Source organism: Fundulus heteroclitus, chromosome 12, assembly GCF_011125445.2.
Source record: "Fundulus heteroclitus isolate FHET01 chromosome 12, MU-UCD_Fhet_4.1, whole genome shotgun sequence".
Classification (NCBI taxonomy): domain Eukaryota; kingdom Metazoa; phylum Chordata; class Actinopteri; order Cyprinodontiformes; family Fundulidae; genus Fundulus; species Fundulus heteroclitus.
The window spans coordinates 21,065,008-21,137,096 of record NC_046372.1 but is presented as its reverse complement, the minus strand read 5'-3'; the positions used below and the strand labels follow the sequence as shown (position 1 = coordinate 21,137,096).

At 40.6% G+C, this 72,089-nt stretch overlaps 1 protein-coding gene across 1 annotated transcript; it reads left to right on the top strand.

The window, feature by feature from the left end:
- The first annotated feature begins 25,839 nt into the window (after nt 1-25,839).
- On the top strand, nt 25,840-52,870 carry LOC105923761 (GTPase IMAP family member 9-like). The gene is made up of 4 exons (XM_036144776.1): nt 25,840-25,886; nt 37,528-37,623; nt 38,872-38,970; nt 50,514-52,870. Exons 1-4 carry the CDS (start codon nt 25,871-25,873, stop codon nt 51,845-51,847), a joined length of 1,545 nt encoding a protein of 514 aa, XP_036000669.1. The 5' UTR covers nt 25,840-25,870; the 3' UTR covers nt 51,848-52,870.
- The last annotated feature ends 19,219 nt before the right edge of the window (nt 52,871-72,089 follow it).

Genomic DNA, 72,089 nt, shown 5'->3' with positions numbered 1-72,089 from the left:
CCTTTCCATTTCTATGCTGAAGACTGTCAGCTCTGTCTGCCCCTGAAGCAGGCCGATGGCTTCTCAGTGAAGGCCCTGCTGGACTGTCTGTAAGACATTAATGCTTGGCTAGCTCTGAACTTTTTAAATTTGAACAATAACAAAACTAAGGCAATACTGTTTGGACCAACTCACTCCTGTGACCCTGGTACTGTTGATGTGGGACACCAGACAGCATATTTTAAAGCAAGTGTCAGTGATTTGGGTTTTAAGTTAGACAGTGATGCTAAATTACATAGTCAGGTCAAAGCAGTTGTTATATCATGTTTTTTTCACTTAAGACAGCTGGACAATTTTAATTATTTCTGTCAAGACAACTCATTGAAACAGTAATCCATGATTTCATATCATCCCCGGATTACTGTAATGGACTCTATGTTGGAGTGAATCAGTCTTTACTTTCTCGTTTACAACTGGTTCAAAACACTGTTGCTCGTCTTTTAACAGGTACTTCAAAAACAGAGCATTTTAGCGCTATTCTGGCCTCACTCCACTGGTTCCCAGTACAATTCAGATTTTATATTACAATTCTTATTTTTGTTTCTAAGTGTTTGACAACCTTACCCTGCCATGCCTCTCTGAGCTTCTTCATCCCTCCTTGCCCTGTCGACCCCTCAGGTCAGCTGAACAGAGGAGGCAGGGCCTTTTCTATTCCTCAATCATGCAATAACCTGTCCCTACACATAAGAGAAGCTCGTTCACTGCCCGCTTTTAAAACTCGTTTTAACATTTTTGAACTCGTTTTTTCAAAAATAAATCAAAACAAAAAAAAGTTAAGGCCTAATGTGTCAAGATTTCTTCTGATGACCCCGAACACCACCACACACACAGAGCTACGTTTAAGGAGCTTTATTGAAGGCTTTGAGTAATGGAGACGGTGACCAAAGACTGTACCGGACTGGAACAGACGAGTGGTGGTGGAGATGGCTGAGGGTGGAGACACGGCGGAGCTGGAGCAGGTAGTCGGCTGAGCACGGAGTCTAGGTAGGGATCTCAGGCAGGAAGATGCAGAAAACACAGGCTAGTTGACGTGTAAAACTCAGGCAGGCAACAAGGTGAGAATGCAGATGACCCAGCGACGAGGAGCAGACTGAAGAGGGCTTATATAGGAGAGCTGGCAGGTGTATTGAGTCCGGACTTGATTGTTGCAGCATGTGAAACTGATCCAGCATGGAGTGAAGCAGGGTGGATGGTGGAAGGATCTGGAACTGTCCATGGTGCACAAGGGAGACCTGCACCCTGACATAATGAGCCAAACAAATAGTGGTTAATTAAAAGCCCTTCCTGATTTAATAAAATTATCATTATTTAAAAATAAAATAATCTATATTCGGGTAATATACAGTATATTCTGCCCTTTTTGTGGATGATTCCAACTTCCTTCAGCCAGAAATCAAAACTAACTTAAATGGGTAAAAAAGTAAAACATCACTCTAGCATTAGAGTCTTTCAAGACTAATATTAAGTCCCTATATATTAATATTAAATATATAATTAATTATAAACCTATATCAAGGATCATGTGTCTTTATTGTCATTATGTAACCATAATTAGATTTTGGTGAGACACTAGCTCAGAATTCCTACCTAACATGCAGACAGATATTAACAATGCATAGAAAGAAGACCCTCACAAAATGCAAAACACATATCAAAAAAAGCATATTTTAAAGTTATGCTGTACAGTGGAAGAGTAAGACTGGTCAAAAATGAAAATACTATGTATTATTAATACAAAATACAGTGTATTAATAATATTAATACACTGCCTGGCCAAAAAACCTTGCCACATAGATTTAACAAAGCAAATGGATACAATACTCCCATTGGATAATTACTATATGTTTTTACATGATGTTTCAGCTGACAACCAGTTATTTAACCCTAACTGGTCCAATGAGTTGCTTCTCATTCCTTAAACATCCATCCACTACCGAACGACACATCCTGTGGTCGGGGAAAAGATGTCAGTCTGTTTCAGAAGGGTCAAATCATTGGCATGCATCAAGTAGAGACAACATCTTAGGAGAATGCAGAAACTACCAAAATTGGGTTAATAACTGTCCAATGCATTATTAAAAACTGTAAGGATGTGGCTGGAAATGATGCACCCATCATGTCTAGTGCCTCGTGTGCAAACCTGTGGGGGCAGTGGTATGATCTGGGGTTGCTACAGGTGGTCAGGTCTAGGTTCAGCAACAGCATGAGCTCAAAGTATGAGGTCAGCTGATTATCTGAATATGCTGAATGACCAGGTTATTCCATCAACGGATGTTTTCTTCCCTGATGATACAGGCATATTCCAAGATGGCTATGCCAGCATTCATCAGGCTCAAATTGTAAAAGAGTGGTTCAGGGTGGATGAGGCATCATTTTCATATATGGATTGGCCACCATAGAGTCCAGACTTTAACCCCATTGAAAATCTTTGGGATGGGCGCGCTTGTGGCGTGGCCCGTGTGCGGAGGCCTTGGTCCTCGACGCGGGCGATCCCGGGTTCGGGTCTGGCCTGTGGTCCTTTGCCACGTGTGTCTCCCCCTCTTCCACCCCCTTTCCTGTCAGCCTGCTTTCGGGAGACGCGAGCCACTACAGCCGCAGAAAATCCCCCCCCCCCCCCCAAAAAAAAAAAAAGAAAATCTTTGGGATGTGCTAGAGAAGGCTTTGTGCAGAGGGCAGACTCTACCATCATCAATACAAGATTCTGGTGAAAAATGAATGAAAACACTGGGTGGAAATAAATTTTGTGACATTGGAGAAGCTTATCGAAACAAAGCCAGAGTGACTGTGTGCTGTAATCAAAGCTAGAGGTGGTCCAACGAAATATTAGTGTGGCAACTTTTTTTTTATTTGGCTAGAAAGTGTAGAAAATAAGGTATATTGGGTTAAATAACTAAATGTTCAAATTGAATGTACCAAACAGCACTTCTTGCGAAGCTAAACATGTGCAAATAGACTTTAACATGTGAGAGATTGTTTAATATTTCTTTATCAGATCAAGAACCGGTGGAACCAGTATGGTGTTTGAATGAAAACAATAACAGGCATGATGGAAGTGCAGGAACCAGGGGTAATAACAGACAACCACACAATAAGGAAATAGTAAATACAGGTTTCTATACAACTGAAATCAAACCAGAAATGAGGAGGGTGCAATTAACACTAACAGGGAGAAACGGTCACTAACCTTCTCATGGTCCGGGGACTGGTGGGAACAGTGAGTGCTGGCTCCGGCTGGTTGGTAGACATGCCAACGATTCCCGTTCTGATCAGGGAAGTCCTAAGGTGGGCTCGGGCTGATACCCGGTGGTCAGGGGACAGGCAGAAGGTCAGAGCTATGATAATGATGGCAAGCAGGAGGTTCAGGGGGAATTTCCTGAATCCGTGGCCAGAGGTGAGATCCAGAGTCAGAACCGGGTGTCCAGAGAGAATCCAGGGGGAAATCCATGGCAGAGTCAGGGTGCAGGTCCAGTAAAAGGAAGGCAATCCGATCAGGCAGATCAGGCAGGACAGGTCAGGTAAACAGGCAGGCAATCAGATCCAACAAGGGTTAGCCAGGCTCAGAGAAACAGGAGGCAAATGGGGTTAGAAAAGAGGCAGGCAGGAATTCAGGAACTGAACGCTGCAATAAGTCTCACCTATGGCGCAAAATAATCTGGCACTAGTGTCTGGTGTGATGGCTGGTTAAATAGTGACAGGAGCAGATGAGTAGTGATCAGAACAGGGTGGTCTAGCACAGGTGTGTCAGGTGATGGATGAGACCAGCACTAGTGCCAAGATCATGACAACCAGTCAATGTATCAGTAACATCCCAGATTGTCTGATACCACTGAGTGCATTTTTACAGTTTAATATGGTAGTAGATACACTAAACTAAATACCGCCCTGGTGCTGTTCAAGTTTCTGAATGAAGTTGATAAATGTCACGTGAGAACAGCTATTGTAATCTGTATTATTGTGGTATTATAGTCATTAGGCCGTACCGGCCTCCACCAGTCCAGATTGCTGCCAAGGAGACCCAAAAGCCAGAACCAAGCAGCAGCCAGAAAACCTACATATCAAAGTGGGAAGGTAAGACTCCTCATTCTTAGAATATGATGACAACATATAATGTAAATTATATGCTCGGCTATGTTTTAATTTTGTGTATGTGTTGGGGTGGGGGCATGTGGGTTCCGTTGTTCTTCTACTACTCTGTCTATAACACTAACAGTAATGAGACCAGCTACAATAATAGCTGTTGTTGCATGCAATATTTTGTTCTCGTGCATTAAACACTGCAATCAGTGACCGTTCTGGGGATAGCTTTAGCAGTGGACAGGTCATCCAAAATGGAGACTGCTTCTAGAAATCGGGGACATATGGTCACCTTAACCATGATTCCCTTAAAACATGATTCTTGTCGTAATTAACTAACAACTCCATTTTTGTGATATCTAAAATAAAATCTACCCCCAGAAAGCATTAGGCCTCTCTATGTGGGCAACCACAAATTCAAGCCTAGCCTGGAGGTGTGGTTCCTGAGCAGGGGTTTCCCTATTGCTTATCACCTTCTCAGTTCACTCTGGTGTAAAACTAAATATACTGTTATTTCCAGTTCAGACCAGGATAGTTTGTGTCTTCTTCCACATTTTTGCACTGCCCTGGTCTTCAGTGGCATGGCATTCCATACTACCATAGGGAAGGTTGTACTTGTTGAGTTAAACAGAAAGTACAGTCTCCACTGGGCCGTCTTTTAAACAGTGTTTATGTGTAAGGACTACCTCAGATCCATAAAAAAATGGGGTTCTAGGAACTGAAAGTGCTCCTCAGTAGTCCCAATGTTGTTGAAGATGTTAAGGGGAGGCCGGGCTGCAATTGTTTTTAGGCTTTTCCTAACATCACTGATGTTGTTGTGCTGCAGCTGCCCCTGCATTTCTTCCTGTAGTTTTTCGTTCTCAGATCTTCCTTCTCACCTTTTTCTGTACATCTCTCAGTTCTTCTGTAACGTACAAGGACTGGACCCAAGATTCAAACGAAGACTGGTCAGTGACGTCTCAAAATTAAATTTAAAACAGGAAGTAAGTCCGGCAACTCTGGGCGCAATGGCTCGCGCTGGAAATCCCCTGGTGGTGGTGTTCCAGAGTCTGGAGAGCCGAAACAGGTCTGGGGACGGGGGTCTTTCTCCGGACAGGGCTTGCAGTGGCAGGGGCCGTTGAGCGGCCATCAGGCAGACAGGCAGTCCGTATGGGGCTTTCCATGGGTGTAATCCAGGGTAGATCCAGGTTCGTGGCCAGAAGGCAAAGATCCAGCGGCAGGACAAATGGGCAATCTGAAAGACAGGTCCAGGTCCAGTGACTGGCGGAGAATCACAGGGGTTAGATGGGTTCTGGTACTCACAGACAGACAGGTTAAGGGGTTCAGATGGGCAATCCAGGTCTTGCAGGTCCCAAGGTCAAGAGGCCAACATAATCAGATATCAGATAGGCAGACAGAATCAGCACGGGATCGGGCTTGCTCGGAAACAGAAGGCAGATGACGGTCGAAGAACAGACAGACAGGCAGGCTTGTATTTCAGAATCTCTGGAAAGTTCTTTCTGGGATGGTTAGAGACAATGTGGCACTGGTGACTGGTCTGATGGCCGATTATATGGAAGTGAAAACAGGTGGAACCGGTGAGAGGAGATTGCAGGCAGGGTGGAGTTGGGCAGGTGTGCTGAGTTATGGATTAGACCAGCACCAGTGCAGAGATCATCACATCGTCTTTGTTTTCTGACCTGAAAGCCCCCTTTTTCTCCCTCAGCATATATTTTATCTCGGGGATTGTTGTTGGAGAAGCACCTCACCTTCATAATGGAGAGTCCACACAGAAGTTTATGAAGTCTGTGATGGATTATGGTTTAGAATCTGTGTCAGTAGGTAACTTTATATCAGATATGACAAAAATCCCATCTGGGGTTCCCCAAGGGTCCATCCTGGGTCCCCTCCTATTCAATATCTACATGCTCCCTGTAGCTCAGATCATAAAAACAACATCAGCTACCATCACTATGCAGACTACACACAGCTCTACATCACCATGTCACCAGGTGACTATGAACCCATTCAACCACTGAGTAAATGCTTAGAAGAAATCAATGCATGAATGTGCCAAATATTTCTTCAACTAAATTAAAACAAAACTGAAGTAATAATTTTCAGACATATAGAGGAGAGATCAAAAGTTAGCACACAGTGTCAGTCGCTTGAACTAGAAACCACTGATCAGGCCCGAAATCTGGGTGTAGTGATGGACTCTTATAAGGTCAGCCTTCTACCACCTGAAGAACATTTCAAGGATTAAAGGACTAATGTCTCAGCAGGATCTGGAAAAACTAATCCCTTCGTTTATCTTTAGTAGAATTGATCACTGCAACGGTGTTTTCACAGGTCTGCCTAAAAAGTGGATCAGACAGCTGCAGCTGATCCAGAATGCTGCTACCCGCGGCCACACTAAGACTAAGAAAGTAGAGAACAATGACCCGGTTCTGAATTCCTCACTACGACTAAGTAGAGAACATGGACCCGGTTCTGAAGTCCTTCCACTGGCTCCCTGGATCTCAGAGAATAGACTTTAAAATCCTTCTGTTAGTCTATAAATCCCTGAATGGCTTAGCACCTAAATACATCACAGACTTGTTATCAGTGCATCAACCCTCCAGACCACTCAGTTCTTCTAGGTTCAGCCTGCTCTGCTGAACCAGAACCAGACATGGAGAAGCAACAAAATTACTTCCGGCTGTGCTTCCGGGCAGGGGCATGGTGTACAGCTCTGCTACAACTTGCGGATATGTTCATAATAAATGCCGCCAAACTCGCTGGAAACCAGTCCTCTACCCAGCCGATCAGTGCACGATGGCCAGAGCCTGCTGGAGTTACGGTCATGTAGTGTTTTTGGACTTATAACCACTTCTACGCTCAATTGTTTACGCGGTCTTGGAGTAATATGGGTACCAGTCCCGGGGGCCTGTGAGGCAGCGGACTCGACGAGCAGCCCACGCTGGTGGAGAGCAAAGCGGAAGTGGTGTAGCCGGCCAAAGAAGCGCGGCTGCCGCGGAGGCTTAGCAGCTAAGCTAGAGGCTAACCCATTCAGATCGCCGCTCCCATCCATCCTGCTTTTCAACGTCCGCTCACTGGATAACAAAATTGACCATTTACAACTCGAGCTCTCTGCAAAGAGGGAGTTTAGGGGCTGCTGCGCTCTCATCCTGACCGAGACATTGCTCACATCATCAATCCCCGACAACGCCGTTAGCCTGTAGGGGCTAGCTACTTTCCTCGCCGACAGAAAGAAAGAACTCAGGGATAAGATCCGAGGAGGCAGACTGTGTGTTTACATCAACAACAACTGGTGTAAAAATGCTAGCATAGTCACAAGTTTTTGCTCTCTGGACATCGAGCTTATGATTATCTGCCTAGAGAGATCACTGTTGTTATCATCAGAGCGGTTTACGTGCCTCCCAGCGCAAACACAAAAGAGGCTATGAGTGTCCTATATCGGACTATCTCTGAGATGCAATCTGCACACACGGAGGGCGTTTTCATTATTGCTGGGGATTTTAACCAGGCAAATATGAAAACTGTTCTCCCTCATTTCTACCAACATGTGGATTTTGTAACTCAGGGAGAGAACATTCTAGACCTGGTTTACATAAACATAAAAGGCGCATTCAGGGAAGCCCCCCGCCCCCACCTGGGCTCTTCAGACCACATCTCTGTTATGCTAATTCCTGCATACATGCCCCTGCTGATCAGAGCTAAACCTACGGCGAGGCAGGTGAGGGTGTGGACTGAGGGAGCCATGGAGGCGCTCCAGGACTGTTTTGAGTGCTCTGAATGGAAAGTGTTCAAAGCTGCTGCAACTTATGAGGACAAGATCGACATTGATGAGTACGCCATGACTGTATCAGCCTACATCAACAAATGCATTGAAAAACCACCATGCACCACCAAGACCATCATCACCCGAGCCAACCAATGACCCTGGATTACTGTGGAGGTCCGTCAAGCACTAAAAGCTCGGAACTCTGTCTTCAAGTCTGGTGACAAGGAGGCTCTAAGGACAGCGAGAGCCAACTTGAACCGTGCCATCAGGCTAGTGAAGCGGAACCACAGTCAGAAAATCCAGGATCTATTCCACGACGGCAGCAACACCAGGAACATGTGGAAAGGGATACGGGCGATCACTGAATACAACACGCCCTCACCCCAGGTGGGTGAAGTTGATGCTGACTTTCTTAACGGACTAAACAAATTCTTTGGGAGGTTTGAGGCACTAAACAGAACTCCATTAGTGAAAGCTGCCCCCCATCAGGAAGAGAAGGTGCTCTGCCTTGACACAGCCGACGTGTGGAAGACGCTAAGGAGAGTCAACCCGCGGAAGGCCCCAGGCCCCGACAACATACCTGGGCGGGTGCTCAAGGAGTGTGCAGGTCAGCTGGCTGGTGTTCTCACAAACATTTTTAACACCTCGCTGGACCAAGCCACAGTACCAGCATGCTTCAAGTCTGCCTCCATCATTCCGGTCCCGAAGAAACCTCAAGTCACCTGTTTCAACGACTACCGGCCCGTTGCACTGACTCCCATCATGATGAAGTGCTTTGAAAGGCTGGTAAAGGAACACATCGTTTCCAGTCTCTCCCCCGACACTCGACCCGTTCCAGTTTGTCTACCGATGGAACCGCTCCACTGAGGACGCCATCTCCTCCGCTCTTCATCTGAGCCTGGCATACCTGGATGCCCCCTGCTGTTCACCCTGATGACTAATGACTGCGTCCCCAGGTTCACCACAAATCACATCGTGAAGTTTGCAGACACAACGGTAGTGGGCCTGATCACAGACGACAATGACCAGGACTACAGAGAGGAGGTGGACCAGCTGGTGGGCTGATGCAGAGACAACAGCCTGATCCTGAACGTGGAGAAGACGAAGGAGATCATCGTCGACTTCAGGAAGAACCGGCCTCACCACGCTCCACTGCTCATCAACAGCTCAGCTGTGGAGGTGGTCAGCAGCACCAAGTTCCTGGGGGTGCACATCACGGACAACCTCACCTGGTCTGTGAACACCACGTCACTGGTGAAGAGGGCACAGAAGCGACTGTACTTCCTGTGGAGGATGAGGAGAGCCCACCTGCCCCCGCCCATCCTCATGACTTTCTACAGAAGCACCATAGAGAGCATTCTGAGCAGCTGTCTCTCTGTGTGGTGTGGAGTGTGCAGTGCCTCCGACTGGAAGAATGTGAGGAGAGTGGTGAGGACAGCAGAAGAGATCATCGGGGCTCCTCTTCCCTCCATTAAGGACATTTCATCTGAGCGCTGCGTGGCCCGACCCCGTACCATCATCAGGGACCCCTCACACCCCCACCATGGACTGTTCTCCCTGCTGCCCTCTGGGAAGAGGTTCCGCAGCATCCGCTGCAGGTCCACCAGGTTCTGCAAAAGCTTTTTCCCTGTCGCCATCATACTGTTGAACTGCTGAAGCTATTTGTTGAACTGGTGAAGCTATAACTGGACTCTGTACCACGTTCACATATTTGCACATTTGCATCCTTTTCCAGCATTACAAATGCTGCTGAACCCTTAGTCTTTAAAATGCATTTTTGCACAAATCCTTTCTGCATATACAGGTGAGTATTTTAAGCACACTTTCTCTTTGTCCTGCATTGTTTACATTTCAATTGTTTTACTATTAAATCACTGCTGCATTTTATCCTGTAATTTTATCCTGTAATTTACTTTATCCTGAAATCTACTCCAATTCACTGTAATTTTCAAGCTGTATGTAAATGAAATTTCGTTCTGTACGCCCTCTGTGCATACAAAATGACAAATAAAGTTGTCTAAGAATAAACAAATCTAACATTTAGTTCCTATACCCCACTGATCTGGAACAAACTTCCAGAAAACTGTAAAACCCTGACATCCTCTAAACCAAGGTTAAAAATCTGTTTGTGTCATGATTCCTAGTTCTTTGACCAACATGCAGAACACACTGAGGAACACACTGAGGAGACAAATTGGGCAGATTTACGAAAGTTTTTTGAAAAACGAAGGTGAAGACACACAGGTTTTTTTCGGGACGACTAGGAGCGAAGAAGGCCTTGGACACACTGAAACAGAGAGCTAGAGATAATGATAGTCACTGGGAACGGTGAGAACAACAGAATGTAAGGGACTCCGGTAAAGTTAGAAAGATACTCAGATTTGGCTTTTCTGGATAAATAAGTCGTCGGCGGATCATTTCTTCTATAAAACCGACACCTCTCCAACCACAGCAAGGCAGACAGTGAGTTACAACCATAAGCCCCATTTACACTATCCTTTTTAACCGTGCCGAGACCAGTCCAAGCTCAGTAATTGAGATAACTATTGAGTGTAAATTGAACGCCACTGAACTGCACCGTGCCAGACACAACCGAACCGCGCTAAATCTAGTACCAGTTCCATAGTAGGGTTCGGCACGGTTAATCAGTGGCTCAGTTCTCTGATAACAAGGATCACATGAGCAGACCGCGTCATCTCCTTACAGACAGAAATTTCAGACATTCATAAAAATACTAGCTTCCCTACTGTGGCACACGATTTCCAGTGATGATTCTGCTTAGCAGTGTGATGAACCTCAAGGTCTGTTGTTGTTTCCTGCGTCTGTAAGCCCTGATTAGACTATGGTTTGTCTTATCCACTTCCCAAAAGCCGACTGTCAAGTAAATTTTCCAAAGGTTGCTTCTTTGGCTGACTCTCCGCAAATGAAACATCACATATATAAGGAAACATAACTTCCTGAATGTTAGGGGGGGCCGCCATTTTTATTTGCTATATTCCCTCCTTCACCCTAGAGAGTAGTAGTACCGTAGATCGTCAATAGGAGTTGAGGAACTGTGCTAGCATGATGTGTAAATGGTTGTAAGAACCAAGCTCAGCACAGTTAACTGATCCAATTTCGGTCCGAACTCGGCATGGATCGGTTAAAAAAGGGTAGTGTAATTGGGGCTATAGTTTCTTCAAAACGAGTCTCCCACCGAACTGGGGGAATTACATTGGACTCTATCCAGAGCTCGCTGGGCCACAAATGCTTAGGGACCGTCTGCATGTTGCTACAGCAGAAGAATAATCATAGAGAAATATTCAACAGCGTCACCAAGGAGAGGTGGATTATCATGAAATTAATTTCATGTGTATCTGATCTCATGTCTTTCATACAACATATATTGGATTGGAAAATAAAACGTACATTTTTTTAGGAATTTCCCAAAGCCTAAATGGCAAAAAATATTCATTAAAGTCCCTTTTGCTAGTTGTAGGATACAAAAGCAATCCATTAAACATAACTGTTTGTTCTATAAATCAAATAGCTTTGGATAAAGGGCTTTCATTTTAATCTGATTTTATCATTTAGTTAAGACCTACACTTTTACATATAATATTATTAGAACAATTATAAAATGAGCAATAACTACACCATAAAACCATTGTAGTGCCACTAAACTAATAGCACACATAAATAGACTTAGACAACTTTATTTTAATTTTATATGCACAGAGTGCGTACAGAACGGAATTTCGTTTGCATACAGCTTGAAAAAATCAAAGTTAATTGCAGTAAATTACAGTGATTTATGCAAACAATTGAAATGTAAACAATGTAAACAATGCAGAGGGAAATGGACAGTGTGCGATTCACAGTGTATAGGTGAGTATTATTTAGAACAGTGTAATTTACGAATGTGGTACTATTTGTGGCTTCAGCAGTTCAGAGTCCATTTTTTGGCTTCAGCAGTTCAACAGTCTGATGGCATATGTGTAAATGTGCAGATATACGAATGTGATACAGTGTCCATTTGTGGCTTCAGCAGTTCAGCAGTCTGAAGCATAAGTGCAAATGTGTAAATGTGCAGATATACGAATGTGATACAGTGTCCATTTGTGGCTTCAGCAGTTCAGCAATCTGAAGCATATGTGCAAATGAGTAAATGTGCAAATATATATGAATGTGATGCAGTGTCCATTTTTGGCTTCAGCAGTTCAACGTCTGATGGCATATGTGCAAATGTGTAATATGCAAATGTGGTACAGAGTCCATTTTGCATTTTGCGGCTTCAGCAGTTCAGAGTCCCTTTTGTGGCTTCAGATAACCTCATCTGGTTCATACTACAACTCGTACTTTGGGTAGATGGGCCATAGATATTTCTAATATACTCCATGTAACATTAAGGGCTTTTCTAAGGGTATTACCATCATCGGCTTTGGCATGGCGGCGGCTGGGGGGATTTCCTCGGGGTCGTCTCTCCTCTTCTCTTGGTGGGAGGGGCAGATTTCCTGTGTTGGGCCCTCTTGGTCCCCCTGCTTTGGGAACCCTTTTGTTGGTCTGGGGTTATGGGTCCCCCAGCCCCTGCCTCAGTGCTCAGGGGAGGCGGATCTCTGGTTCTTCACAACCACTATTGAGCATTTTCCTTTCGGATAAATTTTACGTACACAAGTGCATTCACAAACACCTATAGGTGCTGGATTTTAGGTACTCGGTGTTCACTTCTATATACAAAGCCCATAATTTATTTATTTATTTGCTTTTTTTCCTCAGCTATCACATTATACATGTCAGATTAAATAATACATATAATTTAGCAATAATATTAAGGTATTGCTTTATTGTATTTGTTATACTATATTTGTTGGTGGTGCTGTTCTTTTTACATCTCTTTCAAGGGGACGAAGCAGACTAAAGACATTTTATCACTCTCTTCCTTTATTTCCTCTTCCTTTCACCTTTTCTCTTTCTTTTTTTTCTTTCTCTACTTGTTCTTTCTTTACTCTCCTACTTTCCCATTGTAGTGTCCACATAATTTTAAACAGTCCTCACATAAATCTCAATGAAATCTATTTACATTTAGAATCAAGCGGAGCACTATGGCGAAAGCTGACTGCTCCACTTGTGAAAATAAAATCTGTCGAGCTCTATTTGGCATTAAGACAACAATTCTTATTGCCACATTGCCAGACAGGACACTGGGGAAAAAAAAAACAACCTGTTGTGGTTATTCTCACTTTAACTCTTTCGAGTGGAGAATTCTTGCTAGACTTCCACATAAAGGCTTGTTACTTACAATCCCACTTACTTTAATTTTTATAGGACTGTGCCTCACTCAGGTGAAGAGAGGTGCGGAGCTCTCCACCGACCACGTCTGGCAGAGTCCCCCATTAGACGGAGCTTTAACTCCCACCTCCGGGAGAGCTTTGAACACGTCCCGAGGGAGGCGGGGGACATTGAGTCTGAATGGACCATGTTCCGCGCCTCTATTGTTGAGGCGGCTAGTCGGAGCTGTGGCCACAAGATTGTCAGTACATGTCGGGGCGACAACCCTTGATCACGCTGGTGGACACCGGCGGTGAGGGAAGCCGTCAAGCTGAAGAAGGCGTCCTATTGGGCTTTTTTGGCCTGTGGGACTCTGGAAGGAGCTGATGTGTACCGGCAGTCGAAGCGGCAGGCAGCTTGGCTGGTTGCTGAGGCAAAAACTCTGGCGTGGAAAGAGTTCGGAGATGCCATGGAGAAAGACTTCTGTACGGCTTTCGAAGCGATTCTGGTCCACTATCCGGCATCTCGGGAGGGGGAAGCAGTGCAGTACCAACACTGTTTATAGTGGGGGTGGTGTGCTGCTGACCTCAACTCGGGACGTCGTGCATCGGTGGGCGGAATATTTTGAAGACCTCCTTAATCCCACCAACACATCTTCCATTGCGGAAGCAGAGCCTGAGGACTCTTGGTCAGGTTCTCCTATCTTTGGTTCTGAGGTTGCCTAGGTTGTTAAAAAACTCCTTGGTGGCAAGGCCCCGGGGGTGGATGAGATTCGCCCTGAGTACTCTAAAGCTCTGGATGTTGTGGGGCTGTTTTTTTTTCCGGGGTTCTGGAAAGGAGGGTCCGTCGGATAGTCGAATCTCGGATTCAGGAAGAGAAGTGTGGTTTTCATCCTTGCCATGGAACACTGGATCAGCTCTACACCCTCAGCAGGATTCTGGAGGGGGCATGGGAGTTTGTCCAACCAGTCTACATGTGCTTTGTGGATCTGGAGAAGGCGTTCGACCGTGTCCCCCGAGGGATCCTGTGGGGGGTACTCCGGGATTATGGAGTACCGGACCCTTTAATAAGGGCTGTCAGGTCTCTGTACGACCGGTGTCAAAGTCTGGTCCGCATTGCCGGCAGTAAGTCAGACTCGTTTCCGGTGAGAGTTGGACTCCGCCAAGGTTGCCCTTTGTCACCGATTCTGTTCATAACTTTTATGGACAGAATTTCTAGGCGCAGCCAAGGTGTTGAGGGGATCCGTTTCGGCGGCCTTAGGATTGCGTCTCTGCTATCCGCGGATGATGTGGTCCTATTGGCTTCATCAGAGAGTGATCTACAGCTCTCACTGGAGCGGTTCGCAGCCGAGTGCGAAGCGGTCGGGATGAGGATCAGTGCCTCCAAATCCGAGACCATGGTCTTGAACTGGAAAAGGGTAGAGTGCCTTCTCCGGGTTGGGGAGGATGTGCTGCCCCTAGTTGAGGAGTTCAAATATCTTGGGGTCTTGTTCACGAATGAGGGGAAGATGGAGCGGGAGATCGACAGGCGGATTGGTGCGGCGTCTGCTGTGAAGCGGGCGCTGAACCGATCCGTTGTGGTGAAGAGAGAGCTGAGCCAAAAGGCGAAGCTCTTGATTTACCGGTCGATCTACGTTCCTACCCTCATCTATGGTCACGAGCTTTGGGTCGTGACCGAAAGAACGAGATCCCGGATACAAGCGGCTGAAATGAGTTTTCTCCGTAGTGTGTCTGGGCTCACCCTAGAGATAGGGTGAGGAGCTCAGTCATCTGGGGAGGACTCAGAGTAGAGCCGCTGCTCCTCCACGTCGAGAGGAGCCAGTTGAGGTGGCTCGGGCATCTGGTTAGGATGCCTCCTGGACGCCTCCCTGGTGAGGTGTTCCGGGCACGTCCCACCGGGAGGAGGCCCAGGGGAAGACCCAGGACACGCTGGAGGGACTATGTCTCCCGGCTGGCCTGGGAACGCCTTGGGATTCCCCCGGAGGAGCTGGCCCAAGTGCCTGGGGAGAGGGACGTCTGGGCCTCCCTACTGAAGCTGCTACCCCCGCGACCCGACCCCGGATGAGCGGAAGAAAACGGACGGACGGACGGACGGAGTAAATACATGATAACTACGATGAATATGGGAAATAAAAACATATAGAGAATAGCAAACACTTCAAGGCTGACTGTTCAGCCTTGAACCTCAGTGTTCAAGGCTGAGGTGAAGTCTGCAAACAGGATCCTGTATACGTTCCTGAGGGGTTGAGGTGGTGCCAGATGAAGTATATTTCCAGGTTGACCGCTTAGTTTGCTTACCTGTTTGCGTGGTAGGGAAACTCCATGAGATCCGGACAGGGATCTGTGATGTCCTCAGATGCTTAAACACCAGTCACTCAAAGGGATTCATGACCACAGACATCAGGGTGACAAGTCTGTGGTCATTGAAACCTGTGATGGTGTGTTTTCTGGGGACCAATATAATGGTGATATGGTTGAGGCAGAAGAAAACGACAAATTGCTCCAGTTCCTTGTTAAAGATACGTGTAAAGACGAGGCTCAGTTAATCAGTGCAGACCTTCAGACAGAAGGGGGAAATACCGTCAGGTTTGTTTCCATGCTCCAAAGAGAAACTTTTGGCTGTTCTAAATTATGATCAGAGCAATACGTTAACAGGACCTGACCTTTATGATTTAAGTCATTAGTTAAGATTCTGTTTTACAAAACTGTTTCACATCAGTCATTCTGACTAAAAATTCTATTTTCGTCTTTTTATTTAATCATTTAATTTAATATCGAATTTTGGTGTAGTTGAGTACAACATTTTGAAGAACAGAAATCTAAGTAATATACTGCTGATCTTTTGTTTTTTGGTTGACAGAATTTGTGTGCGTAATTGTTAAAAAGTTGGTCATGTTAAAATTAAACCTAAACTGTTTTCTTACAGATGAATCAAGCCAGTACAATGTAACATCTGCTGCTGATGAAGCTGGTAAGATATCATTCAATGATGCTATACAAACACTATATTCTGGAACTCTATGTGCATAATACACAAAATGATGAAATATTTTGGTTTGGTGATTTTAAAGAAGATTTCAAAGAAATTACAGTTTGGTTATGATTTACAGAACTTTGTTGTATTTTTGTCGCATAAGATTTCAGAAGCAAGCAGCGCAGCCACAACATGGAACATGTTGGTCCAAACTGTAAGTTGAATACAATATTTTATTTGCTTTTCTCCAGTTTATTATCATTATATATATATATATATATATATATATATATATATATATATATATATATATATATATATATATATATATATATATGACATTCTGAATATACTGGGCTTTGTATTGATAAAAAACATAAATAATAAAAACTTAATTTTATTCAAGTTGGAGGTGGCCCTTTAGTTATATGATTCATATAATCATTTGACTAAAGAATCAAAAATTGCGTTATATTTAATTTGGTTGGATGAAAAATTTATCTTTTGTAAAAACAGAATAAATATTGAAATACTTGCTTACTTGAAAAATTTGTGAAAAAGAATAACTCAAACAAAATACATTTTTAGTGAAGGCTTATTGAAGCAAATAGATGGTGTTAAGTTAAAATTAATTCATGATTTAATACCAGATCATTAATTTTACATATCTTTGTCTAGATTTTGGTATCATCCAGCCTCTTTTGTCCCTTCTGTGGATGATTAAGACATCCTTAAGTAAAAATTTGATTTTAACTTGAATCAGTAAAACATTACAGCATCACTCTAGCATTGGTGTAAAAAAAAAAACTTATTGGGCTGACGTTGGCGCGAGTTGCTGCCACTGCTCATCGCACCTTCTCGCCCTCTGTATCCGGTTTATCTCTGAACTTTGGATCCGCAAGGCAAATGAAAACTGGACTAACAGTTCCCACCGACATACAGAACCCCCCTTCATCTCTACAGAGAAAAGATCAAAATAGTCAAATCCAACTGTTACTCTAACCTAATAAATAGTAACTTTGGAAACTCTAGGGTTCCCTTTTCACTACTTAATAAGATAACCGTGCCTTCAAATTCCCTTCCTCTTTATCTGCATTCTATTGACAGGTGCATCTCCCTTCTCTCGTATTTTAATAACAAAATTTTTAATATTCATCAGAACCTCAGCTTTGCTGTTCCTCACACCCTTTTTTGAGCTCCCTCCCAACTCCTATAATCATCCTTTCCTCTTCTTTGCCCTTACGGGCATGGCTGCCATCTCAAATATAACCTCCAGCTCTAAATCCTCAGCCTGTCTCCTTGATCTCCTTCTCACTGTCCTTGTTAAATCATGCTTTCCTCTCTGCTCCCTCACATTACAACTGTTATTTACTCCTCTGTGATATCTGGAACTTTTCCTACTGCTTCTAAAGTTGCAGTCATCACTCCAATTTTAAAGAAATCTGAATCTGGCCCTAATAATTTCAGTAATCTTCTCCCAATATCGAACATTCCATTTATCTAAAAAACATTCTAAAAAAATGTTTTCCTCTTAACTTCATGCTCATTTTACCACCAATAATTGATATGGCCATTTCCAGTATGTCTTCCGCCACCACCATAGCACCGAAACAGCTTTAATCAAACTCACCAAAGGTCTTCTCTTGGGCACTGACTCCAACCTTCTCTCCCTCCTGATACTTCTTGATCTGAGTGCAGGATTCAATACCATTTCACACTTCCTTCTCCAGAGACTTTCTTCTATTGGCATATCAGGTAGACCCTGGTTCTGTTCATACCTAACTGACTGCACTCAGTTCATTCAATTGAAAGCCTTCCATTTCACTCACTACTCTGTTACTTTTGGTGTCCCCCAGGGCTAACCATCTGCCAACCATCTGTGCCATTATCCCCCCTCCACCTACATCTCCTCTTGGCTCTGTGCAATTAACTCCTAGTTCACTGCAAAGATTCTCATAAAACAGAAATTCTTCTAATTTGTACCAATTCAAGCCTTTCAAAAGCCAATAACGTTTCCTCAACTATTGACAGTTCCTCAATCTGCCCTTGTCTCCAGGTAAAAAGTCTCTGTGTCATCTTCAATAGCACCCTTTCCTTTCAGTCCAAGATTAATAACATTATTCTCTCTGCTTATTTCCACCTTCACTTCATAAACCGTCTCTGTCCTTCCCTCAGTCTCCAATCCATCTCTGTCCTTATTCATTGCCTAGTCACCTCCCATCTTGACAATTGTAACTCTGCTCTACCGTCTCCCACAGAAAACCCTCAATAAAATGCAGTTGGTTTAGAATACTGCTGCCCGTATCATCACCCTAAGCTCCTCTTTCCAACGCATTTCTCCTACAACAGCTACACTGGTTTCCCATCCAATTCAGGATGCAATTTAAGTTAGTCCTCCTTACTTTCTAGGCCATCCATAACCTTGCCCTTCCTTATTTGTCTGAACTTCTACATGTTCACACTTCCTCTTGCTCTCTTCTATCTTCCTCTTGCGTTTGTCTTTCTGTCCCCTCCATCCGCTTCAAGACCATGGATGGTAGAGCTTCTTCCTATTCTGCCCCCCAGTTCTAGAATCAATTACCTCCTGACATCCTCAATGTTGACTCCCCCTATTTTAAAAATCGCCTCAGTACTTTTACTTATTTATTTATTTTTAAAGCTGCTTACTCTCTAGAAATTTTTTATTTTTTATTTGTTTTATATTATTGATGCTCTGTTGTTGTATGACCATTTGTTTGGTATGAATTTTGTAGAGTATCCTTGAGTGTTATGAAAGGCACTTTTCAAATAATAATAATAATAATAATAATAATAATAATAATAATAATAATAATAATAATAATTGAACATCATTGATCTCACAATGAAGGAATTCACTTCTGCATCTTAACCCATCCCCTTGAGGAGCAGTGAGCTGCCACTGTGTGGCGCCGGGGGAGCAACCAGGGGTTAGGGTCTATATCAGGGACCCAGAGTGCAGGCTGTGGGGATTGAACTGGGTACTTTCAACCTTTCAACCTTCTCAGAGTGCAAGCGCACTGCTCTAACCACTAGGCCACCACTCCACTAATAAATTGCATTATTATTACTTCATTGTCAATGTCTATTTATATGGCACTTTTAAAACAGCATGAGCCAAAGTGCTATACAACAAACAGAAAAACAACAGTATCAATAATAATAAGAGAAAACAAAATATTTAAATCATAAGATAAGATAATTCCTTTATTGTCCTTTACTCCTTTAGACACAGACAGTTACACACAAATATTAGCAATGAAATTAGTTTGAAAGAAACTCCAGAATATAGAACATAAAAGTAAAAGTATATATCAGAGTAAATATCGCACAGTTATTGATATAGCATACTCGGGTAAAAAAAAAAAAGAAAGAAAAAGATTAAATATTTCAGTTCCACTGTAGAAAAGACTTCAGTCTATTTACAGACACAAAATAATATATTATGCAATATTCATGATAGTGCAGCAGTATCTCAAAGTGTAGTAAGTTTTGTGCAAGTTTACCTGACTATCTAGGAGTGTGAATGATACAGGATCAGATCAGAACCCGTACAACCGTTAGCATGTTCTAAACAGTTGTCGAGTCTGTTGTGAGCAGCAGAGATTATACAATCTAACAGCAGATAGGATGAATGACTAGCAGAAACGTTCCTTAGAGCATGTGTTGTGCAGCAGTCTGTTACTAAAAGTGCTTTCCAGCTGCATCCATGCAAGGGAAGGTCCATCATTTGTTGTTGTTTCAATTTATAACTTTATGTTCTGTTTTTTTTCTCTTCATTGTAGCTACATAAATTTGTTTAGCTGTGACACCATCCTGGGGGGGGGATTGATCATCTGCCATTACCCTTTCTAACGTAGAAAATATTCTTGGATCAGTGCTTCTGTGCTTTTTTGTGTCTGTGCTCTATTAACTCAAACCCCCAGTCGGTCCTGGATGGCTTTTTTTACCTGGTTCCCCTGAGCTTGGTTCTGCTGGAGGTTTCTTCCTGTTAAAGGGGAGTTCTCCTCTCCATTATCGCTTCATGCATGCTCAGAATGAGGGATTGCTGCCAAGTCAACAACCATAAAGTTGACTTTTCACTGTGGCAACAGGCTCTCTCAGGAGGAGTGAATGCTGCTTGTCAATAGCTATGTTTACATACACAAAATTTCATGATCAGATTAAAATGTATTCGGACTTAAAAACAAAAAAGTAATTGGATTGTATTATGTGTATGTGCACACATTCAATCCTATCATGATGTGCATTTATATTTACTTGGCTTTATTCAGAATAAAACCACTGATATGCACAGTTATCAAATTTGTTTAAAAAACACAGAAGTAATTCTGTCTTTGCTGAACAAAAAATATCAAACAAAGCAGTACTGTACAAGATAATCTATCTTCTGAGCACCAAGGACGTACTTGAACTAGGTTCTAATTACGGCTCAGACGTTACTGAATAACTAATAATTTTGACATCCTAACATTTCTGATTGGTCGTCCTGGATCTGAGGATGCAATCAAGCCCCAATTTAATACGATTTTTGATTATAGGTTCCCAATTTTTTTTTTTTTACTTTTATTTTTTTTATTATTCAATTCAATTCAATTAAATTCAATTTTATTTATATAGCGCCAAATCATGAAACATGTCATCTCAAGGCACTTTACAAAATCAAGTTCAATCATATTATACAGATTGGGTCAGATTATACAGATTGGTCAAAAATGTCCTATATAAGGAAACCAGTTGATTGCATCAAAGTCCCGACAAGCAGCATTCACTCCTGGGGAACCGTAGAGCCACAGGGAGAGTCGTCTGCATTGTACATGGCTTTGCTGCAATCCCTCATACTGAGCAAGCATGAAGCGACAGTGGGAAGAAAAACTCCCCATTAACGGGAAGGAAAACCTCCGGCAGAACCGGGCTCAGTATGAACGGTCATCTGCCTCGACCGACTGGGGTTACGGAAGACAGAGCAGAGACACAACAAGAGAGACAAAAAGGCACAGAAGCACACATTGATCTAGTAATCTGTTCTACATTAGATGGTAGTAGCGGGTGAGCCGTCTTCTCTGGATGATGTCACAGTTAACAGAACGCCAGACCAGGTGTACCTTCTATGAAGAAAAAGAGAGAGAGCAAAAAGTTAAAAGCTCAAATGACGACAGTCATTTCAATGTAATACAATGCAAAACTGGAGAACAGTAGACTGAAGAACAGTAGAAATCAGTAGAGTGAGAAAATTAGACCCTGATGTCCTCCAGCAGTTTAGGCCCATCACAGCACAACTATAGAGATAGCTCAGGGTATGAGCCACTCTAACTATAAGCTTTGTCAAAAAGGAAAGTTTTAACATTAGTCTTAAAAATAGATAGGGTGTCTGCCTCACGGACCAAAACTGGGAGTTGGTTCCACAGGAGAGGAGCCTGATAGCTAAAGGATCTGCCTCCCATTCTACTTTTAGAGACTCTAGGAGCCACCAGCAGACCTGCAGTCTGAGAGCGAAGTGCTCTGTTAGGAACATATGGGGTAATCAGAGCTCTGATATATGATGGAGCTTGATTATTAAGGGCTTTATACGTTAGAAGGAGAATTTTAAATTATATTCTTGTCAATAGCTATGTTTACATATTTTGGTTATATGACTCATATAACCAAAATATGTTTCTTTTATTTTAAGATCTGCATTGTTCTTGTTGCTACAACTGTAACTGTTCAGTAAGAGCTTAAATTACAATAATAAAAACACAAGACAAGAAAATTAACTAATCATGTCGACTGTTTTTAAGCAGTTTTCTCCCTTGTATCTGGCTGCAATTGTGTGATATGTTAGTTCAGAACTTAACATGAAAATGAATGTACAATTGATTTGATTGTTATTACAAATCCTTTTATGATCAAAAATTTTATTTTCATCATTTGAACATTTATGTCTTTATATCAGTCTGAACCTGTCCTAAAATACAGAAGTTATGACACATTGTAACTGGAAAATAAAACAAAACTCAAAAATGTAAACTAGCGCTCCTTTGGCATATTTTTTTAAGACATACCAAAAGGTCTCTGGCAAAAGCTTCAACCTTTGCAAAGTAACAAGGTTTTCTGCTATTAAGAAGATGTGTTTGTCATGGTTTTTAAGTGTTTGGCCCACATGCAGATACAGACGGAGGCAGAAACAAATTTAAGATGTTTATTAAAGGCTCAGATAACGGGGAAACACACAGCGTGTAGAACAGGCGAGGTCTGAACGTCAGTGCTGGATCGACTGCAGAGAAGAATAAAAGTAGCGTTACAGAGGATCGAACCAGGGGAAGGTACCAGAAGCTGCGCCGCTTATCATTTAGTCGGGAAGACCTATCTGGGGAGAGTAAGTGACGAGGGAACTCTGTGACCGTAACTCACTGATGGGAACAGGTGGCTGAGTGACTGGAGGGCTAACAGATATAATGCTGGCGAGGGATCCGGAACGCACCACAGTAGACGGCAGATGGGAGGAGCAGATGGAAGAACTGGAGTGTTGCGAGTGAACCAGGTAAATCCAGGAAGGGGGGTCTCATGCCCGGCTTGGTACCACCTAGAGAGTATGAGGGAAGATGCCAGGGGCCATAGGGCTGGACGTTAATTCAATAACAATATATATATATATCGATTGATAGAAGTGTGGCTCAATAGAAAAGAAGAGAGCCAATAAAAGTTTGATATAGAAACACAGTTTTCCTTCTTTTTCATTGTAGCCTATGTAGCCCATTGTAGCTGATTGGTTGACAGTCATTACTTCCTGTCAACCAATCGCAATCGCGGACCCAGGCACGCCGTCACAGAGCGCCACCCTCTCAAACCACAACACAGAGCACGTGAAGATGTCGCAGAAAGGAGAGGCGGAGGAAATTGGCCCAAAGAAGGGTTTTAGTAGTTCGCTAGTTTGGCAATATTTTGGTTATAGCAAGTCAGACTAAAAAAACAACTACAGTGATTTGTAAAATTTGCAGGGAACTGATAACAACAAAGTCTGGTAACACAACCAACTTGTTTTATCATCGCTCAGACCCGCAGGAGCACAAGCTGTGTCACCCCCGGCGCGGCTCCACGTTGTTGTCGGAATTTTCGGGAACTTCTGCCAAAACAAAGCAGGTATAGCAAGCTAAACTAGGCTTCCTGTTTTGTGATATATATGACAAAGCATCCAAGCAGCATAAGGACATCCCTCATGCAGTAACATGCTTCATAGCGATGGATATGCTACTGTTGTCTGCAGTTGAAAAATGTGGCTTCAAACAGCTGCTCGCCACTCTTGATCCACAATACGAAGTTCCAAGCCGAAAGTATTTCTCTAACACAGCGCTCCCTAATTCGTACAATGAGTGCAGATAATCAGTGCAAAATGAGCTGCAATCTGTGTCTTACTACGCCACAACGTCGGAGCTCTAGTCAAGTCGCACATCCGAGCCCTACCTCAGCCTCTCAATTCACTACATAGACAGAGAATGGAACCTGAGCAGTAGGTGTCTAGAAACAGCGTACATTCCGGAATACCACACAGCAGATATGATTGCAAAAGGCTTGACCGAATTATTGGAGTCATGGAGTCTGAATGAAAACAAACACCTGTGCATCACAACTGATAGCGGTGCTAACATCGTGAAAGCCTCAGCACTCAATCACTGGACTCAGCTCCAGTGTTTTAGGCACCGTCTACACTCTGCCATCGGTGAGTAGCTTGATACTGAATTAAATTATTTATTTAATTTATTTATTTTCAATTTCTATGAGCATAAATACAAGTAAGATTTACATTGAAATGTTAAGACATTTTAGTAGTGCTCAAAAGGAGTAAGCAGAAGTTCAAGAACTTATAAGAACCTACCCCCGGAATTATAATCAGCTTTATTGACCAGGGTTTGGCACACAAACCAAATGTCTAAAGAATTATTATATAGTACCATATTATAAAACTTAAAAGTTATCAAGATAAATACTAAAATTTAAACAACATTTAAAATAATGTGTAACCAATATCATTATGGTTCATTGTTTAAAGTTATAATGATTTATAACATGGCGTTTAATAATACAAATTATGGTTTGCTTGTATTTCTAAATAACTTTTAAAATCTTTATTTCAGGTGCAGCATCCAAAGATAAGCGAGTGGAAAAAGCTGTTGCTGTGTGCAAAATAGTTGTTGCAGCATTTAGCTATTCCTGGACAAAGAAGAGAGATCTGGCTGAGGCTCATATAGAGTTTGGAGTCCCCACTCCCAAACTATGCACAGAGTCTGCAAACAGATGGAGCTCTCAACAAAAAAATTATTGCAAGAGTGCTGGAGCAACAGAAACCCATCTCCAAAGTGCTGGCTGCAGACAAACAGATGTGGCACCTGGTACCACAGTGGCAGGACATAGAGGTCTGGGAGTCTATGAATGAATCATTAGGTCCTCTGGTGGACTTTACAGACAGACTCTCTGGAGAGTCATATGTCACTGTCATATATAAAGCCTGTGCTCCATCTGCTCTGCTCTCAACACCTGCATGTGAATGAAGAAGACGCACCACTCACAAAAGAGATGAAGACCAAAATCATGGCATACCTTGATGACAAATATTCAGATCCTGACACAGAAAACATGCTCGACATGGCTACCTTAGTTTACCCCAGATTCAAGTTGGCATACTCTAAGAAAGACAGAGTTGAAGCCTTCAAAACAAGACTAGTGGCTGAAATCATGGTGCTGGCCAGTTCCATACAGGGGCTACGGAAGTACCAGGCAAGTTGATGAAGATTGCTTCCTTTTAAACTAATACAAGTTTTTCATATAGTTATTAAAATCTTTTAATGTAATATAAAAAATGTTTGTTTTTTTATTAGTTGTTAGTAAAAATCATCCAAATGAAAAGAAATAAACACTTGAAGTATATCAGTCTCTGTGTTATGAATGAATATAATTTGCAAGTTTCACCTTTTGAATACTGAAATAAATCAACTTTTTCATGATATTTTAATTCTATGACCAGCACCTGAAGTTGTTATCAAATAACTGAACATTTATAATGTAATGACCTATTTGAAGAGTTTCAGTGAGGCTTTGGAGCTCATCAAAGCACCAAAACAGCTCTGGTGAAGGTCACTAATGATATTGTCATGGCCTCAGATAATGGATTTGTGTCTGTACTTGTCCTGTTAGATCTCAGTGCTGCATTCAAAAAAGTGGATCACAAGGATACAGAATCCTGCTAATGACCAAGTTATTTGGATTATCTGGTGAGCTGAAACAGAGACATTGCTCAAAGCTGCAGGACTCAGGCCCTCAGGGACTGGAGTTTTACTCCTGTAATCTACATATTTATCAAGGAAAAATGTTAAAACAACTGTAAATTGATTTCATCATATGGTTACAAAAACGTTTGTTTCTAAAATGGAAGTAAGACGGAACATGACACAAGGCCAACAACACAAAGTTCATCTGACTTCTGCAAAGTTTTACTGCAGTATGCGCCAGTTGAGGCATTAGTACCTTCCTATTTTGTCTGATGCTACTGATTAGCATTCCCACTGTTTAAGATGGCAGCCAATATAGTACAATAAATACGGCCCAGACACTGTTCAAGCTTCTGAATGAAGTTGATAATTGTCCCACGTAATGCACACGTAATGTAGTCTGTATGATTGTGCCTATGTAGTTTGTAGACCATACCGGCCTCCACCAGTCCAGATTGCTGCCAAGGAGACCCCAAAGTTAGAACCAAGCAGCAGCCAGAGAACCTACATGCCAAAGTTGGAAGGTAAGACTCCTCATTCTTTTTTTTTTCCTAATAGTGTTCTGTCTGGCAATGTAGCAGTAAGAATTACGTGCAAGAAGCTTTATTAATGCAGGGAAAATGTCATTTTATATGGACGCTGAAACAAGAAGGTAGTAGAGAAGAGAGAAAAAAGGAGAAAAGGTGAAAGAAAAATAAGAGAGAAAAGGGAGAGAACGATAGATCCTCAGTGTGCTTCTTAACCTGCAAAGACAGATGTAAAAGGAACAGCACAACCAGCAGATAGAGTATTACAGATACAATTAACCAAGGCCTTGATACCATCACTAAAGAATATACAGTATTAATCAATACAATATGTATAAAGTGAAAGCTGAAGATAATAATAGGAGTTTTTTGTATAGAAGTGAATCTGTAAGTACCCGGATTCAAGCACCTGTATGTGTTTGTGAGAGTGCACTTGTGTATGTAAGTTTTATCCATGAGAAGAATGCTCAATAGTGGTTGTGAAGAGCCAAAGACCCCCAGAGCACCGAGGCAGATGCCAGGGGAACAAAAACCTCAGATGCCCAAAGGGACCCCAAGAGTAAAGGTGCCCAAGAGGGGCCAACACAGGAAACGTGCCTCCCCCACTCAAGGGAAGAGGAGAGACGGCCCCAAGGAAACCCGCCAACAGCCACAATGCCGAAGTTCCGGGGAGTTGCGGGGACGAGTCTGTGGACTCCGCCGGCAGCCAGCTACGGCGGAGTGGATCCGGCCATGGGCCATGGGCTCGGCCAGGGCGGGGGCCCTGACCGAGCCACAGGGGGTCAGGCCCGGCAGCCTCATCACCATAACCCAAGAGGCCAGGGACAGGCGGCAGGACCCGAGAGCCGACCGCAAACCAGGACCAAACGCCCCCTCTTTTCAAAAAACAAATCCAGGTGTTTTTGAAAATGCAATCAAAAGTTTGCGGAAGAATGAGGGGTCATTAACATTTGGGCCATATATACTGACAATACATAACTTTTGTTTATGAATAGACAAGTTTATTATTATGAATCTACCTTCCGGATCTATAATTTTGTCTAATATTGTAAGACTAACGTTTTTGTGGATTAAAATTGCTACCCCTCTTTGTCTAGAGTTATGGCAGGCAGCAAAGAACTCAGATGAGTTAAGATCGTTTACAGTTGTAGCTGATTTATGAGTTTCTTGCAATTAGATATCTGCTTTTAATATTTTAAGATGGTTAAAAATCTTCAACTTTTCCCTCTGGTGTCAGCTCCATGCACATTCCATGTCAAAAGCCTTAGATGCACCATAGGTATGAGTGAGAGGCTGAAGCTGGAAAGTGCTAGCCTCGTGAGACCATCCTGATCTCGCGAGCTTTCAAGGTTTCACTCGCAGATCAGTCTGGCTACTTTCCGTTAAAGAAAACTTGGAGCCGTTCACCAAACGAACGTCCAATCAGCGTTGGTTTGAAGCGGGTTGAGCTGTGACGCAACGAGAAGCGCGACAGTTCAGTCTAAAGAACATGGCGGCTTCAGCCGATGAAACTAGCGTTAGCGTGGCTATCGAGCAAGTTTTATCGGAATTACAGAGTATTTCTTTGCTGGGCTAACGAGCCTTTACCTGCAGCACCAAGAGTAGCTTGGCTTTTGGTTGTGTTTTTGTCGCTCTGTTACGAGCGACGACGAAGCATGTTGACGAGTACGTCATATGCTTGATCTGATTGGTTTATTTGGCCCGTCTATCACCTACATAGGCCAATCAGCTAACCAGTATTTTCGCCCCTTCCCAAAATTACTTCAACGGAAGGTTTCCAGATGGATATGCGGAGCAAATCTATCTGGCGGAGTCAGGTAAGGAAAGTGCATGTCCCTATAGAATAAATAGATATACATAGACCCAGGTGATGTCATATAAAGTGCTTGTGATTGTCTGATCCACAGGAAAGAAGCTGATGAATAAGATAAAGGAGGATAGAAAATGAACAAAGTGCAGAGATTGAGAAAGAGTGAAAAAAAATAATTACAACCCAGCCGTGATTAATAACCATACTGCGTTATGTTCTATTTTCTTTTAACAAGTGTCACATGCTTTAAATTCACCTGTTGTACAGCTTATAAAGCCACGGAGTAATCTTCTGGACCCTGAACAACTGGCCATTAATATAAAGCTTATCTACAGCCACAGTAGCTCTGACAGCCTCTGCAATGTGTTTCTTCCTAATTGGGAATAAAACTCCCCTACGATCTAAGGAATCCCTTTGGAAACCGGTCATTGACGCTGAAATCCGTTCCTCTCAGCTCTCTGCCCGGACTTCTGACCTGCTCTTTTTGCTTGTAATGCTCGAATTTAGCAACAATCAGCCAAGGTCCGGTTTTATCGGGCTTCTTACTTCTGAGCCAGTGAAAGTGATGGAAGTTGATGTGCTTTACCTGTTTCGCCTGGATTTTCAGCTTCTCCTGGGGGAACTCACAGATCATTCCCTCTCTCGCTGCTCTGGGATGCCAGCAAAGATGAGGTTATCTCTATTATTTCATAACTGAATGTCCAGAATAAATTCTCTCATCTTCTTATCTTGACCAGACAGCTGAAACTTCCCCTCAGGGAGCTTCCTGACTTCCCCCCTCAGTGATTTGTTATTGTCTTTGACGGAAGCTTGCTGCTCCTGGCTGTATTCCAGCAACTCTCTCTGTATTCTAGTTTTTAGGTTGTAATGTTGTTCATTTTGACCACCCAAGAATAGGTGGCCGTGCTACCATTTACGTAAAAAGCAAACTTCATGTCACCCTGCTATCCTCATTGTCCATTCTAAAAGTATTTAACCTCTCAATCTTGAGTCTTGAATACACTGTAGGTCAGTACCTCACAGTTTTGGGGTGCTATCGACCTCCTTTAGCTGGCTGTGATGGACTCCCATATTTGCATAAATATTTATCTGGCCTAAATAATAATGAATTTGTTTTGCTGGAGGATTTAAACTTAGATTAGCTGATGCCATGATCAGATAATGTGGTTAATAATAATTTGTTGCCACTGTTGCCTCTGAGAAAGAATAACCCCGTAACTCCACATCCTCTGCTCCTGTACGTGTCCGCTCAGTTCCAGACTGCCTTACTGAGTTAGTGACTGAGTCAGTGAAAAGCAAAGCCTATTACATCAAAGGTTACTCCGTCTAGCTCCGTTCCAAAGTTTCTTGGAGCCCGAGGAGAGCATTGTGATCATTGTCATTACAGGCTGAATGTACAGGGGTTGGACAATGAAACTGAAACACCTCTCATTTTAGTGTGGGAGGTTTCATGGCTAAATTGGACCAGCCTGGTGGCCAATCTTCATTAATTGCACATTGAACCAATAAGAACAGAGTGTGAAGGTCCAATTAGCAGGGTAAGAGCACAGTTTTGCTCAAATTATTGCAATGCACACAACATTATGGGTGACATACCAGAGTCCAAAAGAGGACAAATTGTCTGTGACCAAGACAGCAAGTCTTTGTGATGTATCAAGAGCCATGGTATCCAGGGTAATGTCAGCATATCACCAAGAAGGACGAACCACATCCAACAGGATTAACTGTGGACGCAGAAGGAAGCTGTCTGAAAGGGATGTTCGGGTGTTAACCCGGATTGTATCCAAAAAACATAAAACCACAGCTCCCCAAATCACGGCAGAATTAAATGTGCACCTCAACTCTCCTGTTTCCACAAAAACTGTCTGTGGGGAGCTCCACAGGGTCAATATCCACGGCCGGGCTGCTAAAGCCAAACCTTTGGTCACTCGTGCCAATGCCAAACGTCGGTTTCAATGGTGCAAGGAGCGCAAATCTTGGGCTGTGGACAATTGTAAACATGTATTGTTCTCTGATGAGTCCACCTTTACTGTTTTCCCCACATCCGGGAGAGTTACGGTGTTGAGAAGCCCCAAAGAAGCGTACCACCCAGGCTGTTGCATGTCCAGAGTGAAGCATGGGGGTGGATCAGTGATGGTTTGGGCTGCCATATCATGGCATTCCCTTGGCCCCATACTTGTGCTAGATGGGCGCGTCACTGCCAAGGACTACCGAACCATTCTGGAGGACCATGTGCATCCAATGGTTCAAACATTGTATCCTGAAGTAGGTGCCGTGTATCAGGATGACATTGCACCAATACACACAGCAAGACAGGTGAAAGATTGGTTTGATGAACATGAAAGTTAAGTTGAACATCTCCCATGGCCTGCACAGTCACCAGATCTAAATATTATTGAGCCACTTTGGGGTGTTTTGGAGGAGCGAGTCAGGAAACATTTTCCTTCACCCGCATCACGTCGTGACCTGGCCACTATCCTGCAAGAAGAATGGCTTAAAATCCCTCTGACCACTGTGCAGGACTTGTATGTCATTCCCAAGACGAATTGACGCTGTATTCGCCGCAAAAGGAGGCCCTACACCATACTAATAAATTATTGTGGTCTAAAACCAGATGTTTCAGTTTCATTGTCCAACCCTTGGAAATCTATTTGGAAAGGAATGCGTCATTTGAAATTAAATGTTGAAAATCTGCTTCCATATGGTGCAAAGACAGTGGTTTGTGTCTGATATTTTAATATTTTTTTGTGAATATTAAAATATTTATTTAATTTGTGGTTAACAAGCTCCATTGACACCATTTAAATTTGAGAAACTGGAGGTTGTTGATGTTCTCTTTTGTTTCCTGTGGAGCTTGACCCAACTAGGGCTAAATTGTGCAGAAAATTTGATTTATTCCATATTTTGATGGTGACGACAGAGAGCGGGTCCGCTGACGGTGATGTTCAGAGAAGTCACAGAGAATGTGGAACCGTTTTCGTTAATTAAAATAACAGTGTAGTTGCTCCATTGATCGGACGTGCACATACGTGAACAGAACAGAGAGGTCAAGGAGGATGCTGAATCTGGGGGTCAGTTTCAAATCTCTGATGATTCCCAAGCAGCGTTCAGTGGCAAGCATCTTGCTTTGGGAACACTGCTGCTCATCTCTCATGCCGCTGATCACAAGATCAACTTGCAACACACTGTATCCTGTTCAGTTCACATGTAAGAATATCAGTAGAAATAAAGAAGTTTGCAAGGTTGTATAGTTTTAACAGAACTAGACAGTATCTGCTTTCTATAACCATGCTCTCCATGGTAACTTTCTCAGTCCAGTCTATGTAATCTCATAATCTGTAACACAAGCAACTGTTTAGGAATGCATTTGACAATGGTAAATAAAATAAAAACCAGGGAACAATCAAACGTAGATTAACTTGTGACAAATAGTGTCCCCTACATATATTTGTTAAAAAAAATAGGTGGCTGTGTGGTAACCCAATAAAAACACAGAGAATAAATTGGTTAGAAAAAAATCTCTAGTTTCTGCCTTAAGATCTATCTAACATATGGTATATGTATTAAATGTATGTGAGGGATGTGAAATATGATAAGTCTCCTCACGAGGAGGCTGCACTAAAAGTCTGAGTAAAACACTGAGTCCGTTCAGATTAACTTGTGAGCCACTTGTATCTGCTGCTAGATGGACTGTAAAATACTTGCAACATGTGGAATCTTTTTTTTCTTTTCAATCGATAAATTAGGATTTCTTTAGTGTAATATGGGAATTCATATTGTCACCCAGCATTGTTGGAGTAAAACTAAGATTATTCCATGTCACTGTTGTTACCTTTAAATTTAGAAATTTCTCTGGCACACCATATTAAGGGAAATCATCACCAAAGTACTACTATCAAGTCAATATCTGTCTTTTCAGTCTTAGACTAAAAAAATCAGTTGGTCTGACACCACGAAAAATAGAAAAAAATGAGAAAAAACGTGTGAACCAACGACCAACACATTTTTGTTAAAGAATCCCAAAGACTACTAGATGAAGATCTCCCGGCTTGTTCTCAACATGACATCTGGGTAGAACTTATTGTTCATGGGGTCTCCGACTACTGTGCTGTGATTGGTCAGGATTAAGATGTGCATGTTTAGGTTGGAAAACCACAAATTATAGATTAATCATATCTATAATATGGGCTTTGATCAAAGGGAATACTTCCCTAAATAGTTTGTTTAGGATTGGGTCTAACACACAAGTTGAATGTTTAGATTAAGCTAACATTTTAGATTGTGTAATGGTAAGATTGTCCTATGAAGGAATGTGTGATAATGTCATGTTTGGTTTACATGACTTGACATTACTATAAAGAAAACAGACCCCTTGATTCTGAATATCACTGATAAAGTAATGTGACTCATATTCTTTTCAAAAATTATGTAACTCATTTACTCACTTTCCAGACATCATATTTTTGTTTATTAGCACCCCTGATTTACTTGCAACATCTTGAATAATAGTGCAAGAAGGAAAATGCATCTCCTTGAAAAGCCCCTATGTATAAATACTGATTTACGTACACCCTGGCACTTTGTGTTATGATTGTGAGTTGGTTAATTTTCTTGGTGACTTATGAACAGACTGTTGTATGTATTTCTTAAAATTTTCATTAAAAGTCTTGAAGAAAAATAAAACACTGTCCAACGCAACAGCTGTAACAAAAAAGTTAGGGTGGGGGTTCGGGGAACTACTAAACAAAATATCAGAGCACATCACAGACTAAATGGAACACAGCCCTGCTATAGCACCAGCAGTGTCCATAGCAACAGGCCTAACAATGGTAGAACATACCTGTGCAAATTCTCAGTCATCCAGGTAATGGCAACAAAAAACACAACATTCTGTCTTTATACTAAAGACACTGAAATCTCTGGCAAAACTAATATTTGAAATATCGTTTACATTTCCTGAACAGAGATTATGAAATTATTGTGCTTACTTCTAGCTATAAATATATTGAAAATACATGTGAAAGCAACCACGGGAAATGTCAGCACAAATCAGTGACATAGAAATCGTAGTCACCATCACAATCACCTTAACAAAGGCAGAAAATGTAAATTCTCTTAAGAGGCACGGAAATCTTTGGCGAAATTAATTGACAAAAGATCTAATCAAAGATTATGAAATCATCATGCAATGTAATTAAAACACATGCAAATGCAGATTTAAAATGTTGTATTTCCTATATAAAGTACTGGGAATATCAGCCATTTTCTTTTTTTCACTGGGAGAAACTTATTAGTGACCATTGTCAGCGGCCATGCATACCAGGATGATTTGTCCACATTGTTCCCCAACCCTAGTGCTGGTAAAGATTCTCAGTCATCCAGTTCATGATCAATCCAAAAAAAGGTAAAAAAAAAAAAAAAACAGCTGGGACTTCTATTCGTAGGCTGGAGTCGTTTCGCTTCCCATCAAAATGTTTGGAGTACTGTGGAGTTCCAAGCCATTTACGTAGAGTGAAAAGACAACAACTTTAAACAGAGGAGAATTTCACAAGTTTCTGAAACATACAACACAGCAATATGTTTGACTCCTGTTAAATTGCCCCCCAATTCCAAAAAAGTTTAAAAAACAAAACAACTGGACTTGTTTACGAAAATTGTTTCCCCCCAATGGCGTACCGCGAGCAAGCTATTTTTAGAACGTGACGTCACGAGACGTCATATCACGTGGTACGCGGTAGGGCAAGCTTGATGTGTCCTCAGCTGTTTCGCTGTAAAAGAGCTGTGTGCTACCCTTGGTTTTACTAAGTCTAAGACCATGGTTTTTAAACATTGTTGCTATGGAACGTGCAACAGCGACTCGAAGTACGCTGATCGGCCGCATATGAAGGATGTTTTCTTCGTTAATTTCCCGAAATTAAAGACAGCCAAGGAGAAATGTGTGCGTTGGGTACACCGGTGCGGTTGGCCTAGACAACAGTTCATCCCGGAAAAAGTTACTAAATTCATGTACATATGTAGCAAGCATTTTGTTGGAGGAAAGGGCCCAACCGAAGAACATCCTGACCCAATACCAGCGACATCAAGTAGTGAACAGGTAAGAGTTTTTTGGTGTTTTATTGAAGCTTAAATCTGATCATACGTCGAACAGCTCACGACGAAACGAGCCATCCTTTGTTACACTTTTGTCATGTCTACGTGTCTATTCTGTCTCGCGATATTGGCTTAGGTCCCTAAGTTGACCATGATTGTGTGTTTTGTCGTCAGTTCAGATGACAGATAGGCATGATAGGAGGCCGACAAGTTAATAATGAAGTGCCTGCTACCATGATAGCCTACTCAAAAACATTTCAATTAAGACAAACATTAAACAAACAATTCGCCATGAATTTCTTAAGGGAAAGATTCTGAGATGTAAACAGTTGTTTTGTAGCTACCTATTGGCAACATATATCGATTCCTGGACGGTGATTACAAACAGAAAAAAAAACGGTCGACGACGCCATAAACGCAGAGCAGGGAAAAAACAACGACTTACCCGTCGATCAACTCGGCCCGTTTTCCGGTCTTTTTAAGCCCTCGACACTCAAGCCATGGTTTGAGCTGAAGGTTGGTGTGTTCTTTGACAGTTCGACCAGTAAACCTTGCGCCTGGGACATCGTCTTGGGAAAGTTTAACGGCTGCAAAGTAGGTCATATCGCTGTTTCTGTTGCGCGTATAATGGCTGGTGGCTACGGGCGCTCTCTACCTGTTTGTCCTACCAAAGCGGCAAGGGGCGTTGCTCTTCAGATGATGACGCGCACGTGACGCACACCTCCATGCATCTGACCACATTTCCTCTGGGAACCGAGCTAACGATTAGCCTAACGACTCTCCATTGTCCGTTCAATCAGTTCCAAGTGAATGTACAGATGAATTCAATTCAATTCAATTTTATTTATATAGCGCCAATTCATGAAACATGTCATCTCAAGGCACTTTACAAGGTTAAGTTCAATCATATTATACAGATTGGGTCAGATTATACAGATTGGTCAAAAATTTTCCTATATAAGAAAACCAGTTGATTGCATCAAAGTCCCGACAAGCAGCATTCACTCCTGGGGAAACGTAGAGCCACAGGGAGAGTCGTCTGCATTGTACATGGCTTTGCTGCAATCCCTCATACTGAGCAAGCATGAAGCGACAGTGGAAAGAAAAAACACCCGTTAGCGGGAAGGAAAAACCTCTAGCAGAACCGGGCTCAGTATGAACGGTCATCTGCCTCGACCGACTGGGGGTTACAGAAGACAGAGCAGAGACACAACAAGACAGACAAAAAGCACAGAAGCACACATTGATCTAGTAATCTGTTCTACATTAGATGGTAGTAGCGGGTGAGCCGTCTTCTCTGGATGATGTCACAGTTAACAGAACGTCAGACTAAGTGTACCTACTATGAAGAAAAAAGAGAGAGAACAAAAAGTTAAAAGCTGAAATGACAACAGTCATTTCAATGTAATGCAATGCAAAACTGGAGAACAGTAGACTGGAGATCAGTAAAAATCAGTAGAGTGAGAAAAATAGGCCCTGATGTCCTCCAGTAGCCTAAGCCTATAGCAGCAAAACTATAAAGGTAGCTTAGAGTAACATGAGCCACTCTAGTTATAAGCATTGTCAAAAAGGAAGGTTTTAAGATTAGTCTTAAAAGTAGACAGGGTGTCTGCTTCACGGACCAAAACTGGAAGTTGGTTCCACAGGAGAGGAGCCTGATAGCTAAAGGATCTGCCTCCCATTCTACTTTTAGAGACTCTAGGAACCACCAGCAGACCTGCAGTCTGAGAGCGAAGTGCTCTGTTAGGAACATACGGGGTAATCAGAGCTCTGATATATGATGGAGCTTGATTATTAAGGGCTTTATACGTTAGAAGAAGAATTTTAAATTCTATTCTTGATTTAACAGGAAGCCAATGAAGGGAAGCTAAAATTGGAGAAATATGATCCCGCTTGCTGATTTTCATCAGAACTCTTGCTGCAGCATTTTGGATCAGCTGAAGGCTTTGAACTGCATTTTGTGGACTTCCTGATAGTAAAGAATTACAATAGTCCAGCCTTGAAGTAACAAATGCATGGACTATTTTTTCAGCATCACTCCTGGACAGAATGTTTCTAATTTTGGCAATATTCCGGAGGTGAAAAAAGGAAACTCTGGAAACCTGTTTAATATGGGATTTAAATGACATGTCTTGGTCAAAAACAACACCAAGGTTTTTTACTTTATTACCAGAGGCCAAGATAATGCCATCCAGATTAAGTGATTGGTTAAGAAGTTTATTTTTTGAGGACACTGGCCCAAAGATTACAACTTCGGTCTTGTCAGAATTTAGATGCAGGAAATTTAAAGTCATCCAGCTTTTGATGTCATCAAGACATGACTGCAGTCTAAGTAATTGATTGGATTCATCAGGATTTATGGATAAATATAGCTGAGTGTCATCAGCATAACAGTGGAAATTAATCCCATGCTGTCTGATAATTTTTCCGATCGGAAGCATATATATAGTAAAGAGAATTGGTCCAAGGACTGAACCCTGTGGTACTCCACAGGTGACCCTAGAGTTTGAGGAGGATTTATTATTAACATGAACAAACTGGAATCTGTCCGACAGATAAGATTTAAACCAGCCTAATGCTTTCCCCTTAATCCCTACAGTATGTTCAAGTCTTTGTAGGAGAATATTGTGATCAACTGTATCAAATGCAGCACTAAGATCTAACAGGACAAGTACAGACACAAGTCCATTATCTGAGGCCATGAGAATATCATTAGTGACCTTCACCAGAGCCGTTTCAGTGCTATGATGAGCTCTGAAGCCTGACTGAAACTCCTCAAGTAGGTAATTGCTTTGTAAATGTTCACAAAGTTGATTAGCAACTACTTTCTCAAGAATTTTAGATAAGAAAAGAAGATTAGATATAGTTCTGTAGTTTACTAGCTCATCTTGATCAAGAGAAGGTTTCTTAAGTAAAGGTTTAATAACAGCTACTTTAAAAACCTGTGGTACATATCCATTTACTAAGGATAGATTAATCATGTCTAAAATAAGACCACTGATCAAAGGGAATACCTCCTTAAACAACTTGGTTGGGATTGGGTCTAACATACAGGTAGAAGGTTTAGATGAAGCTAAGATTTTAGATAGCTCAGAAAGCTCTACTGCTTCTAAACAGTTCAGACACAGCGCAGGTTCTAAAGATTCCTCCAATGCTGCCTTACTTACTGGGGATGAGGTAATCATGTTTGGGAGGATGCCAATTATTTTATTTTTAATGGCATCAATTTTATTTATGAAGAATCCCATAAAATCATTACTACTAAGAGCTAAGGGAATGGATGGATCCACAGAGCTGCAGCTCTGAGTAAGTTTGGCAATTGTACTAAAGAGAAATCTTGGATTATTTTTATTCTCTTCAATTAATGATGAAAAATATGCTGCTCTAACTCTGCGAAGGGTCTTGTTATACAACAATAGACTGTTCTTCCAGATTAACTAGGATTCCTCTTGGTGTGTAGAGTGCCATTTTCTCTCCAATTTCCTAACATTGTGCTTCAAGGAACGCAGCTCTGAATTAAACCAAGGAGCCAGTTTCCTGTGAATTATCACCTTCTTTTTCAAGGGAGCTACATTATCTAATGCAGAACGCAATGAGGAAGTCACACTGTTAGCAAATGTATCTATTTGTGAATGGGAAGAAACAGCATTGCTGCCATCTACAGGGCATTTCTGCAATACTGAGGATATTATTGTGATCTGAAAACTGCTTATCACACTTTCATTGTCCTATATATAGCCTCTCAGCTGCAGCAACCAGTCCAGGCTTCTGCTATGGAGAACAGGAAACAAGAACCAGTCAGCCGCTGGAAACCCTTTATGTCAAAGTGGGGAGGTAAGAGTTTTGGAGCACTGACTATGGTGATAAATTATATTATAAATTATTAGGTGTAATTTGGTGTTAGGCCCTATTGAAGAGTCAAATTGTGATACTTTGTGTCTCCTTGTGGACCAATGTGGATATTACAAATTTTTCAGTGAGACTGGGTTGGAGGAGTTCTAGCATAAGGAGAACCAGGTGCATGGTAAACTGATATATTACAATTGTACTGAAGCAGGAATCTAGAGGATGAAGGACAGTAAATAACGGACTAAGTACACATGGAGAAAAGGAAATAACGATGTAGACACCTAAAAATATTTAAGCCTTCCAAACAAATGCGAATGTTACGACTGCATGCATATATTGTTGGGTCTAGGCTCACAGTACTAAAGCTGACAATGAAGTTTAAGGTTTTCTTCTTTGTTAGACCGTAGTCTGCCCCACATTATGGAGGAGACTTCTTCTGAGTCCACCATCATGGTGCATGGCGAGGTCCCAGACAGATCAAGGAAGGGAGGGCACAGTTTATATCCTCAGGGGAGACCAAGAGGGAGCATCCCCACTAGGATCTAGCTAGTAGCCAGCCCTACAAAACATAGCCCACCAGTCATCAACCCACCGTGGTGTGACACGGCCAATGCTCCTGTGGAGAAAACGTCACAGCAAGAAGGATGGTCACCTCTGTGGCCCCTCTTCTGTAACACCCAAGATCATCCCCCTTCACTACCTGTCTCCAACTCCCTCATTCTCAGGCCTTGTGTATGAATGGGTCTCTGTTTTAATATGAAATATTGCCACAATTGCACATTTAAAAAAAATAATAATAATTATCACTGAAAGTAGAGTGTAGGATACAACATAGTCTACTCTCATCCTGTTTTAGTATCTGTTTTATGTCTTGGTTTCGTCTCTTTTATTTATCTTATTTTTGTAAAGCACATTGTTTAAACTTGCTGATTTTATAAATCAATTGGATTTGAATTTGCAATTACATACCATCTCTACGTATAACTTGTGAAGTTTCACTGCTGTATACAGCAGTTAAGTATCAGTTTTCAACGTTTTTCCACAACCATTAAGCAGCATTTACAGTATAATATAGCATGAGATACACTACACTAAATACAACTCTTGTTTGTTTTTAGAAATGAAGTTCATAAGTTGTCCCGTGATGAAATGTACATAGTTTGTATGATATGAATGAGCACTCAACAAAAAGCGCGTAGCAGTGCCCCCTAAAGCTTCTTTTATGTCCTGTAGTCTCTCAGAAGGTGCAGCCACCTGTCCGTGAGCCTGTCAGGGAGACTGAAGAAAGAGGAAGAGGCAAATTCCGGAATTTCTTCAGGCCAACACCGGGAGGTAAGATTCCTACATCTGTGACTATTGTTTCATCGGCCCAAACGACAAACTTAAAAACTCAGCAAAGTGTTCGTGAAATATCATAAAACACTTCAACCTGGTTTTAATGTGCTTGTGTAGCACAAGTGTGGTATTAGTTTAATCACCTCCATCTGCATACATTCAAAGTAACACTTAATCTGATAACTATGGTCCTTTTAGTGCCATACCAATAATACAGAAAAACTCCTATTGTGTTGTAATGTAACTTCTGATACGTCACATGCAGTTTCTAAGCATGGACACTAATGCCCTGCATAAATTTTATTATAAGAGTAGCATGCAATCATCCACTGTCTTTCCATGGAACAAATTTCCAATTAGTTTTATTCTTAATATTGCCCACACTGTCACTGTGTTTGTCTTAGCCTTTAAAAGTTTTATGTGTACTGTTCTGTTGCTTCTGTATCTAGATTCATAGCATAGAAGCATAATTATTTAAACATGTTTACGGTCATCTGCCTCAACCGACTGGGGGTTAGAGAAGACAGAGCAGAGACACAACAAGACAGACATAAAAGCACAGAAGCACACATTGATCCAGTAATCTGTTCAATAATATTTAGATCTGGTGACTGTGCAGGCCATGGGAGATGTTCAGCTTCACCTTCATGTTCATCAAACCAATCTGTCACCAGTCTTGATGTGTGTATTGGTGAATTGTCATCCAGATACACTGCACCTCCTTCAGGATACAATGTTTGAACCATTGGATGCACATGGTCCTCCAGAATGGTTCGGTAGTCCTTGGCAGTGACGCGCCCATCTAGCACAAGTATGGGGCCAAGGGAATGCCATGATATGGCAGCCCAAACCATCACTGATCCACCCCCATGCTTCGCTCTGGGCATGCAACAGTCTGGGTGCTACGCTTCTTTGGGGCTTCTCCACACCGTAACTCTCCCGGATGTGGGGAAAACAGTAAAGGTGGACTCATCAGAGAACAATACATGTTTCACATTGTCCACAGCCCAAGATTGTGCTCCTTGCACCATTTAAACCGACGTTTGGCATTGGCACGAGTGACCAAAGGTTTGGCTTTAGCAGCCCGGCTGTGTATATTGACCCTGTGGAGCTCCCGATGGACAGTTTTGGTGGAAACAGGAGAGTTGAGGTGCATATTTAATTCTGCCGTGATTTGGACAGCCGTGGTTTTGTTTTTTGGATACAATCTGGGTCAGCACCCGAACATCCCTTTCAGACAGCTTCCTGTTGCGTCCACAGTTAATCCTGTTGGATGTGGTTCGTCCTTCTTGGTGGTATGCTGACATTACCCTGGATACCGTGGCTCTTGATACATCACAAAGACTTGCTGTCTTGGTCACAGATGCGCCAGCAAGACGTGCACCAACAATTTGTCCTCTTTTGAACTCTGATATGTCACCTATAATGTTGTGTGCATTGCAATATTTTGAGCAAAACTGTGCTCTTACCCTGCTAATTGGACCTTTACACTCTGCTCTTATTGGTTCAATGTGGAATTAATGAAGATTGGCCACCAGGCTGGTCCAATTTAGCCATGAAACCTCCCACACTAAAATGAGAGGTGTTTCAGTTTCATTGTCCAACCCCTGTACATTAGATGGTAATAGCAGGTGATCTGTCTTCCCTGGATGATGTCACAGCTAACAGAACGCCAGACCAGGTGTTCCTTCTATGAAGAGAAAAAAGACAGAGAACAAAAAGTTAAAAGCTGAAATAACAACAAACAATGCAGATTGGAGAGCAGTAGGAGAACACAGTGAACTGAGTGAGAGAAATAGACCCTGATGTCCTCCAGCAGCCTAAGCCTATAGCAGCATAACTATAGAGGTAGCTCAGGGTATTTTGGATCAGCTGAAGACTTTGAACTGCATTTTGTGGACTTCCTGATAGTAAAGAATTACAATAGTCCAGCCTTGAAGTAACAAATGCATGGACCAGTTTTTCAGCATCACTCCTGGACAGAATGTTTCTAATTTTGCTGATATTTTGAGCCATTTGAGCCATATATACTGACAATACATAACTGTAGGTTAATACATATTTAAATTATTAAGAATCTACCTTCAGGATGTATACTTTTGTCAAATATTGTAAAACTAACGATTTTGTGGATTAAAATGGATACTCCTCTGTCTAGAGTTATAGCAGGTGGAAAACACATTTGTAGCTGATCCATGAATCTCTTGCAATAAGACAACATTTGCCTTTAATCTTTCAAGCTGGTTAAAAATTGTCAACTTTTTCTCTCTGGTGCCAGCTCCATGTACATTCTGTTATGCCAGAAGCCGTTTGAATATGCTTATTATCAGTGTGCGATTTGCAAAAAAAAAACAGAGGAGGGGATCATTTCAAAAGTTTTATAAATGAATAAAAGTTTTATTAATAATGGTTAGCTAGCAGGTGCTCTTTCAGGTACCTAGTTAGATCCAGTAGGTTAAACTATTGTTTTTAAACTTGCGCCATCTACTGTCGGGACTCGGGAGTGGGTATTAGTTCACTTTAACCCCTTTGAGCAGAAAACGGAATAATACTCTTTAAAAACAAACAAAAAAATTAATTTACAAATGTGAAGGACACAAGACATGTATTAATATAATTCAATCTGAAAAACTCACAGAGAAAGAAATGGCAATTAGAAGGATTTTATTGATACAATATTTTAAGTCTTTGGCGCTCAGACCTCGGCAGGAACATTAATGCTGAATTATACTTTAATATGCATAAGTAGATGTATGAGAACAGGGATGTTCCCCCCAGGTCTGAAACTGGTGGTGGAGTGGAGATAGAAGAAGTTTGTTCAGTCCATATGGTGATCTGTTTAAGATAGATGTCCAACTTGATAAACACAGGTTTGCATGAACTGTCCATGATGAGCAAGCTTGAAGCGACTGTGGAGAGGAAAAACTCCCCTTTGGGAAGAAACCTCTGGCAGAACCGGGCCCAACATGGTGGTCTTCTGCCGGACCAATAACGAGGTGATAGGGAGTGATGAAGACTGAAGGGAGAAAACACTCTGATGGGTTGAGGATGGAGGAACGTCTTGGAAGCTAGATGAACTCAGCTATGATGGTGGAGAAGGGGTTGGGGGTGGGTTGAATCGGACATCTGATTCGAAATCCGACATGCAATCCGTTTGCGCTTGCTGGTTAGCAGGCTGAGACGTGGATTTGAAGTTGCTTTTAAGATGAGCGCGGGATGCTGATTGGCTTCATGGAGGTGCGGTTCGTAGCTGATTGGCTCACATCAGAGGCGTATCGGACTCTGATTGAATGGAGGCAGGCGATGAGTTTCTTCGATTGAACTTGCGCCTTCAGCTTCATATCCACAATATTCAGGGGTTAAAGCAAAAATAATTAATTTGACTGAAAATATTTCTAGTCAGCCCATATATTCCCGGGGCCATGCCACCTTGGTGACCTTATTTGCTTATTGTGCAAAGTCCACTTTAACCAAGACTGGTAGTTCCATTGACAATTCTTGTATCTCTCCACCTTCCAGCTTCGGAGCCTTGTCGCCATCCTGGACAGCCCTCTGCATAATCTCCTTCACTTTCCACATCCATAACATCACCTGGTTAACTTTCATATTTGCAGCTTCAAGCATGTTCTTACTTCGCACTTTTGCCAAACTGGTCCACAGTCCACTCACCTTTCCACTTTACAATTTCAAAACCCTCCATAAACTGCAGCTAATTCAAAAGACAGCAGCTTGCATCATTACATCATCTTCTTCACACCTGTACATTAACTCTACTGTAACATTCAATATAAATCAATCCTATATACTCTGTGTCCCCACCTCTCGCTCATTGACTGCTGGAGATGGTCAACAGCCCCTCCACGGCCTTCTTTGTTACAGAAAAGCGCAGGTGGAATAATATTTATGATTTTTTTTTTAACTTTTTCCGAATCAGACCCAGTCAAACCGGGACATCGTTTCACATTCCAACCCTCCTTCTTCTTAAAAAAAAAAACACGTCATGCTAAATTAGCTAAATAAGCCAGAGCGTTACTCTTTCAGTTTTAAACAAAACATAACAGCGACAGACACACTTACCGAGGGAAGTTGTTGTCAGCTGTTTTATGCACTGAACTTTCTGACCTGCTGGTTTACATAAATCCAAAGAAAACCTTTGACTACCGCTATTTTCATTCATGCATCTGTGGTCAGTTTGAGATGTTCTTCCAAAAGTTAAAATGATTGCACACGATAAACCTCACACTGGTAGATTTCCACTCTGCAAAGACCCGCCCTACTCTCCTTCTGATTGGCTAATGTTCTAGCTCTGCCAGATTTCATTGATTGAGCGCAGCTTCTGTTTAAAATCTTGAATAAAAAGTCTACACGGAACATTTTGCGCTCATTTTCCAAATGACGAAAGTCCCTCACAGCGACGGAGAACTTTAACCCCTGATAATATTACTTATTCAGATCAGAGGGGGAGGAATGTATCCCCCCAGGGATAAAACATGAATGACCAGAGGGGGGGACATCACAACCCATCCCCCCAGCAAATTGCACCCAGCTTATTATTATTATTATTATTATTATTATTATTAATTATAATTTGGTATTATAATTTAAGTAATAGGTCATTCTACTCAGAATTCTGCTATAACAAAATATAGTTCAAATGGTGGTGATGTTAGGCTAGAAGCTTGTAATGATATAAACTACTAATGCATTAGTTAATTAGCTGTTATGAACTAATTTATGCTGGAATAAAAGATCTGGTTGGATTTTAACCGAAGAGGTTTATCCGGCAGACTGTGAGAACCCCAACATAACTGCAATTAGAGTTTAAATACTTATTCCTTATCACCCATCCAATGATAATGTCTCTGTGTTAATATCAGATGTTAACTTCCAGAAGGAGGTAGCTCTGAATTCTGAATAACCATGCAACTGTGAATTGGATTGAACACAAAACATTTTCTATTCTGCAGTTGTTGTTTTTATTGAACCAAAAGCAATTCCCTGTTATAGTAATTCTCTGATTCAACAACCTTGGGAATCTTACTCACTACTAAAACTAAACATGCAAAATATATATGTAGATATAATAGTCAAAAATGGATTAAAATGAGAGTTAGCAAATCTTAGTTCAACTCACAGTTGATTAAACCTCACATTCGCAGCATTGAGAGGCAGGAACCTGCTTCGGGAATCCGGACGGACCCAGCAAGGCTCTGACAACAGCTAGTTATAACTTAGCTCGGTGACACTCTCCCAAGATGGCGACTATGATGACGTATGGTCTGCACCCTTGCGTGATGCGTGAGGGGAGGTCCTAATGACGTAACCACGCTTACGCTGATGGGGTAATCCCTCGCTTCGAGAGGGTGTGGCTAACGGATGAGTTTAAAGAAAAACCGCGAACCAAGTTTCACACAAAGCGATCAAAACTACTGATAAGGACAGGAAAGATAGAACAGAGAGAGGGAAAATGATAGAAGAAGTTGGAAAAAGAGTTACAGAAGGACCCGCAGCGGGGTCTTTACTAACCACAAAATCAAACACAGCCAAAATCGCCTTCACAAATGCATGCACATACAAGGAAAATATTCAGTAAAATAAACCCAACTCCGTCTTGGAGTAAAAAGCATTAACCTAACCTCCTAACACCTGCCCAGGCACAGCTTTATCACCATAAGGTGAAAAAGAAATAAAAGGGGGAACCCCGTTACTTTGAGGTGATTCAGGAGTGAAGTCCCAGCTCCGGGGTCCGCGAGTGTCCTGGAGCTCTTGACGACCGCAGGTGCGCGCCGCAACGGGAATGGGAGGAGAAAGTCCCTTTTTCTCTCTCTGTCTGGGCTTCCAGATGCTTTGCTTGGCCCAGCAAAAGCGTAGTCCTCTTTCGATCACTGGGAGATAAGGCGGCTCCCTGTCTTTGATCAGAGGGAATTAAAAGTACCTTTTAAGTTGACCTCCTGTGTCAGCAAAGCAGGGAATAAAGTTTGCTTCGAAAAATCTCGGTCCAGCGAGAAACTCAAGCACGTGGCGTGGGGGGGGGAGTTTGGAGTAGCAGCTGCGTGCCTTCCCTAGCTGGCTGAATGCCAAGAAGAAGAAAGATCTTTGTGTGTGATCGAGTTTTATCTCTTTCCATAGTAACGTTATCTCGTTGCTATGGTCGGTGGCCATTTTGGGCCGCGTTGCATGATGGGAGTTGGTGGCCATCTTGACCACATTGCATCATGGAAAATGCAGTCTGTCACATCCCAAATTAATGCAGTTCCGTCACGTCTGAGTTGGCATTACAATTCTATGTCACAAACCTTAGATTCGCCATAGATGTGATTGAGAGGCTGAAGCTGGAAAGTTCAAGTCCCTGTAGAAATAGATATACATAGACCCAGGTGACATCATATTGTATGAACTGAACAAGTAAACCCGAATTCAGGCACACACAGAGCCATGTTTAAGAGTTTTATTGAGAGATGGTGGGTTGTGGAGGATAAAAACCAGAGAGCTATACCGGACTGGAGTAGGTAGATGATGACTCAGGAGCAGGCGGACGGGATGGAGCAGGAGTAGTGTGGGTGCTGTGCTGCGGAGCCGGGTAGGCTAAGGGAGCCAGGAAGCCTCCTGGACAGGCGAGTGAGCGCTGGGGTCGCAGGGATCCGGCAGCTTAGCAGCAAGAGTTCTCGGAGAAGCTGGCTGGCCACGAAGAGCGAGGCAGGCGTGAGGCGAAGGAGACAGTGAGGAAGGCGACAAGGGAAGGAGGAAGAAAGGAAAGAGGTAGAAGGAAGACGTTTAAAGGCATGCTATGCAACATTTTTCAGTTAATTAATGTGTTCCATACCGTTTTGGATGATTAAATGAGTCATTTTAGGTCGAACAAAGGTTTTCTCGGCCTCCCTGGTGGTCTGTGGGGGAAATACCGTACTTGCAATTGCAAGAGCCCTCGGCCCGCACACACAGGCTCAGAAGTCTCGTGCAAGACCGCGAGAGTCGGTCTTGCTTTACGGCGAGAACTCCATGTGTATGGAGGACCAAGTCTTCCATATCTAAAAATAAATACAGAAATAAATAAATGCTCAATAAATAAATAAGCATACAATTAATTGCCACCAAATTAATAAATGTAGGTAGAAATTAAATTATACAGTGAGACATAAATGTATATATCTCTTTTAATTAGCTTATTTCTTTATTTGCCTTTGTAATAATTACCTTATTTATTTATTGTGCGTTATAATCTTCAACTTTATTTATTAATTACTTATATTTTTTTAAGTATTTATTTATGTGCATGTTATAATATTTTTGTCTGTTTTATTCTTCCTTTGTATTTTTTTACCCTATATATTACTGTGATGCTATTTATTTCTGCCTGTCCTTTTTACATTTCTGCCTGTCCTTTTTACATTTCTGTATGCATTTCTGCCTCATTATGCAAATGAGGAGGGGTGTGTCTTAAGTGCTTAACTTCTTCCCATTGGTTGGTTAGCATTTTACTGCGTCGGTCAAATCTACATGGCTTTTCCCCGCACTAAAGCTTAAGTAATGTCAAACTCAGCAGTCAGACGTTCAGTGTCAGACCTCTTAAGGAAAGCTGCTAATAGACTGGAAGAATTAGAACGCTGTACATTTGGGATCTGAATGTTTTTCGGTGGTTTCAGATTCGGTTTTTCCAGATCAGTAACTCATCGGCGGATGATTTCTTCTACAAAACAGACACCTCTCCGCAACCACAGCAAGGCAGACATTGAGCTACAACCATAGTTTCCTCAAAACGAGTCTCCCATCGCGCTGGGTGAATTACATTGGACCCTATGCAGAGCTATGCAGAGATCCCGTTGACTCCACGGAGTCAACGGGATCTAGCTCATGGTTGATCCGGTTGAGGGACTCCGATTTCGGCCAGCGTCTCTCAGCTGCTCCCTCCTCCCACACGCGGTGGTGCATTTAGGGACCGTCAAAAAACATTTGAACCAAGCACTCTTGAGAAACAAAAGTCAATAAATTCCGTATCTTGTGACCACCTATGACAAAACTAATATAAAATCAAGCCACTAAAAAACATCTGTAAGGAAAAGTCCCAATTTTTGTCTTGAAAATTGAAAATAGCTTAAAAATGAATAAAAACAAATGTGCCTTACAGATTTTATCTATTGACATCAATTTATATTAGTTTATCTTAGCTGGTCACAAGATAATACATTTATTGGTTTTTATTTCTCAAGAGTGCTTGGTTATAAAGTTTTTTGACGGTCTCTAACTGCACCACCGCGTGTGGGAGGAGGGAGCAGCTGAGAGACGCTGGCCGAAATCGGAGTCCCTCAACCGGATTAACCATGAGCTAGATCCCGCTGACTGCGCGGAGCTGTAATGTCCAATATCCAAATTCAAACCAACTTCACTGCGGTGCTGGATCATGCGTAAAGACGCAGCATGAACCCCAAGTGTTGCAGCTGAGGGGGAAATGTTGGATCGGCTTGATGAAACTCCGCCTCCTTCACAAATTAGACCAACATGGATAGAATAATGATAATCTGTAGTGCTTTTTATTGCCTGGATGTGAATCTGATAATTCATATTGTGCCTTTTATAATCAACGACAGTATTTTCTTATCAAGCGAGCTCTGCATAGGGTCCAATGTAATTCACCCAGCGCGATGGGAGACTCGTTTTGAGGAAACTATGGTTGTAGCTCAATGTCTGCCTTGCTGTGGTTGCGGAGAGGTGTCTGTTTTGTAGAATAAATCATCCGCCGATGAGTTACTGATCTGGAAAAGCCGAATCTGAAACCATAAAAAAAACATTCAGATCCCAAACGTACAGCGTTCTAATTCTTCCAGTCTATTAGCAGCTTTCCTTAAGAGGTCTGACACTGAACGTCTGACTGCTGAGTTTGACATTACTTAAGCTTTAGTGCGGGGAAAAGCCATGTAGATTTGACCGACGCAGTAAAATGCTAACCAACCAATGGGAAGAAGTTGAGCCCTTAAGACACAGCCCCTCCTCATTTGCATAATGAGGCAGAAATGCATACAGAAATGTAAAAAGGACAGGCAGAAATGTAAAAAGGACAGGCAGAAATAAATAGCATCACAGTAATATATAGGGTAAAAAAATACAAAGGAAGAATAAAACAGACAAAAATATTATAACATGCACATAAATAAATACTTAAAAAATATAAGTAATTAATAAATAAAGTTGAAGATTATAACGCACAATAAATAAATAAGGTAATTATTACAAAGGCAAATAAACAAATAAGCTAATTAAAAGAGATATATACATTTATGTCTCACTGTATAATTTAATTTCTACCTACATTTATTAATTTGGTGGCAATTAATTGTATGCTTATTTATTTATTGAGCATTTATTTATTTCTGTATTTATTTTTAGATATGGAAGACTTGGTCCTCCATACATGTGTTTTTGCCCTGCCATTCACTATATGCACGTGCGAAAGCAACAACAAAGAACCGTGTGTTAACGTCAAATAAACATGCAAGCATACCGAGTTTTTTATTATTAATATTATTACTATTATTATTATTATAATTTTTATTTATTTATTTATTTATTTTTTATGTTGGCGAGGCGGTAGCGTGAGTTTGGCGAGGCGGCTGCCTCGCCAAGATAGCGCTGCGGGAAACCCTGATGTTGGGTAAAAAAACCCAAAAAAACCTGATGTTCATACTTTCACTGTGTTAGTCATTGTTTGTACTGCCGTTTTTTCCACTTTTCGTTGCGTTCGCCTGTCTGCTAAGCTCAAAACAACCACGCCTGGCTTGACTGAGAAACCAGAACAGCTCAGCATTTTTATGAGAGTGCACTTTTACTTTCGCTGTCTGGGGGGAGCCTTGCTGGAAAATCAACCCCGGTTGCATATACCTTTAATTAAGTAGGCTGGTTTAAGTAGGCTGGTGGATTGAGACAGCTTAATTATGAGCAACAGGTGGAAGTGATCAGGCATGGAGAGATGATTGGAGACAAACTGGGCTTGATGAGAGGTGGAAGAGTCTAGAAAACAGTCCAAAGCAAAAGTGTACCATGATTGTTGGATAAGTGCTTTTGATTGTCTGATCCACAGGTCAAAATATGACAAAAATAGTTTAGAGAAAAAAATATAGTAAAAGATAACATCATCAGGGTCTGCTTCTACACCTGCAGAGAGATTTAAAAAAATAACAGCGAAGCCAACCAAAAAAGAATCACGTACAAACAACCAACGCTTTGATGACATCAATGAAAAATACGTAGTATTATTTGATATAAGATGTTCTTAGTGACAGCCAAAGCTAATAGGTTTTTTTTTTCTGTATTTTATCTGGAAGCATCTGGATCCAAGCCCCTGTAGGATGTTTGTTAGGGTGTGCTTGTATATTTAAGGTTTATTCTTGAAAGAAATGCTCAGTAGTGGTTGTGAGGAGACAAAGACTCGCTCTCCAGAGCGTCAAACCAGACACCAGGGAGATCAGAACCCCAGATGCTCAAAGGTGGACCTTGATTTTACCGAGCCATTTGTGGTGCTGCGTGTAATGTATAAAGCCGAACAACGGCATCGTACCATTATCCCTGGGTTCAACAGATCCTCCAGAGACACAGCCCGGTTTGGTTAGTACCACCATCTGTAGCTGCTTCTGGACGACAGTCATTTCCAGAAATACTTCTGTCTGTCCAGGACCCAGTATAAGGACCTGCTGTCCTGCATTGTGGAATGGATCTCTCTCCTGAACATCAACTACTGGCTCTCTATCCCAGATGCAGAGCATCTAACAATCTATCCTCGAACAGTAAATCAATCAGCACTCAATAGAAATTTATGTTCAGTTTTTAATGAAAAAAACTTGCTTTCCAATGTGTTACCTTCACCCTACGTCACAACCAGATCCAGTGCCTAATTGGTTTACATGATGCAAATTGACAGAAAGGTTTGGAATTCTTGAACTCGAGCGTATTTAATTTCGCTGTAGTTGTGCATCCACCATGCCATCACAATTTCACTTCACTCTACTTGCCCAGTTTATGCCGTTTGTGTTCCATAAAATGTGTCATTCCCATCGCTAATTCGCTCCTGACAGTACATTTACATGGGATAACACGTAAATCACTTGCTTCATTTACCTTGTTAGCATTCAGTGCAAAAGCAACTGTAGTATTTATATATTATCAAGTGGAATATGTATGTAATTTTACACATATATATTTACTCTATAAGATCATGTGCAAAAAAGTTACATTGAGATGAATTTAAAATAATATGGATACAATAACTCAGGTTAATTTAAGTATGTGATAACTTTTATTAGGATGATTACATTTGTTTGCTGAAACAAAAAAATATATTAAAGGTATGTAATGTTAGTGTTTAAGGTCATAAACCAATAACGAATCAACCAAACAATAAAAATAAAGACTAAATTAACGCTGTCCAGCCTTTTGTTAGGTGCATAATGGAATTTAGGCAAAGATAAAACAACTTGACATTTAGAGCATATATTTAAATTTTGGTCATCTTTGTTACTCTTACTCTTAATTTCATATATCTTTCCCCACAGGTTACAAGGAGAATCCAAACGATATCAGAATTGTTCTGATTGGGAAGACTGGCAGTGGAAAGAGCTCATCAGCAAACACCATCCTGGGAAGAAAAACGTTTGAAGCCAAATCAAGTCAAAAATCTGTCACTAAGCAATGTGCAAAGGAGAAGACTGAAATAGACGGTCGTTCTGTTTTTGTGGTTGATACACCTGGCATTTTTGACAACAGTCTGAGTCCTGCAGAGATTCAGGAGGAGTTGCTGGGGTGTATCAACTATGTGGCTCCAGGACCACATGTCTTCCTGCTGGTAATACGGATCGGCAGATTCACACCAGAGGAGAAGGAGACCTTAGGCATAATTAAGAACATCTTTGGGGAGAATTCAGAAAAGTTCACCATTGTTCTGTTAACTGGAGGAGATTCATTGGAGCGAGATGGCCAAGCTGTCGAAGAGTACATCAAAAATGAAAGTGATGATTCTTTCAAGCAGCTGATTGCTAACTGTGGAGGAAGGTACCATGTGTTTAAAAATGGTGACATAGAAAACCGTGCTCAGGTGAGAGAGCTGATCGGAAAGATCGACACCATGGTGAAAGTGAATGGAGGCAAGTGTTTCACCAATGAGATGCTGCAGAAGGCTGAAGCTGTAATACAGAACAAAATGGAGAATATTCTAAAAGACAGAGAAGAAGAAATTAAGAAGAGAATGGAAGAAATCGAAAAAAAACACAAAGCGGAAAGAGAAGCCATACAAAGAAGACTTGAAAAAGAGAAAGAAGAAATTGAGCATCAGAAAAAAATTCTGCAGGAAAAGGAGGAAAAAATATCAAGAGCAATTGAGCAGGGAACAAAAGAGCAGGAATTTAAAGAGGAAGAAGAGAGACAGAGGGCCATAGAAGAACAAAGGAAAAAAATAGAGTTGATGGAAGAGATGGTAGCTTTGGAGAAAACAATGATGATGTCACAATTAACAGATAAAGTTCCTGACAAATCACTGGAGATAAAGAGACGAGAACTTGAACAGAAACAGAAGCTGATGGAGAAGGAACAACAAGAGTGGTGGGAAAAGAGACGACAGGAAGATAAACAGAGACAGCTGAGGGAGGATATGAGAATAGATAAACTTAAAAAAGAATCTGACAACTTTAAAATGATTGAAAAAAATCTAAGAGAAAAGCATGAAAAGAAGCTCAGAGAACTGGAGGAGAAGTACCAGAAAAAAGAGGAAGACACAAAGAAAAGATTCTTAGAAGAAGTTAGAAGAGAAGCAGAAAAGAGAGGAAAGTTAAAACCTTTTGATCCTGTCATGCTATTCCTTAAACATATAGAAAAAACATGCAAACAGATGTAATGATTCACTCCTGTGTAAACTTAGTGATACATACGTTAGCTTTATATAAAAACAGTAAAAATGAGGCAAAAAATCTCATGTTTGTTTATTTTTCAAAGAATTATTATCTTAGACTCTAATCTTCATAAAAGTTTGATGTAACATTGGTAGTTCAGTTACAGAGCAGGTCTGCCATGGAGGCTGTAGGCCTTAATTCAGTTGTTCAGGGTTTGACTCCTGACACCAGGACACTTCCTGCAGGTCCTCCATCTCTCTGCTCTCCACCTGTTGAGCTACAGATTAATAAATACATTTAGTGACTGTGTCGTGAACCTGGTGATACTAAACCTAAATCATAAAAAACTAATTAAGTATATGGAGTTACGGATTTCTTTCATAACAGTAAGTAATTAATATCAGCATTTTTTAAATGTGTATAGTTCAGTGTCTTTGAGATTTATCTGCCTTTTACTTTCTTGTAAATAAAACACAATATTGGAGCATTTAAAAAAGACTGACCCTGATACATACACAAGCATTGCATGGTTTATAACTATAAAGTGCTAATCAAGAATCAATTATCATTAAATATTTAGAACATTTTGAAAAATTCAAATGCATCATATATCATTTTAATTGTGTTATTCTGTTAAAGCCTTTAAGCTGCATCTGTTGTCACTGTATGAAGCTGAGCTAAAACCGGCTGAACAAATGATCTCCCTGTGAACAAATGTGTTTCAAAGAACTAAAATAATTTATCTTGTTTTGCTGTGGTATAGGAACGTTTCCTGAAAGACACTCATCTAATTGCTGTTTCACAAAAAACAAGATAGAGGATTAGCCAGGATATCCTAGATATCCTAATTCAGCCAGGATATCTGGAATTTTCCAGATATCCTGGCTGAATTAGGCCTCAGTAAGTCGCAGCACATAAGTTACCATGGTTTCTTCTGTGCAGTTAGCCTGCTCCAGACCAGGCTAAAAGCCAGGTTTAGTTAATCCTGGTGCTTTCTGATATGAGGAATTGCTGCAAAGCCATCAGCAATGCAGACGACTGTCCACTGTGGCTCTACGCTCTTTCAGGAGGAGTGAATGCTGCTTGGAGAGACTTGATGCAACCTGCTGGGTTTCCTTAGAAAGTAAACTTTCTGAACAATCTGGAGGATTTTATGGAATTAGACTTTGTAAAGTGCTTCTAGATGGCATGTTTTGTGAACTGGATCTATATGAATAAAAGTGAATTGAATTCTCTGTTCAATCAGTGGCTAGCCCGATCAGAAACAGTGTTTTGTCAGTCAGTGATTCCATGTTCTTATTTATGTGTTTTGATTTATTTTTAACAACTTGCAATAAAATACCACTGATCGATATCTGCATTCAGTCAAGTGTTATTATTGATGGCAGTCTATACCGTTTTTAACTTTATAAATATCCAGGTGAGAATTGTTACTGTTAAAAAAAATTGACCTTGCTGTGGTCACCCCAGGTCTTTTGCTCATTAATGTGGTGTTTCTACTGTAGACTTAGACTTAGACTTAGACTTTCTTTATTGTCATTTTGTATACACAGAGTGCATACAGAACGAAATTTCGTTTTCACACAGCTCAGAAAGATTGCAGTAACTCTACAGGATACCTGACAGTGAATTACAGTACAGGATAAAGTGCAGTGATAAATCGCAGTCACTTACAGGATAAGTTTCAATTGACTTCCGGATAAGTGCAGCAGTGAACAGTAGGCAGTTGAAATGTAAACAATGTAAAACAAATGTAAACAAATATGCAGTAAGGTGCAGCAGTGATTTAAAAGTAGACAGTTGCATTGTAAACAGTTTTGCAGTACGTTTCTGGGTAAGGTGCAGCAGCAATTTTGCAGGATACGATACAAATGTGCAAATGTGCAAATCAGCGAGTCGAGTGTGGTACACAGTCCGTTTTTATACTTCAGCAGTTTAGCAGTTCAACAGTCTGATGGCAGCAGGGAAAAAGCTTTTGCAGAACCTAGTAGAGCGCTGTAGTAATAAGACTCTTGAATCCAAAACAACATTTTACCATATTTAATGTTTACAGCTTCAGTGCTGGGCTCTCACACACAACAACATGATGGGCAGATGTCCGGATGCCAGAGAGCCTCGTTCATTCCTCACACAGACATTAAGTAGGACCGATTGTGTACACTCATTCAGGGCGTGTCCAGTATGATATCAGTGTTCCATTCATCACAATGGTGGAGAAGAACATACTATAATGTAGACAAGTCCTAGCTGACACATCTTCCCCTAATCGTTCTGTCCAATCCAAGTATGTCAGACTCTGTGCCTCCAGATTCTGTTGCCTATCTGTAATTTCCATGGTAAACGACTTTGCAGTTGAATCTCTGTAATCTCATGATTCATAAAAAAATCTCCCTGCTGATGTTCCCCAAAGGCACAGCACAAAGTAAGCAGTTCCAAAAAATGGGATGGACCAACATTAATGGAAACATTTATCGCCAATCAGCATGAATAATTCACAAATCAGCATCTATCACTTAAGACCACAGTCTTAGCATTTATCTCCAATTTAGGTTTCAACTAACCTAGTAAGGCCTGTTTTAGGTTCCTATGTGCACATTATTTTAATTTTACATTAGACGAGGTAACCTAAGTGTGTTTAGCAACTAAGGTGAAATCCGTCTACTCTACCCCAAACCCGAAGACCTCCTATCTGGACCTCAACTCTCCATTCATATGGATAAACATCCCTCCCTTCTACAAGTTACAAATTCAAGAGTACCAGTAGGGGGCATTACAAGGCAGGCAGGGCCTTTCATCCCCAGAAAACACCACCCCTCTAAGAGACAGTAAAAACTGAAGAGACAGTCAGGAAAATCCCATTCTCGGGCCAAACTGAACCACAAAACCCCGTACTGAATCTGAAAATGATCATTAGCTGTAATGATTTTAGGAGGGTGTGAACCAAAGAGTTATTAAACTTAACTCTATCACCACAATTCTGTCTCTGAGCTCCTTGGGTAGTTCCTTCGACCTCATGATTCTCATCTGCTCTGACATGCACTGTGGGCTGTAAGGTCTTATATAAATAGGTCTTATATAGAAAGATGTGTGCCTGACCTAAACCGATTGTCTAAATCAAGTGCAATCAGTTTAATTAAACACAGCCGGACTCCAATAAAGGAGTAGAACCATCTCAAGGAGGATCAGAAGAAATGGACAGCATATGAGTTAAATATGAGTGTCACAGCAAAGGGTCTGAATACTTATGACCATGTGATATTTCAATTTTTACTTTTTACTTTTTAAATAAATTTGCAAAAGTTCTACAAATATTTTTTGCCGTCAAGATGGGGTGCTGAATGTGCATTAATGAGAAAAATTTTAGCAAATGGCTGCAATGAAAAGTGTGAGAAATTTAAAGGGACCGAATACTTTCCGTACCCACTGTATATGAGGTAGGCAGTTAGCCCAATGACCAGCATTGGATGATGTTATAAGCCAACTATATACAAGTGCCCATGCAGGATTCAAAACCCCGATCTCTCACACGGGGGTCGGACACCCTACTATTGGTATTTCTCTGAGAGCCTTCATTGTGAACTCCATGAGACTGGAAAACCACCCTTGAGGCCAAAAAATTGCAAAAATCTCCATCAAATGTGGAATATACCAAGGAGATGCTCTGTCCCCTCTGCACTTCTGCATAGGCATGAATCTCCTCAGCCAAATAATCAACAAGTCTGGCTATGGAGACTGACTCAGAAATGGGGCCACTATCAGCCACCTCCTGTACATGGATGACATAAAGCTGTATGCCAAGAGTGAATGAGATATTAACTCACTGATCCACACCACCAGGATATACATAAGGGACAATGGAATGTCATTCGGGATAGAGAAATGTGGCCAGATGTGACAAAGTGAGGGAATATGATTCATACAGCGGGGATTACCCTCCCAGAAGGAAGAATAGCAGATATTGAAGAGAGTTAGAATTATTTTGGAATACCACAAACAAATGGCAACCATGAAGAGGCCACAAGGAAAGCAGCAACAGCCAAATACCTGCAACGAGTAAGGCAAGTTCTAAGAAGTCAGCTCAATGATAAGAACAAGGTCCGGGCAATAAACAGCTATGCCTTGCCAGTAAACAGATACCCTGCTGGGGTAATAAGTTGGCCAAAAGAGGTAATCCAGACCACTGATTTTAAAACATGAAAGCTACTCAACCTTGCATGTTGGATTCGACCCCAGATCCAGTCTCCATAGGCTATAGACTAAGCGCAAAGAAGAAGGCAGTGGCCTAGTGAGCATCAGAACCACCATTGAAGACGAAGCATGCAAGCTCCAAGAATATATCAGGAAGTTGGTCCCAAGGGATGAAGCGCTCATTGAATGTCTCAGACAATGGAAGCTGGAAAAGAAGGAACTGAAGGAACCATCATGGAAGATAAAACTCTGCATGGGATGTACCACTGACAGATAGTTGAAGTGGCTGATATGACCAAATCCTACCAATGGCTTGAGAGGGCTGGACTGAAGGACAGCACTGAAGCACTCATCATGGCAGCACAGGAGCAGGCCTTGAGCACCAGATCAATAGAAGCCCAGATCTACCGCACCAGGCAAGATCCCAGGTGCAGGCTAAGCAAAGATGCCCCAAAAACCATCCAAAACCTCACAGCAAATTTTAAGATACTAGCAAGCAAGGAATACATGGAACGTCATAACCAAGTAACTGGTACAGTGTAAAGAAACATCAGTTCAGAATACTAACTAGAGACCCCCAGATGAACGTGGGAGACACCTCCCAATGTTGTGGAGAATGACAGAGCTAGGATGCTGTGGGACTTCTAAATACAAACAGAGAAAATGGTAATGGAAAATCAACTGGACATGGTGGTCATTTGTGAGACAGCCATAGTGATCGCTGTGGCCACCCCAGTCTGGAGTATATATATATATATATATATATATATATATATATATATATATATATATATATATATTCACTCTTACTATTGTCCAATTTGGATTGTCTGTTGTTATTTCAAATTTTAACATTTTGTTCTCCCCTGGATGATGCTTTGACATCATCCAGGGGAGGTAGATCTTTGCTATTTCCATATAACATAGAAAGTATGTGTGCTTCTGTGCTTTCTGTGTCTCTGCTCTGTCTTCTCTAAGCCCCAGTGGGTCGAAACAGATGAGGGTTCACACTGAGCCTGGTTCTGGTTCTGCTGGAGGTTCTCCTCCCTGTTAAAGGGGAGTTTTCCTCTCCACTGTCGCTTCATGCTATATAAAGGAAATTTAATTTAATTGAAATGAACTTCACACTTTCCCTGCATTGTTCAATTGTAGTTGGAGGTACAGCTGGCTTTTTTTGTTGCTTTTTATTGATAATCTTACAGCAGTGAGATAACAGAAAACACTGGATGATGTCTCCAGAAAATACAACAAATGTTTAAAATGATTCTTGTCTTGGAGGCGTCCTTTAAGTTAAACATTAACTCGGCTCAGCGTCCTTCCCTCCCTGTGGACAGACGGAGGATGATTTGATTTCACTGAGGAGAGACTCATTCAATAACATGCAGAAAAAACAACACACCAACTAATTCACATGTAAGGTAGGGAAACTTAACTATAATTGACAAACCCCATCATCTAGTTGTATTAACATTTCTGTGTTAAATTGTGGTCCTACATTTATCGGCAGCTTGCTCTAATTTAAAACTGTTGTTTGTATATTTTAATTTGGCCCATTTTAATGTTTAAATTAATTAACTTTGCTCTTAAGTTACTTTTTTTGATGAAAAGAAAGCATTAAAAAAGAAATCTTTATTTCAGTTTCTGAACTCTAAGTTCAAAGTTTGGATGATTGCAGCTACAGCCAGATCAATAAAATATTGTAAAAATGAAAGATAATAACTTTGTGTTGATCTTTTAGTGGCTGAATTTCTGATCATAATTTATCTTTGAATTTTTTTAAACAGATCCTGAATTTAGATGTTTTAAACTGAGGAGAAAAGAAGTAGAGATTAAGTTTTTTTTCCCATACACAGTTTAATTCTCTGTGCCTTAGATGAGTTTACTACCACTGTTAGGAGCCTCAATGCTCCAGCTAACAGATATAATATAACCTTTAAACATTTATAGAATATGGTTCCTGACGACACATTAACTTGGTCATCCTTAACGTTAGCTGTTATATTTCCTCAAAAGAGCAATAGATTATCGGCTTATTGACTGCTGTTTTAATTCTATTTATATTTTGTTTTAAAAGAATTCAGCTGCCTGTGGTTCTTTTTTCTTTAAGCTGTTTCAGTAGAATTGGAAGTTTGCTTCTTTTATTTCTATGCTCAAAGTTCTCCAAGCGTAACTTCTGCATCTGGAATTCGACCCTTAATTCAATGATAGAAACCAGCAATAAAAATAGAAACCAAAAAGTTTAAATACTGAGGAGGAGCTAAAGTTTGGAGCTGAGAAACTGGAGGGAGCAAACTAATTAACACAGAGGGAATTGAGATAAAATATAAAAGAGTTTATAAATGAAAAAACTAAACACTAAAAAAAGTGTTTTGATTGAAATACACAGAGAATAGAAGGAATAAGAAACTCAACACAGAGGATCAACTGAGTATGGCAAAACCTTAACAACAATGATAAACAACCCAGAAAGGATAATAATTTAAACACAAACCAAATCCCAAACACATGTGGATCATGACACCTGATTTACATGAATGGACCTGATTTAAAACATTTTATTTATTTTCATCCTATTTCAGATTTGTTAGACCCAGTTTTTTAAGTACCAGAAACAACTCAGCAGCTCCTATAAAACGATCCAACCTGCAGGTTCAAATAAAGCAGACTTTAGACCTGCTGCTTTACTGCTGTTTCCTCATTAGATAAACAGATCAAATTATCTCTGTTGGACAGGTCACTGTTAGCCTTCTATAGCATAAATGCTATTCATAAAACATTTTTCATAACCTGTTCAGAGGAGGAAAACTAAAAAAAGTTAAAATATGAAGCGGATAGAAGGGAAAATAAGGGAGCAGATGGAAGGAAAAAGAAAGGAGAAAGATTTATGTTTCGATCATCTCTTAAAATGGTAAATATTATTTTCTATTAGTAACAGAATGTCATGGGTGGGGCCCCAATATCTTGTCCTTACTCCCAGCATCACTTCCACTGATTTACTATTATTATTTATGTCTGTGAATAAGAACAATCAATGCTGTTATGTAGAACAAAACTTTCAGTCAGTAGACTTCTAATATTTTTCTAAACTTCTTCATATGTTTGTCTTTTTAGGGGTACAGCTTGTGATCTTGGTTTCTAACACTGTATCACCATGGCTTCTTCATCATATTGTGAGTCAACTTAAAGGGTTTCAATTTTATTAAAACAAGTATTATTCTAATTATTTTTCTATGAGTAGTTTTTAACAATTCTGTCTCTTATTCACAGTTTCCTAGATTTTGCTGTCTGAACAATTTAAATAACAACAAATCTCAAAGCTACCTTTACAGTCAGTTTTGTCATTTTGACACAGCAAGGCATTCTGACCTACAAACATGTTTTTTAATGTGTGCTCATACCTGTGCCTGTACCTGTACCCTGAACTATATTATACAGTTTTAGATGAATGATGAATGACAACACACTGGTTTTAACGTGACCCTGGATGGTGATAAAAGATAATCAGTTTAATTGTTTTATGGTAAATCATTTCTGAAACCAAACTTTGCCCTGCAGGTTTTATATAAAACCAATATATCTAAACTACAGGCTGTAAGACAATAAAACCAGGGAAATTGGAATGAGGATGTGTTTTGGACCGATGTGTCTTTTATAAAATCTGAAGACATTATGGTAAAGAGGTAGAATGTGTTTTTTTCAAACTAAACTGAGTCTTTGTGTATTTTGAGGTACAACTTTTATATGTGAGGTGGTTTCTTGCCAAGTAGTATTTTACAGCTACGAGGAACTTACTTTGGTGATAGAGTACAACACAGACAAATATACAGTTGACATAAGTAAAAATATATAAATCAAATCAGTTCATTTATGTAGAGCCAATTCACAACACATCTCAAGACTCTTTACAAAGTTAATTCAACCAAATCCTCCAGGTTGGTCAGAAAGTTTCCTCTTTAAGTCTCTCCAAGCAGCATTCACTCCTCCTGAAAGAGCGTAGAGCCACAGTGGACAGTCGTCTGCATTGTTGATGGCTTTGCAGCAATCCCTCATACTGAGCATGCATGAAGCGACAGTGGAGAGGAAAACTCCCCTTTAACAGGGAGGAGAACCTCCAGCAGAACCAGAACCAGGCTCAGTGTGAACGCTCATCTGCCTCGACCTACTGGGGCTTAGAGAAGACAGAGCAGAGACACAGAAAGCACAGAAGCACAGATAAACTTTCTGACTAAGCTGTTTGTATTTTTAAAGATTTTGATCCAATGATAACAACTTCTGTCTTGTCTGAATTTAAAAGCAAAAAATTTGGATTCATCCATGCTTACATGTTTTGAAAACATGGATGTAGTATATCCAACTGGTAAGATTAATCATGATTTATATAATTGTCATCAGCATAAGAATTGGAAATTAATCCCATGCTGTCTGATAATTTTGCCAATCGGAAGCATATATACAGTAAAGAGAACTGGTCCAAGGACTGAACCCTGTGGTACTCCACAAGTGACCTTAGAGTTTGAAGAAGATTTATTATTAACATGAACAAACTGGAATCTGTCCGACAGATAACATTTAAACCAGTCTAGTGCCTTCCCCTTAATCCCTACAGTATGTTCAAGTCTTTGTAGGAGAATATTGTGATGTCATCAAGACATGACTGCAGTGGAAGTAATTGATAGGATTCATCAGGATTTATGGATAAATATAGCTGAGTGTCTGTTGATCCATGAAGATCAGTTTTAAACCCGCCCAATGCTTTCCCTTAATCCCTACAGTATGCTCAAATCTACGTAGGAGAATATTGTGATCAACTGTATCAAACGCAGCACTGAGATCTAACAGGACAAGTATAGACACAAGTCAATTATCTGAGGCCATGAGAATATCATTAGTGACCTTCACCAGAGCTGTTTCAGTGCTATGATGAGCTCTGAAGCCTGACTGAAACTCTTCAAATAGGTCATTACTTTGTAAATGTTCACAAAGTTGATTAGCAACTACTTTCAAGAATTTTAGATAAGAAGAGAAGATTAGATATAGGTCTGTAATTTATAAAGTCATCTTGATCAAAAGAAGGTTTCTTAAGAAAAGGTTTAATAACAGCTACTTAAAAAGTCTGTGCTACATATACATATTGCATATAGAAATATTTTGTATGGAATAAACAAAACATATATAAATTGCATAAGGATAAAGGAAAAAATATATTTCAGAATTATTTGTGGAGGAAAAATAATGTGGCAGATACTTATATATACTTTATTCCGGGTTGGTGTAGTTTGTGTAAATATATATATAAACATGTATTCATGTACACATATTCATAGTCAGTTATAAGAATGACAAAACTAAAATAGCTCCAGTTGGACCCATAAACTCCCTTCTCTGAACTCAACACCAAAAATATTAACTTTGTAATTTCTTTAGTCTAATAAGTTATTGCTCATTTGTCCACCTTGACATCTAATCTTTGTCTTTTATTTGCCCTGTCAATTATTTATTCTATCTCCACAGCCTCAACATCTTCGCTGTGTCGAAGTAGCAGCGTTGTCTTTCGTCCACCTAGAAGTAAGATTGGCAACAAATTTTGGCTTCTTTTGCAGGATAAAAGTTACAAATATTGAGAGTTTGAGGACAAAAAGATTGAAATGGGTCTCACATTGTTGAGACCATATTTACATACATTATCATCTGTAAATACTGTGAATATCCTATAATACGTACCTCTAATAAACCACGCTGTTTATGCTGCCTGAACTTAGTGCTCATTGTGGTTAGATGTTAAACTGCATTTAGTGCCTCTGTACCTGTACATATGTAATGTTGATCTAAACTTTAGCTTTTTTCATTTCAGTGTCTGAGTTGAGGCTCATTCTGCTCGGCAGCAGCTGGTCTGACAAGAGTTCAGTCGCAAACTTCTTACTGGATAAAAATGCTTTCAACAAAAAGGAAGAACCAGACACCTCCATCAAAGTGTCTGGAATGATTAAGACAACAAAAGCAGTTGTGATAAACACCCCGGACCTGCTTTGCCAAAGCATCTCTGAACCCAGACTCAGAGAACATGTAGAACATTGTGTGGGTCTCTCAGCTCCAGGACCTCACGTGTTCCTCTTGGTGGTCGATCAGAACATCAGTGACCAACAAAAGAAAAGGCTTTATAGGATTCTTGATCTCTTCAGTAATGACTCTTTTAAGCATTCGCTGGTTCTGATCTCGACACCTGGATGGGAAACATCAGGTTCAAATTACCCGTTTCACCAGCGGCTTCTGCAGGACCTGATCAGGATGTGTGGAGACAACTCAATCAGGCTGCAACAAGACCCTAACGAGCTGCTGTGGAACCTGAGTCACATGTTAAGAAATAACTGTGGGGAACATGTTGTTTGTGGTGGTCCAAGCCTCAAACCCATTAGAAAAGAATCTTTACCTTTGGATTCATCTCAAGGACCTGGTATGTATGAACAATAGTTTTATTGATAATCCTAAAAACTGACCACAAATTTACAATAGTTTGTAATAGTTATCTAAAATAATGGATCAACCATTCACATTTTTTTTTTTTTTACTTTTTCCATTTTAATGGTTAATGTCATACATAAATTTGGATAAAAATAAGACAAGCAGAAAACTTACATACAGCAAAGATTTGGTGACAGGAACTTGAGTGTTCCTGAGCAGGAAAGAGCTGAGCTCTGGAAAGTCTTGTAGGCTGTACAGAAGATCCCAGATGGACCTCAGCAGCCCGTCCAGACTGTAGAACCCTAACCACAGTAACTTCATCCTCTGTTTGGTTAAAAGCTCCAAATAAATTAGAGGCACACGACAGCAAACGACCCACCTAATCCAGAACAGTGACAGTTGGGTCATTGATTTGATTCTGATTTGGACTGGGCCCAGGAGGGTGGACCTCCATGTGCTTAGAAACAGCAGCGCTCCAGCCGCAGGTTGCTCAGTGTCCAAAGACTCCTGGAGAAATGTTGAAACTTTTTCAGAAAACTAGTGAGTGACAGTCTAGTTACCAACGATCAAAGCCTGTTTGCAATATTAAGCTAATTTTTTTTTTTTTTTTTTTTTTTTTTTTTTTTTACAAAGAAATTGTACAGAACTTTAGCAATTGTAATAATGTGGAATAAAATCTGAAATGGTATCAGGCATCTGCAGGTGATGAATCTGGTAGTTTATCCATCAATGAAATACAAAACCTACGTGTATATTTTACACAAATGATGACTAATATTCAGCTTGGTGGAATTACTGTATTTAAAACTGTATTACTTTAACTGAGCTAGAGGCGGGTCACAACTAACAGAACTTTGCTGTGTTTTTAATGTGGAAGATGAAGTCAGAACCAGGGGGCACAACAGAAACAGCAGCCGTGAGTTTGTTCCTCCAGACTGTGAGTTGAACAGTTGATTATTTTTGCTTATTTCCATTTCAGTCTCATCATATTTGACATTCTGAATATGTAGGTTTCTTTATCGCTAAATACATCGATAATAACAAATTAATTTAACCCATGCTTAAGGAGGCACTTCAGAAGATTCAGAGATTGAAATAAATCTGTTCAGACTTTATTTGGTGAATAAAACTTGCTTTTTATGAAAAAAATACTAATAATATTTTTTTTTATTAGAAAAAGTTCAACAGGGTGAATAGGGGTATTAGGCAGTCAAACATCTCACCTACACTCACTTGTTTTCTCCATTTCTTCAGACTTTGTGAATAAGAATGAAGAATCTTCCTTTTCTTATTCAAACATTAAGTTATATTCCTCCTGCTAAGTTGGCTGGGCTTTGTAGGAAATTGTCAGGGGAGTTTTATCATAAAGTGATTAGTCTAAGCCAAAACCAACTTTATTCTTGCCAACTTCAGAATGAGAACAAAAATGTCGCTTCTTGCAGAGTATGTAAACAATTTTAGTGTCTCCTCTGACTTACTGTTAAATACATAACTGATATAAATATATAACTGATTATAACGCTATATAACTTGGCTCCTGATTATTTACCAAAAATGTGTGGTTTCAATTCTAGAACTTTTAAATCATGTGACTAACTAATTTTCTGTTCTTAATGTTCTACATAAATAGGTCAGAATGATTGTCTGTTTGCATTTACAGCCTTAAAATCTCATCACTCAAAGGTCAAAACATCAAAATCTTTACATATATTGTGTTAAGAGAGTCAGACAAAGGTGGATAGTAACTAGCTTCATAACTCACATTTACTTCAGTAGGAGTAGTTTTATTTCACTGTACTTTTTCACCATACTTTTTACTTTTATTCGAATATATAGATACCCTCAAGCCCATTCAGCTGAGCAGACAGGTGTGCTTTTTTTCTAACCATCTTTGAAAGTGAGTCAGAAACCGTCACATCTTTTCTCCTAAATATCTCTAAGTAGGAGGCTTTAATGTTTATTAAACAGGTCCCCAATTCTTTTTTTCCACAAATACTGTTGGTTTTACAGCACTTTAAACACAGAATATGTCATTTAACTGTCTATCAAACATTGCCAACCCTCAGAAAAACGCTTCGCTGCAGACGTGCTTAACACAGGTTTTGCACATTTGGCTTAATTGTGCCAGAATCACAGGTCCGCCTTGCACGTTGTCCACTAAATTATGGTTTTCACTTCTAACTATGAACACCCACAGACGCTGAGGAAGACGTTTACTGAAAAGTTAATCTATCAACAAATTTGACCCCAATTAAGAATAGTGTATGGGCATTAACTGCTGGTAGTATTTGTTTCATAAACTTTATGTTAAAAAAAAATATTTTCATCTGCCTGAAATTATTTTGTAATAGTTATGTTTAATTTTTTTCATTTTAATCTTTAAAATGCCATGATTTTTACCATCATTTTTATTTGTCTCTGTCCAATTGCATAATTTTTAAGCAATAAATCTCATCGAATGTTATGATTAGTTACTAGATACTTGAGTAGCCTTCTTATTAAGTACTTTTTTACTCTTACTTGAGTGGTTTCTTGGTTGGCTTGTTTTTACTTTTACTTGAGTGATAATATGTTGAAGTAGTGATACTCTTACATGAATAAAATGTTTAGAAACATGAATCTGGATTCTACAGTGGCCTTGGCCACCGTAGGATTCAGATCACCTACCGACTGCTCCAGTCTCTGAATGAAGTTATTATCAAAGTTTTATTCATACAGGTTAACCATAAATGAGACAAGATGATTATGAAGAACATGTAATGCAGTCTGTATGATTGGTCTCTTATAGTCTCTGACCAGCAGTGGCCTCCACCAGCCCAGGTTCCTTTCAAGGAGACCCAGAAGCATGAACCAAGCAGCAGCTGCTGGAAAGGTCAGGTTTCTCAATCAGTGAATATAAAAATAAAGCTTAATATAAACCATGCACTTGGATCTTACTGAATGATTTGGCATCAAAAACCAAATCTCAGTTGAGGTGGTCAAAAAAATATCTTATTGAAGGTTTCAGTCTAAAAACGCTATTAAAATCATACTAGCAGGAGCATAGTGTAATATGATGCTAACAGCATCGTGCCTGGCAGCAGGTAAAACATTCTTTACTTGAAAGGCTCACCCTGACTCATCTAAAACATGCTTCTCCTCATACCCAACAGCTCCATCTTTTGTGTAATCTGGTATAAAATCTTCATTTAGAAACCCTTTGGTTTCCCACTGTGGGAAACTGTAAATTTAGACCATGAAGCTGTGGTTCTTGGAACATGGGCTTAACTCCTGCTCATCACCTTCTCAGTTTATTTTAATGTGAAACTGACTGTAATGTGGAGAGTGACGCTGGTAGTCCACGCCTGGAGGGTCGCTTGTCTTCTTCTATATTTTTGCCCAACCCTGGTGTTCTGGGTATAGTGTACACACACACACACACCCACACACACACACACACACACACACACACACACACACACACACATATATATATATATATATATATATATATATATATATATATATATATATATATATATATATATATATATATATATATATATATATATATACAGTGTGCGATTTGCAAAAAAAACAGAGGGGGGGGATCATTTCAAAAGTTTGATTAATGAATAAAAAGTTTGATTAACAATGGTTAGCTAGCAGCTGCTCTTTCAGGTAAATAGCTGGATCCAGTAGGTTAGACTTTTGTTTTTAAACTTGCGCCATCTACTGTCTGGACTCGGGAGTGGGTATTAGTTTACTTTAACCGCTTCGAGCAGAAAACGTATTAATACTCTTTAAAAACAGACAACAAAAAATGAAATTAACAAATGTGGAGGACACAAGACATGTATTTATATTAGAGCTGTCAAACGATTAAAACGATTGAATTTGAATCGATTAATCACATAATGTCGATAGTTAACTCAAGATTAATTGCAAATTAATCGCACGTTTTATCCTTTTAATTCTGAAAGTGTAATAGCCTGTTTGGGCATTTTAATATGCAATTTTGCAATAAATGACACTAATAAAATACATGCTTGTACAAAAACTATTTTTATTTTGTTATTTTTCAAGCACTTTTGAGAATTGGAATGAAGACATCCTAGTGCCAAATGTTAAACTCTGGACTATGATGGCTAAATGACTAATCATGACGCCCTAATGTTTACACAATGTGTAAATAAATTTGTAAATTCAATTCAATTCAATTCAATTTTATTTATATAGCGCCAAATCATGAAACATGTCATCTCAAGGCACTTCACAAAGTCAAGTTCAATCATATTATACAGATTGGGTCAGATTATACAGATTGGTCAAAAATGTCCTATATAAGGAAACCAGTTGATTGCATCAAAGTCCCGACAAGCAGCATTCACTCCTGGGGAACCGTAGAGCCACAGGAAGAGTCATCTGCATTGTACATGGCTTTGCTGCAATCCCTCATAAAATAAATACCTATTTTCATGCCGATATATTTTTTTGCCTCTTTAACAAAGATAGACATGGTATTAGGCATATACATATAAATTAATAAAAATTATACATTTCAATAAAGTCATAAGTTTTATTGTTCGTTTTTTCACTCTCTCTCACACACACATCTAATTCTGAGCTTTCACACCAACAACAATATTTTTGCTTGCTGTTTATATCCATATTCATACAGTTTAAGCCTGGAAAAAGGTTTTAAATTTCCAGGTCATTCCAGTCTTACATTTTGCTTGCAACTGGGCAGGAGCTTAATACCCTGAAAGAGACTGTTTAGCAACTGTTTAATAAATCCAGGTCCTTTGTTTGGCAACGTAATTCAGCCTTAGTTTGTCAAATACAGAGAAAACAAATTAATAAGCATTAAAGTACGGTTTATGGGTTGGGTTTCTGCAATGTTATCAGCGTGTTAACAACTCATCTTCAGTTCATAATCTGCTAAAAACATTAGGGAACGGTGTGTGTGTGTTCTGATGCGCAAGTAATGGCGACAAAAAAAGCAAAGTTAACACGTTAAAACTGACAGCCCTAATTTATATACATTTTTGAAAATCCATATTATTACAGAGGGTGGGAGGAATATGTATCCCCCCAGGGATAAACCATGAATGACCAGAGGGGGGGACGTCACAAACAGAGGGGGGGTAAATCCCCCCCCAGCGAATCGCACCCAATATATATATATATATATATATATATATATATATATATATATATATATATATATATATATATATATATATAGCATACTCTCAAAAAAATGAAGGAAACACTTGGAGCTACATTGTGTTGTTTAAGTGTTTTATTTTTTTGAGCAGTACATACATACGCTAAAATAACACATCCTAGATCTGAATGAATTAAATTGTTTACATAGTTAAATGTGATAACAGCAAAATCACAAATTGTCCTTGGAAATCAAATTCATTAACCCATGGAGGTCTGGATTTGAAGTCACACTCAAAGTTAAAATGGAAAAACAAACTACAGGATCCCACTTTGATATTATGTCCTTAAAATAAGTCGAAATGAGGCTCAGTAGTGTGTTTGGCCTCCACCTGCCTGTATGACATCCCTGCAACTCCTGATGAGGTGGAGGATGATCTCCTGAGGGATCTCCTCCCAGACCTGGAATAACACATCCACCACTTCCTGGACAGTCTGTGGTACAATGTAGCACTGGTGGATGGAGAGAGACATGACATCCCAGATGTGCTCAGTGGGATTCAGGTCTGGGGAACGGGGGGCCGGTCCATAGCCTCAATGCCTTCGTCTGGCAGGAACTGCTGACACACTCCAGCCACATGAGGTCTACCATGTCCTGCATTAAGAGGAACCCATCTCTGCACCTAATGGCAGTCAGACTACCTTTGGTGAGCACATGGAGGGGCTGTGTGGCTCCAAAGAAATCCCCCCCCCCACACCATCACTGACCCACTGCCTAACCAGTCCTGCAGGAGGATGTTGCAGGCAGCAGGACGTTCTCCACGGCGTCTCCAGACTCTGTCACGTCTGTCTCATGTGCTCAGGGAGAACCTGCTTTAATCTGTGAAGAGCTCAGGGCACCGGTGGAGAATCTGCCAGTAGTGTTGGTGTTCTCTGGCAAATGCTAAACGTCCTGCATGGTGTTGGGCTGTAAGCATAAACCCCACCTGTGGACATCAGCTCTCATACCCCCCTCATGGAGTCGTTTTTGATCGTCTGAGCAGACAAATGCGCATTTATGACCGCTGGAGGTCATTCTGCAGAGCTCTGGTAGCACTCCTCCTGTTACTGCTTACTATAAGGTGGAGGTAGCGGTCCTGCTGCAGGGTTATTGCCCTCCTACGGCCTCCTCCACATCTCCTGATGTATTGGCCTGTCTCCTGGTAGCGCCTCCATGCTCTGGACACTACGCAGACAGACACAGAAAACCTTCTTCCCAGTTTGCATTGATGTAACATCCTGGATGAGCTGCACTACCTGAGCCAACTGTGTGAGTTGTAGACTCTGTCTCATGCTACCACTAGAGTGAAAGCACTGCCAGCATTCAAAAGTGACCAAAACATCAACCAGAAAGCAGAGAAACTGAGAAGTGGTCTGTGCTCACCACCTGCAGAACCATTCCAAAAAAGTAAAAAAAAAAAAAACAAGACAACTGGACTTTTTAACAACATTTAAACTTTTTTGGAATGTCCATGACCTGGATGACTGAGAATCTTCACCACCACCTGCAGAATCACTCCTTTATTGGGGGAAGGGGGGATATTCTAACTGCCTCTAGCTTCCACCTGTTGTGTATTCCATTTGAAATTGATTGTCAATCATTGTTGCTTCTTAAGTGGACAGTTTTATTTCACAGAGGTGTGATTGACTTGGAGTTACATTGTGTTGTTTAAGTGATCCCTTTGTTTTTTTTAAAAGTAGTGTGTATAAATCTTTAGTGTATCCTCAATGCTTTTCAGACAAACAGGGCAGATTTCTGCAAGAAACTAGAGCACCTTTATTAAACTGCCTTGTGATTGGATGTAGTCTAATCTGTATGACATGAATATTCTGACTCCATCTAAAGACAGTTTGTGGTCCTGTAGTCCCTCAGCAGATGCAGCCACCAGCCCTACCTGCTTTTACGGAAACTAAGGATCCAGAGCCAAGTGGAGGAGTTAAAGCCATTGTGTCAAGGATGCAAGGTAAGAATTCTGGATTAGGTGAATATTGTGATTATGTCATGAATTGTGCCTGTCTGCCTTCTGCCACACCCATCTGCTCCACTGCAATCAGTTTTATGGCATGCACATGCTTCCTGTGCTACTTTGGTTATAAAGCACCAATTCACAACACATGTGACGAGTGAATTTCTCCATTGTGAGATCAATAAAGGCTATCTTATCTTATCTTATGTCATCTTAAGGCACTTTAAACAGTCAATTTTATCAAATCATCCAGACGATTGGTTAAAAGGTTTTCAATCTAAAGAAACCCAGTAGATTGCATCAAGTCATGGACTACCAGGCTTCTGATCTCTGGACCACAACCTTGTTTCTTTGGCCAAATCAACAAGCTTTTCTTATTTTCCCATCATCTGCTGCCAGGATTCTTGCGTTGACAACCCTTCTCCAATGTCTGGTTGTATTTTGGGTACTCAGTTTTTTTCCAGACAAATAAAGTATATTATTATTTTATGGTGAAAACTTTGACTGTTAAAAAACATTAGAAACTGATACCTTATCATAAATAAAGCCCCGGTTTGAGAGTGAAAGGCACATAGTTGGCATCCTGTGGTTTATGAAGGAAGAAATTGCAGAGCAGTGGAGTGATCAGGTTTTAATAAGAAATATGAACAGAATTAACAATGTTGGTCCACAGACCAGGCAGCAAAATGCGGCATGGAGGACATAAAGTCCAAAGCAGAAGTCAGCAAAGTTTAAGAAATTGTGCCTTTATGCTGTGGGAAAGTGTTGTCATTAACAAGAACTACATGTGTGACAATCAGGGGATCAGGGGATATGTCGGTGCTTCTGAAATAGTGGGACACACACCCTGGGGGGTGTTGTACAGAAAATACAGACCTTCTAAATCATTCTAAATATGACAACAGAAAGATTATTAATAGTTCTTAATATTATATATTTAAAAAAAAAAGTGTGGTGATGTTGAAACCTACTAGTTGCTATATGTTATAAATGAACACATATATATATATATATATATATATATATATATATATATATATATATATATATATATATATATATATATATATATATATATATGTTATACATTTTAAAAAGGGTCCTGGGTAATCTTCAGAATGACAGCTATATCTTACATTTGTGGGATGGGGGGCTGAATTGTTTTTCTTTCTTCAACGGGCCTCAGAAAACGTTTGAGAATCAGTGGGATATGTGGAGCAGCTGAGAAGGAAGGGTAAGCAGGGAGTCTGTAGCTGAATTCAAACTGACAACCACAATGGATGTGTGTTAGATCTGTTCCTGCATCCAGACAGTTCATCTCAATCAAACACTGAGATGAACAGTAATCATGCTAAAATTAACAAGGAAAACAAAAGAAAAGATAACCAGACCTAAACACAAACTAAAAAAATCAAAACCCAAATACATCAGGATCGTGATAAAATTTAGTTAAATACCCAACAAGCCATTTATACCTAAATGATACATGATGACCCGTCCACTTTCTGGTGCTGGTCAGTTAGTTTATTGTTTTGCTATTTCTTATTCTGGTACTTGAAATATCAGGAACCCATTGCCTGCCTCTGAGGATATGAATAAATCCCTCTGCTGTGGTTTAGAAGACTGGTTATTAAACATTACAGGATCACCTGGAGCACACTGGGGAAAACTGTAATGAGAGAATATGCTAAAATACTAAATTACAATAAAAAAACATGATAAATTGTTATAAAGAAGCTGAAGATCAAACCAGGTTTTTTATTCATTTCTGGCTTTTCTTTCAGTGCAGGAAGCATCTTTTCTTAATGACCGTCCTGCCTCTGGAAGATCACTTTGGTGTTGTGTGAATGAATCAGTTGACCTCTTTCAATGTGTTGGATGTTGCCTTTAATTGAGCATTACGGTTCATAACTGAGTATAGACGTCTTATCACTGTAGTTTATATTCTTGGGTGAATTGTCCACCTACAGTAGCGCCACCTAAAGCCCTTCTGTGTTCTTGCAGCCCGTCAGCAGCAGCAGCCACCAGTCCAGGTTTATTTCCAGCAGAACAAGAAACCAGAACCATTCAGCAGCAGGAAACCCTTGATGTCAATGTGGGATGGTAAGATGTTTTGGTTTTTTGTTGAAGAGTGTCTGAAGATAAGAGGATGATAGAGGGAGATAAAGCTTTCTAAAGATATCAGTTTGGTCCAAAGTTCCAACAGATGTGTCACTGTGGAAGCTACAGTTCTGATATCTAACAACAGGATTCACCCAGCTTCCTTTACCTTTTACTCCCTGATATTATGCCTAAATTTTTTTAAATAATGTTATATGGTAAACAGCTGAGAGTGAGTATCATAAAAATTATCCATCCATCCATCCATCTTCTTCCGCTTATCCGGGGTCGGGTCGCGGGGGTAGCAGCTTCAGTAGGGAGGCCCAGACGTCCCTCTCCTCGGCCA

Bases quoted from the DNA above. Each gene is read 5' to 3' on its own strand.
- LOC105923761 (XM_036144776.1), top strand. The intron at 37,624-38,871 runs GTAAGAGTTTTG...TATGTCCTGTAG, and splicing joins CTTTATGTCAAAGTGGGGAG to TCTCTCAGAAGGTGCAGCCA. The intron at 38,971-50,513 runs GTAAGATTCCTA...CTTTCCCCACAG, and splicing joins CTTCAGGCCAACACCGGGAG to GTTACAAGGAGAATCCAAAC.